This window comes from Oncorhynchus gorbuscha, linkage group LG02, assembly GCF_021184085.1.
Source record: "Oncorhynchus gorbuscha isolate QuinsamMale2020 ecotype Even-year linkage group LG02, OgorEven_v1.0, whole genome shotgun sequence".
Lineage (NCBI taxonomy): Eukaryota > Metazoa > Chordata > Actinopteri > Salmoniformes > Salmonidae > Oncorhynchus > Oncorhynchus gorbuscha.
Genome location: NC_060174.1, coordinates 12,505,256 through 12,566,748, shown reverse-complemented (window position 1 = coordinate 12,566,748; position 61,493 = coordinate 12,505,256). Strand labels below are relative to the sequence as shown.

The 61,493-nt window shown below is 42.8% G+C and overlaps 3 protein-coding genes across 3 annotated transcripts; all 3 read left to right on the top strand.

Moving 5' to 3' along the window:
- Positions 1-8,355: 8,355 nt before the first annotated feature.
- Positions 8,356-10,353, top strand: uts2d (urotensin 2 domain containing). The gene is made up of 5 exons (XM_046292491.1): positions 8,356-8,535; positions 9,075-9,179; positions 9,320-9,357; positions 9,631-9,718; positions 9,879-10,353. Exons 1-5 carry the CDS (start codon positions 8,436-8,438, stop codon positions 9,902-9,904), a joined length of 357 nt encoding a protein of 118 aa, XP_046148447.1. The 5' UTR covers positions 8,356-8,435; the 3' UTR covers positions 9,905-10,353.
- Positions 10,354-25,360: 15,007 nt separating this feature from the next.
- LOC123991174 (leucine-rich repeat-containing protein 15-like) lies at positions 25,361-33,471 on the top strand. Its single transcript, XM_046292476.1, has 2 exons — positions 25,361-25,614; positions 31,110-33,471. The coding sequence occupies exon 2, from the start codon at positions 31,118-31,120 to the stop codon at positions 32,831-32,833; it is 1,716 nt and encodes a 571-aa protein (XP_046148432.1). The 5' UTR covers positions 25,361-25,614; positions 31,110-31,117; the 3' UTR covers positions 32,834-33,471.
- A 6,506-nt stretch (positions 33,472-39,977) lies between these two features.
- Positions 39,978-42,895, top strand: LOC123995636 (carboxypeptidase N subunit 2). Its single transcript, XM_046299285.1, has 3 exons — positions 39,978-40,066; positions 40,278-41,986; positions 42,671-42,895. Exons 2-3 carry the CDS (start codon positions 40,283-40,285, stop codon positions 42,893-42,895), a joined length of 1,929 nt encoding a protein of 642 aa, XP_046155241.1. The 5' UTR covers positions 39,978-40,066; positions 40,278-40,282.
- Positions 42,896-61,493: the final 18,598 nt, after the last annotated feature.

Below are 61,493 nucleotides of genomic sequence, written 5' to 3'. Positions count from 1 at the left end.
CAATTCAATTTCAATTCAATTCAATTCAAGGGCTTTATTGGCATGGGAAACATGTGTTAACATTGCCAAAGCAAGTGAGGTAGACAACATACAAAGTGAATATATAAAGTGAAAAACAACAAAAATTAACAGTAAACATTACACATACAGAAGTTTAAAAACAGTAAAGACATTACAAATGTCATATTATATATATATATACAATGTACAAATAGTTAAATGACACAAGATAAAATGAATAAGCATAAATATGGGTTGTATTTACAATGGTGTTTGTTCTTCACTGGTTGCCCTTTTCTCGTGGCAACAGGTCACAAATCTTGCTGCTGTGATGGCACACTGTGCAATTTCACCCAAAAGATATGGGAGTTTTTCAAAATTGGATTTGTTTTCGAATTCTTTGTGGATCTGTGTAATCTGGGGGAAATATGTCTCTCTAATATGGTCATACATTGGGCAGGAGGTTAGGAAGTGCAGCTCAGTTTCCACCTCATTTTGTGGGCAGTGAGCACATAGCCTGTCTTCTCTTGAGAGCCATGTCTGCCTACGGCGGCCTTTCTCAATAGCAAGGCTATGCTCACTGAGTCTGTACATAGTCAAATGCTTCTCTAACCCTGAACTTGGCAAAGTGCGAGTTTGGGAAGGCTACTTTTATCTATCTCGGTAAAGAGGTGGGCCATGGACAGGTGCGCCCTGTTGATGCCAAGGTCTTGGCTATAACTACACTCCCCGCACCTACCACCAGACGAGAGCTACGCCGCTTTTAAGGGATGGTTGGCTACTTTCTGTAAGAACTTCTCTGTGGTAGTTGCTCCATTGACGATTTGCTCAGTCCGGCTTTCCGGATAGTGCCAGAGGTGCTGGTGCTGTTCTACTGCAGCAGGACAAGAGTGGAGTGGATCATCCTGTTTGTTATTTTTCTCGTAAATTCAACCAATGTCAGACAAATTATGCAACTATTGGACAAGAAGCTCTTGCTTTGTTGTTATCTCTGCAACACTTTGAAGTATATATTGGTTCCAGTGCCCTACCAGTAATCATATATACTGACCATAACCCCATATAAGACGCTTCTAGCCCCTTCTTATTAACGGTATCTGTTGCTTTTATACATGTCTTTCTACTCGAAAGTCATCTTAATTTTCGCTCAAAAAACTCCTGTGGCTTATTTTTCAAATTGGCATTTTTTTGTTTCTACGTGTCTGCGCAAGAGTGAAGGTTTCATCGAGTTGTGAGATAGTACTTTTGCACATATAATCCACTGTGGCTGAGGAAAGGCATTACTCCCAATATATGTGAACCCCAAATCAATGTAGTTCACATCATCTTTGCGCCTCTTTGATGGTCCAACGTCCCTGCCTGTTGTTCGGTGCTTTCCTGGTTAAGGGGTCAGTAGCTCTTCGACTGCTTCAGATTCACAACTGTCAGCTAGCTGGGCTAACAACAAATGTAGAATTACTGATGCTAGCATTGGATGTGCTCGTGGAAGCAGAACAAGTTGTGTCTTCGACAGGTGCAGGTGTAGTACTGCTGGTAGTAGCAGGTATGTGTATCTATGGACGCAGGCCTTACTCTTTTTAACAATTTATAAATTTTCGAGCAAACGGAATGAGCAGCACCCACTGTACGTTTGGCTACATACGGACGGTTAGTGGAATTCCCGCGAGAGAGTAACGGTTAATGTGATTGGATGTTAATTATTTGATGAGGCTACCTGTACTTGACATTGTGTTGTTATTTCGCTGAACACTAGATGGTTTAATTTGATTTATGGCAGTGAAACGAGGCTACTCAGAAGAGAAAAAAACCTCTCCCAAATGTATAGCCCCGTTGGAAAGTAAAAATGGACTGTTTGAAAATGTGAAGAATTTATATTTATTTTTTAAATGTGAATCCAATTTTTGTTTGGCGTACCTCTGACTGCATTGCACCAAATCATCAAATTTCAGAGTTTGAGAGTTTGCGCAAGGCTTTCTAAACAATAACACCACAATGCATCAATCTATGAGACTTTCAAGAGGGTCAGCCTGCTTTCTGATACAGAATGTAGTGAAGTGCATTGAACCTGTCGCCCGTAATAAAGCATAAAGCATGATAAACTTAATACATCCTCCTGCACACTCACAGCCATCTTAGATTGATACATCCTACTGCACACACACAGCCAGTTTAGATAAAGCATGTTACTGCTCCTCCTGCACACTCACAGCCATTTTAGATTAATACATCCTACTGCACACTCACAGCCATCTTAGATTAATACATCCTACTGCACACTCACAGCCATCTTAGATTAATACATCCTCCTGCACACTCACAGCCATCTTAGATTAATACATCCTACTGCACACTCACAGCCATTTTAGATTAATACATCCTACTGCACACTCACATCCACCTTAGATTAATCATGTTATTGATCCTGCTGCACACTCACAGCCATCTTAGATTAATACATCCTCCTGCACACTCACAGCCATTTTAGATTAATACATCCTACTGCACACTCACAGCCATCTTAGATGAATCATGTTACTGATCCTGCTGCACATTCACAGCCACCTTAGATTAATCATGTTACTGATCCTGCTGCACACTCACAGCCACCTTAGATTAATCATGTTACTGATCCTGCTGCACACTCACAGCCACCTTAGATTAATCATGTTATTGATCCTGCTGCACACTCACAGCCACCTTAGATTAATCATGTTACTGATCCTGCTGCACACTCACAGCCACCTTAGATTAATCATGTTACTGATCCTGCTGCACACTCACAGCCACCTTAGATTAATCATGTTACTGATCCTGCTGCACACTCACAGCCACCTTAGATTAATCATGTTACTGATCCTGCTGCACACTCACAGCCACCTTAGATTAATCATGTTACTGATCCTGCTGCACACTCACAGACACCTTAGATTAATCATGTTATTGATCCTGCTGCACACTCACAGCCACTTTAGATTAATCATGTTACTGATCCTGCTGCACACTCACAGCCACCTTAGATTAATCATGTTACTGATCCTGCTGCACACTCACAGCCACCTTAGATTAATCATGTTACTGATCCTGCTGCACACTCACAGCCACCTTAGATTAATACATCCTCCTGCACACTCACAGCCACCTTAGATGAATCATGTTACTGATCCTGCTGCACATTCACAGCCACCTTAGATTAATCATGTTACTGATCCTGCTGCACAGTCACAGCCACCTTAGACTAATCATGTTACTGATCCTGCTGCACACTCACAGCCATCTTAGATTAATACATCCTCCTGCACACTCACAGCCATCTTAGATCAATACATCCTCCTGCACACTCACAGCCACCTTAGATGAATCATGTTACTGATCCTGCTGCACACTCACAGCCACCTTAGATTAATCATGTTATTGATCCTGCTGCACACTCACAGCCACCTTAGATTAATCATGTTACTGATCCTGCTGCACACTCACAGCCACCTTAGATTAATCATGTTACTGATCCTGCTGCACACTCACAGCCACCTTAGATTAATCATGTTACTGATCCTGCTGCACACTCACAGCCACCTTAGATTAATCATGTTACTGATCCTGCTGCACACTCACAGCCACCTTAGATTAATCATGTTATTGATCCTGCTGCACACTCACAGCCACCTTAGATTAATCATGTTACTGATCCTGCTGCACACTCACAGCCACCTTAGATTAATCATGTTACTGATCCTGCTGCACACTCACAGCCACCTTAGATTAATCATGTTACTGATCCTGCTGCACACTCACAGCCACCTTAGATTAATCATGTTACTGATCCTGCTGCACACTCACAGCCACCTTAGATTAATCATGTTACTGATCCTGCTGCACACTCACAGCCACCTTAGATTAATCATGTTACTGATCCTGCTGCACACTCACAGCCACCTTAGATTAGTCATGTTACTGATCCTGCTGCACACTCACAGACACCTTAGATTAATCATGTTATTGATCCTGCTGCACACTCACAGCCACTTTAGATTAATCATGTTACTGATCCTGCTGCACACTCACAGCCACCTTAGATTAATCATGTTACTGATCCTGCTGCACACTCACAGCCACCTTAGATTAATCATGTTACTGATCCTGCTGCACACTCACAGCCACCTTAGATTAATACATCCTCCTGCACACTCACAGCCACCTTAGATGAATCATGTTACTGATCCTGCTGCACATTCACAGCCACCTTAGATTAATCATGTTACTGATCCTGCTGCACAGTCACAGCCACCTTAGACTAATCATGTTACTGATCCTGCTGCACACTCACAGCCATCTTAGATTAATACATCCTCCTGCACACTCACAGCCATCTTAGATCAATACATCCTCCTGCACACTCACAGCCACCTTAGATTAATCATGTTACTGATCCTCCTGCACACTCACAGCCATCTTAGATTAATACATCCTCCTGCACACTCACAGCCATCTTAGATTAATACATCCTCCTGCACACTCACAGCCATCTTAGATCAATACATCCTCCTGCACACTCACAGCCACCTTACAAATCAATACACGGAGATGCAGAGCTACTGGAGTTCATGTTATGAACCAGACTGACAGATTGGAAACACTGCTTGGTAGTCTTGAACTCTCTGTTCTCTTAAGACAGTGATGAAATGGCATTTTCAAATGATTTATCATCCAAATAAAAGGAAAAGATAAGCCATGTAATTCTAAATAGACACCGACTGGAATATGTGTTTTACCAATCAGCATCCAGGAATAGACCCACCCATTGTATACATCTAAATAGACGTTCACAATAGAGATAACACTCCAAGTACGTGTATTTGACTCTCAGAACATAAGATTTGACTCTCAGAACATAAGATTTGACTCTCAGAACATAAGATTTGACTCTCAGAACATAAGATTTGACTCTCAGAACATAAGAACAATCTGTCAGGCCAGAAATATCTGCTTTGACACCATTATAGAACGTAATCTGTTGATTGTTTCAAGCAGACCAACATAGTCCCTGTGCCCAAGAACACCAAAGTGACCTGCCTAAATGACTACTGACCCATAGCACTCACATCTGAAGCCATGAAGTGCTTTGAAAGGCTGGTCATGGTTCACATCAACACCATCATCCCAGAAACCCTAGACTTACTCCAATTCGCATACTGCCCCAAAAGATCCACAGAAGACGCAATCTCTATTGCACTGCAGACAACCCTTTCCCATCTGGATAAAAGGAACACCTACGTGAGAAGGCTGTTAATTGACTATAGCTCAGCATTCAACACCATAGTACCCTCAAAGCTCATCACTAAGCTAAGAACCCTGGCACTAAAAACCTCCATCTGCAATTGGATCCTGGGCTTCTTCACGGGACGCCCCCAGATGGTAAGGGTGGGCAACAACACATCTGCCATGCTGCTCCTCAACACGGGAACCCCTCAGGGGTGCGTGCTTAGTCCCCTCCTGTACTCCCTGTTCACCCACTATTCCGTGGTGAAGCACGACTTCAACACCATCATTAAGTTTGCCGACAACACAACTGTGGTAGGCCTGATCACCGACAACAATGAGACAGCTTATAGGGAAGAGGTCAGACACCTGGCAGTGTGGTGCCATGACAACTATCTCTCCCTCAACGTGATCAGGACAAAGGAGATGATCATGGACTACAGAAAAAGGAGGGTTGATCTCGCCCCCATTCTCATCGACGGGGCTGCAGTGGAGCTGGTTGAGATCGTCATGTTTTTTGGTGTCCACATCACCAACAAACTATCATGTTCCAAACACACCGAGACAGTTAGGCCTGATCACCGACAGCTCAGTTGGTAGAGCATGGCGCTTGTAACGCCAGGGTAGTGGGTTCGATCCCCGGGACCACCCATACGTAGAATGTATGCACACATGACTGTAAGTCGCTTTGGATAAAAGTGTCTGCTAAATTGCATATATTATATTAAATTATTATTATACAGTTGTGAAGAGGGCACGACAAAACCCATTCCCCCTCAGGAGACTGAAAAGATACTTGTCATGGGTCCTCAGGTCTTCAAAAAGTTCTACAGCTGCACTATCGAGAGCATCCTGACTGGTTGCATCGCCACCTGATATGGCAACTGCTCAGCATCCGACCACAAGGCACGACAGAGGGTAGTCCGAACGGCCCTGTACATCACTGGGGCCAAGCTTCCTACCATCCAGGACCTTTATACCAGGTAGTGTCAGAGGAAGGCCCTAAAAATGACAAAGACTTCAGCCACCCTCGTCATAGACTGTTCTCTGTGCTACTGCACTGAAAGCGGAGCGCCAAGTCTAGGTCCATGAGGCTTCTAAACAGCTTCTACTCCCAAGCCATAAGACTCCTGAACAGCTAATCAAATGGCTACCCAGACTGTTTGCATTGACCAAAATCTTTTATTTATTTATTATGCGGCTGTTTATTATCTATGCATAGTTGCTTTACCCCTACCTACATGTACCTATTAACTCAATTACCCTGACTAACCGATACCCCCACACGTTGACTCTATACCGGTACCCCCTGTATACAGAGCTTTGTTATTGTTATTTTATTGTGTTGTTTAGTTTTTTACTTTAGTTTATTTAGTAAATATAAAATAACTCTTATTTTTCTTAAAACTGTATTGTTGGTTAAGGGCTTGTAAGTAAGCATTTCATGGTATTGTTGTATTCGGCGCATTTGACAAATACAATTTGATTTGATTTCAATGATTCCAGAAGAACATCGTACAGAGGAACACACAGTGTCTAGGAATGTTATCCTCTGCAATGTGAGTCATGCTTGGAGATCCATCAAGAAATTGATTACATTTTCAATAAAAATTACTGAACTACTTCACAAGATGCAATATCTCCTTGATGTAACAAGGTTCATTCACTGTGACTCACTCAATCATGTTCTCTAAGTCCTCAAGTTCCCAAAATCCGTAGCATAAGTAGATGGATATGTGATGGGTTTCTGGATGAGAGACATGACTAGCCATCAATAACCTCCTCAGCGGAAGACACAAGGCGTCAATGAAATAGCAGCCAGGGAGCTTTATGAGGCAAACAAGCCAGACACTTAATTTAACTAAAACTACCGTACATAAATACAGCCGCCATTTCACTGACGCAGGCGTTGAGTCATGATTTCCGGATGCAACAGACAGGCCAGAGTCACGTGGTTTGACCTCGGTGATGGATGTTCAATCAGCTCCACATTGTTGCCGATGCTCAGACCTGGAGCCAAGACTGAAGAGCTCATCTCCGGGCATGGTGCACTTTATAGGGACAGAATCAATTCACTTCTCAGACTCTTACCCCTGTCCAAAATTCTCCCTCTACATTCTTAAGGAACTCATTCATATAAAAGTTAAGGACTGAAAGTGCCAAGAACATCTGACTGTCCTCTCCCGTAAATAATAGGTGATTGACAACTTCCTCACTCTGCTGGCTTTGTATCTGTCACGTTGATGAAGGGCCTCTGGCCCCAGATCTGTCAGCCCAAACTGGTCTCATAGTATTTCGTATTATTCTGTATGTACAGAAGAGACGCTCCATTTATTATGATATGTTAGGTTTCTTATGGTATGTATTAATTTGTGGATGTCCATCACCCATTTCGTATGATATGTTACAAATGACAATTCTGATTATAGGTTACGAATTAGCAAAACGTTTAATATAATATGAATTTGCGAAACATACACTATGTTACAAATTTCCAAAATGTACACTATGTTACAAATTTGCTAAACATATAATATGTTATGAATTCTATCTAGGTGGCTAGGTGGCTAATGTTAGTTAGCTGACTAATGGTAGCTAGGCTAGGGGTTAAGGTAGGGGTAGGGTTAGCTAAAAGGGTTAAGGTTAGCTAAAAGGGTTAGGGTTAGGGGAAGGGTTAGCTAATATGCTAAGTAGTTAAAAAGTAGCAAAAAAGTAGTAAGTAGTTGAAAAGTTGCTAAAATGCTGAAGTTGTCCGTGATGAGATTTGAACAACCTTTGGGTTGATAGACAGCCACGTTATACACCTACCCATCCACCCCGACCAACCATCATACTTAATTTTTTTGCCTTAAGTAACCATCTGTCTTATGTAACCATACCAAACATAACATATATTAATTTGAGTGTCCCTGATTTACATTTACTATCTTACGTCTAGTCTATGAGACCAGGCTGGTCAGCCACTACAACATCCCTCTTGCAAAGGACAGTGGTCTATTGACGAAATCGAAGGTGGCTACCTATTGATTGAGAGCACCGGGGGCTGAGCCCCCGTCTCCTCCTTCCATGTCAGACAGGATAAAAGTATGGTTGGGATGGACCAAAGGCAGTAGATCCTTTGGGCAAGTTGAGAACCAGCTGATACTTGAACACTTCTTTGGGACAGTTGCTTCATTGTCATGGACAAGACTGTCTCTGTGAAGTACTGGCTGGGACTGGTAGCCTTCCTGCTTCTACAAGGGGTAGTCAGTGTGGAGGGCAGAAGCATCTTCAACCCTGGTGAGTCTGCTGGCTTGGTGAATGTTCTAGCTTGTTGCACGTACTAGCTGGCGTATTTGAGGCATTGACTACCTGATGATGTTGGAGGATGCAACCATGGGTTCCTTTCCATCACTGGCTTGCATGCACTGTTAGTTCTTTATACTTTTTGTCAAAATGTAGCCATGAGAAAGATCTCCGAGTGAATAATTAGGGCAAATTGCACAGAAGATGTGCAACAGGTAGTTTCAATAGTTCTTACATTTGACAAGCCATTCATCATGCATATATGAATCATTTTATTATTGACGAGCTCAGAAAAGACATTGTCATGCAGAACATTATTCAATAGTCCCGAATTATATGCAAAGTGGATGAATATGTTACTGGTATTATGCGGCAAGCAAATTACATTCTTTTGCTTGCCATTTCAATTGTTCTTCTAACAATACTCTGAATACTACATTTGTGGAGTTTTAAGTGAATATTGTGTAATTCTAGATTCATTTTCAAGTTCTTTGTAGTAATCACAGATGTATTGTCATTTCCCACATATTCAGGAAACCATGTTTATCAGCCAAGGGAAGGCACAGATGGCCAGAACAAGATTCTATCATTTCTACTACATAAAAGCTTAGAACCTGTTGAAAGAAATGAAGCTTTAGGTAAGGCATTTACTGTATAGCAGCACACAAATACCACTAACAGTCTCAATGTTGATGATGTATAATACTACACATGGATTGACCAAGTGTTTCTTGGGTTTGCCTTCTGTCATGATGTAATCCGATTTTCTTCTTTGCAGGTTTACATTTGGACAACAAACTAGCAGAATTGGAGGAGGTAAGTCATTAATGCGTTTTTTTTACGTACAGTAAAATATTAGATGTGCAGTCATACCAGTATTTATTTTCCTTAGCAGATCAAATACTTTTTAGGCAGGGTTTATGAGATGAATAGATGAACATAGTTATCTTTGACTGAGGTACTTTGTACATTCTCTGGAGAATTATCTCTGGATGTCATCTTTGTAGGATTCATCAGCAAAAGGCACTTTCCATAGAAACAAACACAGTGTTCCTTTGACCGCCTGTAACCAGTGTTCTCTACTTACAGCTAGAGGCTTTGAAGGAGGGCTTGGAGCTGGAGAGGGAGCTCTCATCCAATGTATTTGCAGAGGACAAGTCCATACCGAGGAAAAGGGGTGAGTGCACTTTTCTTATTGATGATTGTTGGTGATAGCTATCATTTTCAAGTCACAACATATTTTATTTACTGGAGTGGACTTAGTTTTAAAACAAAATGATATTACTCCATCTAATAGTGCAAGAGAGACTGAACAGTGTTTTTCTCTGTGTCCACAGATTGTTTCTGGAAGTACTGTGTATGACAGTCTAAGGGAGAGAACTCTACTGAGTCCTGCTGCATCGCCCTAACCCTCCAAAGCCTTAAGACTCAATATGCTCACAGACATAAACACACCTCCCCATTACCATCACCAACTGTTGAAATGTTGTAACATAACTAATGCACTCATTGCATATTGTACTGCTGAAGTCGTCATGACTCGGGCATACTAGCATGACTAGGGCGTACTAGCATTTCTCTAAAACGGAGAGTGTTGTTGTCTTAACCAACGATCTGCTGGCAAAGGCCTTGGTCCATAAAGTTTCCACACCCAGAGGAACCACCCTCTTCTCAAAATGTTGACTTTGTCTTCCCCTAGTGGTAAATGGGGGCAGTGGTGCAATTCATTTTATTTTCCATAGTCAAATATTATAAAGTATTGCTTTTTGAATGTGTTACTGTTTCCTACATTGAATAAATAATATATTATCATGCTAACCTTTGTCTTGGATACGTGAGTAATTGGTATTTCAGGAAGAGAGACTGATGGGAGATGAGTCAAAGGTCAGCTACACTGTCAGAAAATAACAATGGATTATCAGAGAGAAACTGGTGACTTGTGGCCTTGAAGCAACACTGACTCAAAAAAAGAGCTGACAACAGGTGGGCTGAACTATTCATCACTGATGGCCTAGTCAAAACAAAAACAAAAAAACGGCTAAGCTTGCAGCCTCACACAAATGCACGCAAGCAGACCCAAAATAAGAAAGGGGGGTTTCAGTGGAAAAAAAGAGAAAACCCAATACAATGGGGGAATTAGACTAGTCTTCTGAAATTGTGAATGGATACAATTAAAGAGAAAGTTCAGTATTAAAAGTAGTCTATTGGCCAGGAGAAACAAATCAATTGTTTGGTTTTCTTTAAACAGCCAAATTTCAGCTAACTTAAATCACCGGTAGCTAACACTCAGGGATGTGATCGGTGCAATCGAATGATCCCTTCCACGTGGCTACGCAGCTAATTCCGTCATGCTGTTCTTCAAAGTCAACCTCCCTCCCCGGGTGTTCAACACCCTGGTCAGCCTGGAGCAGCTCCATCTGGACGCCAACAGTCTGGAGTCCTTTGACCCGTACTGCTTGAGGTTTGGCAGAGCCTGACCGAGCTGGAGGTCAGCAACAAGGCCATTGCTCACCTAGCTTCCGACGTCTTCCTCAACCTGGGGAGGAACTGTCTGCAGCAACTGCAGAAATGGGCTTGAAAGCAGTATCCACATCCATCGGATGTAGTGATCACAATACAGTAGCCATATCTAGGAAAACCAAAGATCCAAAGGCTGGGCCTAATATAGTGTATAAGAGGTCATACAATACGTTTTGTAATGATTCCTATGTTGTTGATGCAAATATTTGTTGGTCCATGGTGTGTACTGAGGAGCAAACAGACATTGTACTTGACACATTTAAGAAATTGCTTATCCCAGTTACTAATAAGCACGCACCTATTAAGAAAATGACTGTAAAAGAGAGGGATGAGGCAAAAGAAATGACAATACGTCTGACTGCACAACTGATTGGCAAACATACTGCAAATTGAGAGATCATGTGACTAAACTGAATACAAATAAGACGTAACTACACTATGAAATAAGGATAGTAAAAAGCTTTGGAGTACCTTCAATGAAATTAAAAAAGCCTCCATCATTCATTGAATCAGATGGTTCATTCACTACAAAACAGACTGATATTGCCAACTACTTTTACAGATTTTTTAGGCATGACATAATAGCAACAAACGCTGATACAACACATCCAAGTATATCTGACCAAATTATGAAAGACAAGAATTGTCATTTTGAATTCGGTAAAGTGAGTGTGGAAGAGGTACATTTTTTGTTGTTGTCTATCAACAATGACAATGCACCAGGGTCTGACAAATTGAATGTAAAATTACTGAGGATAATAGCAGATGATATCTTCATATCTTCAATTTAAGCCTTCTAGAAAGTGTGCGCCTTCAGACCTGGAGGGAAGCTAAAGTCCTTGCGCTACCTAAGAATAGTAAAGCCTCCTTTATGGGCTCAAATAGCCGATCAATCAGCCTGTTACCAACCCTTAGTAAAGTGTAGGAAAAAAATGTGTTTGAGCAGATAGAATGCTATTTTACAGGAAACAAATTGACAACAGTCTTTCAGCATGCTTATAGGGAAGGACATTCATCAAGCTGTCACGACTTCCGCAGAGGTTGGCTCTCCTGCCCGTTCGGGCGGTGCTCGGTGGTTGTCATCACTGTCCTACTAGCCACTACCGATCCCTTTTCGTGTATCTGTTGGTTTTGTCTGATTGTTTTCACCTGTGTGTTGTTTAGTTAATTAGTGTCTGTATATAATGTAGGTTGTCCCGCCCTTGTTTTGTGCGGGATTGTTTATTTTGTCATTCATTTCGTCTGTCCGTGTTATTGTGTTTCTTATTCTCCGGTTAGTCTGTTATCCTGTGTTGGATAATTTCACCCTGTGTGTATTTGGGTTGTCCGTGTTTATTTTGTTCACCGGAGAATAAACTTTATTATCGCTATCTGCTCTCTGCGCCTGATTCCACCCACCTTGATTAGACGTGACAGAATCCCGCACCATAATGGAATCAGCAGGAGCAGCAGCGTCTCCTCTCCCATCGATGGAAGAGAGGGTCCTCCATCATACCAGCGTGATTCACCGGATTGGTTCTGCTATGGACCAAATGATGGAGAGAATGGATCGATGGGAGAGGAGTGGCCTCCCCACCTCATCTCTAGCAACCCCTTCTCCAGCACCTCCTGTTTCTGCGACCACATCTGGCTCTGGGGCTCTTCGGCTGACACTCCCACGGGAGTTTGACGGATCGGCGGCTGGGTGCCAGGGTCTCCTCCTGCTGAGTGTGTGCTCAGAGCAAGGCTCCTCGGCACCTACCTAGAGGGAAATTACAACCCCTCCCCGTTCCACAACGGCCGTGGACACATTTATCGGTGGATTTTCTTACCGAACTTCCCCCGTCCCAGGGAAGTACTACGATCCTGGTCATTGTGGATCGGTTTTCTAAGTCCTGTTGTCTTATTCCGTTGCCCGGTCTTCCTACGGCCCTGCAGACTGCTGAGGCTTTGTTTACCCATGTCTTCCGGCACTATGGTGTGCCTGAGGACATCGTCTCTGATCGGGGTCCCCAATTCACGTCCAGAGTGTGGAGGGCATTTATGGAGAGACTGGGGGTCTCGGTTAGCTTAACCTCAGGTTTTCACCCCGAGAGTAATGGGCAGGTGGAGCGCGTTAACCAGGATGTGGGCAGGTTTCTGCGGTCCTATTGTCGGGACCGGCCTGGTGAGTGGGCAAGGTATGTTCCATGGGCCGAACTAGCCCAGAACTCCTTACGCCACTCCTCTACTAACTTGTCTCCTTTTGTGTGTGTGTTAGGTTACCAGCCGGTCCTGGCTCCATGGCATCAGAGTCAGACCGAGGCTCCTGCGGTGGAGGAATGGGTACAGCGCTCCAAGGACACCTGAAAAGCCGTTCAGGACTCATTCCGGTTAGCGGGAGAACGGCAGAAGAGGAGCGTTGACCAGCACCGCAGTGAGACCCCCGTGTTTGCACCGGGGGACAGGGTCTGGCTCTCGACCCAAAACCTGTCCCTCCGCCTGCCCTGTCGGAAGCTGGGGCCGCAGTGTGTGGGGCCGTTCAAAGTCCTGAGGAGAATAAACGAGGTGTGTTATAGGTTACAACTTCCTAGGTATTACCGTATTAACCCCTCGTTTCATGTGTCTCTCCTCAGGCCGGTGGTGGCTGGTCCCCTGCAAGAAGGTGAGGTGTCTGAGGTCCCTCCGCCCCCTCTGGACATCAATGGGCCCCCGGCGTATACAGTTCGAGGCATTCTGGATTCTAGACGCCGGGTGGGGGGCCTACAGTACCTCGTGTACTGGGAGGGGTACGGCCCGGAGGAGAGATGCTGGGTTCCGGTGAGAGACATTTTGGACCCTTCTCACCTGATAGAATACCACCGCCTCCACCCGGATCGCCCAGCACCACGTCCTCCGGGTCGTGGCGGGAGCCGCGCGTCAGGGGGGGGATACTGTCACGACTTCCGCCGAGGTTGGCTCTCCTGCCCGTTCGGGCGGTGCTCGGCGGTCGTCGTCACCGTCCTACTAGCCACTACCGATCCCTTTTCGTGTATCTGTTGGTTTTGTCTGATTGTTTTCTCCTGTGTGTTGTTTAGTTAATTAGTGTCTGCATATAATGTAGGTTGTCCCGCTGTCACGCCCTGGTCATTATATTTTGTGTTTTTGGTATATGTTTGGGTAAGCCAGGGTGTGACATGGGTTTATATGTTGTGTTTTCGTATTGGGATTTGTAGTAATTGGGATTGTGTATGATTAGGGGTGTGTCTAGTTAGGCTTGGCTGCCTGAGGCGATTCTCAATTGGAGTCAGCTGCTTATCGTTGTCTCTGATTTGGGAACCGTATTTAGGCAGCCTGAGTTCGCGTTGTATTTTGTGGGTGTTTGTTCCTGTCTTAGTGTTGTAGTCACCAGATAGGCTGTAATAGGTCTCACGTTCAGTTTGTTTTGTTTTTTTGTATTTTTCAGTTATTTCATGTACCGCAATATTCCTTCATTAAAGTCATGAATAACCTACACGCTGCATTTCGGTCTGACTCTCTTCATTCAACAGACGAACGACGTTACAGAAACACCCACCACTCACAGACCGAGCAGCGTGTGAACTGGCAGGATCTGAAGGAGGACTTTTTGGACAGCAGAAGCATGGATTATACGACGTGGGAAGAAGAAATCGACAGGTGGGCGGCCGACCCAGAGCGAGTGCAGGAGCCCGCCTGGGATTCGCTTCAGCAGTTGCAGTGGGAGAGACTGCACCATTTGGAGATTTGGACATGGGAGGAGGAATTAGACGGAAAAGGACCCTGGGCGCAGCCGGGAGAATATCGCCGTCCCAAGGAGGAAATAGAAGCAGCTAAAGCGGAGAGGCGCAGGTATGAGGAGGCAGCACGGCGACGCGGTTGGAAACCGGAAAGTCACTCAAAAAAATGTATTGGGGGGGGGCTAGAGGGGAGAATAGTTATGCCAGGTAGGAGACCTGCGCATACTCCCTGTGCTCACCGTTGGGCTAGAGAGACCGGGCAGGCACCATGTTATGCTATGGAGCGCACGGTGTTTCCAGTGCGGGTGCAGAGCCAGCTGCGACACATACCAGCCCTTCCTATTGGCCGGGCTAGAGTGGGCATCAAGCCAGGTAAGCTTGGGCAGGCTCGGTGCTCAAGAGCTCCAGTGCGCCTGCACGGTCCGGTCTATCCAGAGCCACCTCTACACACCAGTCCTCCGGTAGCAGCTCCCCGCACCAGGCTTCCTGTGCGTGTCCTAGATCCAGTACCACCAGTTCCCGCACCTTAGGGGGGGGGGGTTCTGTCACGCCCTGGTCATTATATTTTGTGTTTTTGGTATATGTTTGGGTAAGCCAGGGTGTGACATGGGTTTATATGTTGTGTTTTCGTATTGGGGTTTGTAGTAATTGGGATTGTGTATGATTAGGGGTGTGTCTAGTTAGGCTTGGCTGCCTGAGGCGATTCTCAATTGGAGTCAGCTGCTTATCGTTGTCTCTAATTGGGAACCGTATTTAGGCAGCCTGAGTTCGCGTTGTATTTTGTGGGTGTTTGTTCCTGTCTTAGTGTTGTAGTCACCAGATAGGCTGTAATAGGTCTCACGTTCAGTTTGTTTTGTTTTTTTGTATTTTTCAGTTATTTCATGTACCGCAATATTCCTTCATTAAAGTCATGAATAACCTACACGCTGCATTTCGGTCTGACTCTCTTCATTCAACAGACGAACGACGTTACAGAAACACCCACCACTCACAGACCGAGCAGCGTGTGAACTGGCAGGATCTGAAGGAGGACTTTTGGACAGCAGAAGCATGGATTATACGACGTGGGAAGAAGAAATCGACAGGTGGGCGGCCGACCCAGAGCGAGTGCAGGAGCCCGCCTGGGATTCGCTTCAGCAGTTGCAGTGGGAGAGACTGCACCATTTGGAGATTTGGACATGGGAGGAGGAATTAGACGGAAAAGGACCCTGGGCGCAGCCGGGAGAATATCGCCGTCCCAAGGAGGAAATAGAAGCAGCTAAAGCGGAGAGGCGCAGGTATGAGGAGGCAGCACGGCGACGCGGTTGGAAACCGGAAAGTCACTCAAAAAATGTATTGGGGGGCTAGAGGGGAGAATAGTTATGCCAGGTAGGAGACCTGCGCATACTCCCTGTGCTCACCGTTGGGCTAGAGAGACCGGGCAGGCACCATGTTATGCTATGGAGCGCACGGTGTTTCCAGTGCGGGTGCAGAGCCAGCTGCGACACATACCAGCCCTTCCTATTGGCCGGGCTAGAGTGGGCATCAAGCCAGGTAAGCTTGGGCAGGCTCGGTGCTCAAGAGCTCCAGTGCGCCTGCACGGTCCGGTCTATCCAGAGCCACCTCTACACACCAGTCCTCCGGTAGCAGCTCCCCGCACCAGGCTTCCTGTGCGTGTCCTAGATCCAGTACCACCAGTTCCCGCACCTTAGGGGGGGGGGGTTCTGTCACGCCCTGGTCATTATATTTTGTGTTTTTGGTATATGTTTGGGTAAGCCAGGGTGTGACATGGGTTTATATGTTGTGTTTTCGTATTGGGGTTTGTAGTAATTGGGATTGTGTATGATTAGGGGTGTGTCTAGTTAGGCTTGGCTGCCTGAGGCGATTCTCAATTGGAGTCAGCTGCTTATCGTTGTCTCTAATTGGGAACCGTATTTAGGCAGCCTGAGTTCGCGTTGTATTTTGTGGGTGTTTGTTCCTGTCTTAGTGTTGTAGTCACCAGATAGGCTGTAATAGGTCTCACGTTCAGTTTGTTTTGTTTTTTTGTATTTTTCAGTTATTTCATGTACCGCAATATTCCTTCATTAAAGTCATGAATAACCTACACGCTGCATTTCGGTCTGACTCTCTTCATTCAACAGACGAACGACGTTACACCCGCCCTTGTTTTGTGCGGGATTGTTTATTTTGTCATTAATTTTGTCTGTCGGTGTTATTGTGTTTCTTATTCTCCGGTTAGCCTGTTATCCTGTGTTGGATAATTTCACCCTGTGTGTATTTGGGTTGTCCGTGTTTATTTTGTTCACCGGAGAATAAACTTTATTATCGCTATCTGCTCTCTGCGCCTGATTCCACCCACCTTGATTAGACGTGACACAAGCACTTCTGCAAGTGACTGATGATTGGCTAAGAGAAATTGATGACAAGAAGATTGTTTTGTTAGACTTCAGTGCATCTTTTTACATTATCGATTATAGTCTGCTGCTGGAAAAACATATGTGTTATGGCTTTACACTGCCTACTATATTGTGGATAACGAGTTACCTGTCTAACAGAACACAGAGGGTGTTCTTTAATGGAAGCCCTCCATCATAATAGAATCAAGAATTCCCCAGGGCAGCTGTCTAGGCCCCTTACTCTTTTCAATATTTACTAATGACATGGCACTGGCTTTGAGTAGAGCCTATGTATGCGGACGACTCAACACTATACACGTCAGCTACTACATCAAATGAAATGACTGCAACGCTTAAAAAAAGAGCTGCAGTTAGTTTCAGAATGGGTGGCAAGGAATAAGTTAGTCCTATATATTTTGAAAACTAAAAGCATTGTATTTGGGACAAATCATTCACTAAACCCTAAACCTCAACTAAATCTTGTAATAAATCATTTGGAAATTGAGCAAGTTGATGTGACTAAACTGCTTGGAGTAACCCTGGATTGTAAACTGTCATGGTCAAAACAGTCTGTCCATAATAAAGCATTACTCTAGCTTCTTAACAGCACTTTCCACCAGGGCAGGTCATACAGGCCCTAGTTCTGTCACACATGGACTACGGTTCAGTTATGTGATCAGGTGCCACAAAGAGACACTTCAGGAAATTGCAATTGGCTCAGAACAGGGAAGTATGGTTGGCCCTTGTAAACAGAGAACAAACACTAATAATATGCATGTCAATCTCTCCTGGCTCAAATTAGAGGAGAGATTGACTTCATCACTACTTGTATTTGTGAGAGGTGGTGACATATTGAAAGCACCGAGCCGTCTGTTTAAACTACTATCACTCAGCTCAGACACCCATGCATACCCCACAAGACATGCCACCAGAGGTCTCTTCACAGTCCCCAAGTTCAGAACAGTACTACATAGAGCCTTGACTACATGGAACTATATTCCACATCAGGTAACTGATGCAAGCAGTAAAATCCAATAAAAAAAACTGAGAAAAATACACCTTCTGGAACAGCGTCTGTGAAGCAACACAAACATAGGCACTGTCACATGCAAACACACATGATAACATACGCATTATACACACACGTACATATGGATTTTGCGCTGTAGATATGTGGTAGTGGAGTATGGGCCTCAGGGCACACACTTAGTGTTTTGTTAATTCTGTAATGAATGTATGGTAATGTTTTAAAAATGGTATAACTGCCTTAATTTGGCCTTGGTAGCAGCGAATGGGGATCCGTAATAAATACAAATATTCACAAACACGAAACGCTCCATAATATCATAGAAAAAGCAAAAACACCACAATAAACTGTAGCCTCTTCCTTAGCAAAGGAGTATATTATATGTCGCTTGTTTTCATACTGCGTTTTCACTTGAATCATTAAAAGCAGAATATTGTGGTGAAATGGTTCAGACAAGATCTCAGCTTCTGCCAGTGGTATGACCTTTGAACTACAGACACAAATAATGTTTATCTTGAGGGTCCCAGAGCTTTACAGATTAAGACTAACTCTTTTTTTTATTATTGTGAAAGTAACTGATGTCAGCAGTATTGATGACTACACAGACTTAGCTAAATACAGTGCCTTGCGAAAGTACTTGAATACTTTCGCAAGGCACTGTATGTCTCACTTATGTTGAGTGGACCATGTTTCCCCCAAGTATTTGGAAAAATTGCCTGCTACAGTATAAGCTAAGCAACCTTGTATTAATCCTAGCCATTTGCAATTCTTTATCACAGGATAAAGTCAAAACAAATACTTAAAATCATGGCCATATAGGGAAACTTAGTCAGCTGTACAACTGAATGCTTTCAACTCTGTTTCCCACATTTATCCCAACCGCTCTGAATCATAGAGGTGCCGCGGGTCTCCCTTAACTGACATCCACGTCTTCAGCACCCGGGGAACAGTGAATTAACTGCCTTGCTCAGGGGCAACGACAGATTTTTACCTTGTCAGCTCGGGGATTCGATGCAGCATACCTTTCGGTTACTGGCCCAAAGCTAACCATTAGGCTATGGTGACCATATGCATGCTTAGGCTACGTCTAAACAGTGGGGAAGAAAGTGATCATGGCTTATTAGGTAGACAGAAATGTTCCAGTTGATAGAGGTCATGCTGTTTTATTGTCATAAGACAATCGTATTCCTGCCTCTCCCACTGCTGGCCTTCTAGGCAGAGTTCCTCTGTCCATTGTCTGTGTTCTTTTTCCCATCTTAATCTTTTTGTTTTTTGGCCAGTCTGAGATGTGGCTTTTTCTTTGGAACTCTGCCTAGAAGGTCAGCATCCCTGAGTCACCTCTTCACTGTTGATGTTGACTGGTGTTTTGTAGGTACTTTTTAATGAAGGTGCCAGTTGAGGACTTGTGAGGCGTCTGCATCTCAATCGAGACACTCTAATGTACATGTCCTCTTGCTCAGGTGTGCACCAGGGCCTCCCACTCCTCTTTCTATTCTGTTTAGGGACAGTTTGTGCAGTTCTGTGTAGGGAGTAGTACACAGTGTTGTATGAGATCTTCAGTTTCTTGGCAATTTCTCGCATGGAATAGCCTTCATTTCTCAGAACAAGAATAGACTGACGAGTTTCAGAAGAAAGGTCTTTGTTTCTGGCCATTTTGAGCCTGTAATTGAACCCCCAAATGCTGATGCTCAACTAGTCTAAAGGCCTGTTTTATTGCTTCTTTAATCAGAACAACCGTTTCAGCTGTGCTAACATAATTGCAAAAGGGTTTTGTAATGATCAATTATTCTTTTAAAATGATAAACTTGGATTAGCTAACACAACGTGCCATTGGAACACAGGAGTGATGGTTGCTGATAATGGGTCTCTGTAAGCCTATTTAGATATTCCATAGAAAATCTGCCGTTTCCAGCTACAATAGTAATTTACAACATTAATAATGTCTACTCAATTTCATTCATATTGTAGTAACAAATTATCATTTGGAAATGTTCCTTCCAATGTTCCTTCCAAAAATAGAGCCAGTAATTTAAGAAACCACCATAACAAACAAAACCACAATGACGGGGACATAGTTAGCATTCCCTATGAGTGGTTTGAGGTGTTGGTCTAACTGAAATGGACAGAACGTTATACTGATGGTATATTATTCTTCACTTATAAAAACAGCATCAATATGAAACATTGCATAAGGGATTCATTTATCACTATGTACAAAATAGCATATTCTTCAATACAATTGCTTTATACCATTACAATTGTGTTTGCAGATTTAAGAACTATAAGTACTTTGAACAGAAGTTCATAGTACTATGATTTAAGTCCCTGGAAGGGTTATCAAATCTGAAAGGGCACAAATTTGAAATACTTTGTATTTAATTGCATAAATTCCTTGCCTGACAACTCAAACTCAATTCTTCCATTGCTCTATCATTTGTTACATACTTCAGTCTGAGACTGCCCTGATTGAAGTTGTTTGTGCTGACTTCAAAATGAGGGGTGTTGTACAAAATAAAGTCCTCAGCTATTGAATCATCTCTAACTAATCAGAGTATCAAAGCCAAACTGCCACTTTACCCAAGTGTGTTCTGGCTCTAGTCCAACCCATCGGTTTCTGGGACCAATCAGAATGGCTAGAATGTTTTTCCTTTCTAGAAATCGTTGGTTAGGTACTCAGATCCAGACTCATTGCGGAGCAGACACGATCGTCCGTGGGCATGGCATAGAGTTTGGCCGGAGCAAGGAGTTTGGGAAGCCAGGCAAATACATTCCCTGACAAAATAAAACAAACAGAGAACAAAAGAGAATGAATTGCTGAAAAGCACCAAGTTCATCACTATGGCGACTGGTGATTAAGCGTTTCCAGTACGTTTAGCTCACATAATAGTGGGCAGAGATCACACTATTCACATCACTGACGCACACTCAAATAGCTCACACCAATCACGGGATCTGATTGAAACAGAGTTAGAGTATGTACAGGAAATAGCAACACTATTTTTACCCATAACCGTAAGTCATGAGAGCTATGCTATAAAAACAGTCGTTATAGGGTTAGAGTTTGAATCGTCAGAATATTTTCATTAAATAGGAAGTCATTGTAAACTGGATAATCCAAAGTTTCAATTCACGGGAGAGAATTCCAAAGAAATCAACTGAGCACACTGTTAAAAGGAAGTGCTTTGTAACACTTCAAAACTAATGGCAACTGAGCTGCCATCACCTTAAAGGAGACCAAACATGAACTTTTGAAACATTGAAACACATGGTTGAACTATTGAAACACATGGTTGAGGGTATAGGGACAGTTGTAATGTGTCCTGAAACATTCATCCTGAGGTGTTCTGAAACACGACATGGAGTGTTGTAACACCACATAATCAAGAGTTGTGCAACACTTTGCCAGAGATTGGGAGCACTAACCCGGAAAAGGTTGAAAAACGCTGTTATGGTGAATCGAGTCCTGTGTAGTGCAGAATTGGATCCCTTCTCTTTTGATGCTGTTTCCTCGCACTAAAGCTCCTAAATACCATGAAGATGTTTTGAATCTTATCTACTGCAGAAATAGCTCCTGTAATTGGAAGTCCCTGCTCTTACTGTATATTCCTTGTTCTAAATGGTGTGTTTACGTACTCCTAATCGGTCATTCCAAAAGGTCAAATGTACAGTATTATGCTCAAACAAAGGACATGAGAAAAGATAAGTTAGTCTGAAACATTTTACTGTAAGTGTCCTTTCCATTATAACAGCTATGCTGATTGGCTGAAAGCCATGGTATATCAGACCCTAAACCACGGGTATGACAACATTGATTTTTACTGCTCTAATTACATTGGTAACCAGTTTATAATAGCAATAAAGCACCTCAGGCGTTTGTGGAATATTGCCAATATACCACAGCTAAGGGCTGTTCTTGGGCACGACGCAACGCCATATACCACACCTAATCAGGCCTTATTGCTTAGTTATAACATGTTTCATAAGCCATCATAGTGTGAAATAGTAACGCATAAGATGTTATAACACTAGTTATAATGGGTGTTATAGATGACTATTCATCCTCTTGTCATATGTTCTAATGTCAACTGCTAATAACAGCTGTTATTACACAGTCTGCATGACAACTTATGCCAAATGTTATTACATGCTGCATACTGTAAATGTCTACCGACCAGGTGTTATAACAGGGCGTTATATCATTTACCAAACTCTGTGCCGCATTATTACATTCAAGGGAATGATGGGCATCATAACCACGTCATATGTCATTCTAGAGTGTACATAGGCATCTTAAGAAAAGTTACATTAATTTGTCATAAAATAGTTATGTGCTTAATACCACAGAGTTGACAGTATCACAAAACCATTCAGGATCTTCAAGAATCATAGGCAAATGACAACGAGACAATCTGCTCTGGGGCAAAACAGGATTTGTGACAGTGGTAAATGAAGATGTGCAGGCTACATTAACAATGACAGCTGTATTATACAACATGAAGATGTGCAGGCTACATTAACAATGACAGCTGTATTATACAACATGAAGATGTGCAGGCTACAGTAACAATGACAGCTGTATTATTTAAAAAATGAATAGTTAGTCAGGTAGCGAATTCACTAAGTCATTTCAACGTGTAGCACTCCGGAAACAGGGTTGGAGAGCCTTGCTCTACACAGTCCAAACAAAGTGATTTGTTTGACAGTAATTTGACAGTATTACCATTAGCTAGCTAGAACCATTCATTCACCCGTAGGGCCAAGACATGAGGCACCAGCAGCCCAACTGTGCCCCCTCTGAAGCATAGCTAGCTAACTAGGTAGAGCAAGTGCTAGCCGTTAGCTAGCTAGCTTGCTAGCTACAGGAGGACTTCTGAATTATAAAGCTGACTTTGTAGCACATCACACAATACATTCTCTTTCACATACACTTTAAATGCAATTGCATTTTAAAAAATCTTAATACACGTTGATTCATTCAATCTAACTAATATTATGTTATCCATTTTGTTTGCTGTGGTTTGCCATGGGCCTTGGTGAGAGGCAGAGAGAGCTAGCTGGGGCTTAGTTGCAGTATTTGTTAGTGAGACTAGATTTGCAGTGCATGATACTGTCATCGTAAGGGGCTGTATCCCTGTGAGAAGTGGTCGGTCGGTTACACCAATATCATGCTAGGAGGGGGGAAAGATGGGAAGAGAGATGGATGGCAGGTAGCTAATCGAAAGAGTTTACTAAAGCAGAAAGAGAGATGGTTGGCAGGTAGCTAATCGAAAGAGTTTACTAAAGCAGAAAGAGAGGGAGAAGGAGAGTGGCAGTAACAGTGACCCAGGTGGCTTGAGTGGAAAGGTTATGAAGATTGAACAAAGTGGGGGGGAGTTGAAGGTTATTGTGAAGTTTACGGAGAGAGATAGCATTAACCCACAAAGTATCAGATGCCTTGCACTAGGAGGTTGGAGACATCCTCCATGCGAAAGTCCTGTTCATCTTTTGCAAATCTGTGGTCCAATAGACCAAAGCCTCTAAACTGAAAACACTGTGGGAAAAGGCAGTGGAGTGCTATGTCCCAGGACAGAACCAAAGAACCAAGGGAGTCATTAATGGGGTATCGCTGGATATAACGGAGGATGAGTTGAGGAACATTCTGGAAGGGGCTCGAATCATAGACACATTCCGGTTCAAGGGGACTCAAAATGGAAAGAGAAGCGAGAGCAGGGCTGTGTTAGTTACAGTCGGTGAGGAAACCTTGCCACAGAGAGCGAACCTGGGACTCCTGAACTTCGCGGTCAAGTCACATGTGTGGCCTCCACTGCGGTACTATAAGTGCCAAAGGCATGGGCATGTGGCGGCGGTGTGCTGGCAGATAAGAAGATCTGGGGAATGTGGAAGTGATCTTGAGTACTCAGAGAGTACTCCCATTGGTAAAAAAAGACAATAGTGGTAAGAGTTGCAGAGTTCATTGAAAATAATGCCATTGTTGATGAGGTGCTGTTTTTCTTTTCACTAGAAACTTATGGACCATATGGACACAGACGTAAGACATATATTCTATAGTTTATATGATAAGTTATTGAAGAATACATCACCAAAATTACCACAGATTGCCATAGATTAGCTGTTAATTACCTAAATTACTTAAGATGCAACCCTAAACTGCACCGGAAAAACACCCAAAGCATTTGCAAAGGGTTAGTTAAGTGTTCCTTAGTGGTAATCATTTACATCTGCATTTTGACAATGCTGGTCTCGTAAAGTAGGCTAAATGTCTTGGGTGCTGCTGGGACCCTCTGAGATATATGCTAACTCCACCCTTGCTATCTTGTTTCAGGGGGAAGTGGGGGTATCTGTGCCCTTGCTCTGTGTCTGTGTCGTAAAACAAATGGATTTCCCTTTTACAGCAACAGTCAGCGGAATGTTAACGAGAATAATATGTGAATATAAACCCTCCTTTCTCTACAGTGCCTTCAGAATGTTTTTTTTACCATCTACAGTACACACAAAAAGTGAAAACATGTTTTTAGACATTTTTGCAAATTTATGGAGAATGAAATACTGAAACATCTCATTTACATAAGTAAAAAGTAAACCCCTGAGTCAATACTTTGTAGAAACACCTTTGGCGGCGAGTAAAGCTTTGCTTTGTCTTGGGTATGTCTGTATCAGCGTGCACATGTGGATTCTTATCCCACTCTTCCTTACAGATTTCCTCAAGCTCTGTTAGGTTAGATGGGGGGCGTTGGTGAACAGCAATCTTCAAGTCTTTCCACAGATTTTCAATGGGATTCAAGTCTGGGCTTTGGCTGGGCCACTCAAGGACTATAACATTTTTGTTCTGAAGTCATTCCAGTTACAGTGGTTATCTGTTTGGATTGATCTCTAGGCTAGTGTTTCTGTACGCCTCTGAGCTATGCATGAGAAGAATCCCTGGGCCGACCCCTCTTATGTGGAACATGATCAGGCTTTTGGTCATTGGTAAATTGGGCAGCCCCTCTAACCCATATCGAAAGCTCAATGTCAGTGTCTAACACACATGCATATACATTCATATCGCATGTAACAATTCCACACTTGTAGACACACAAACACGCTCCAAGGAACACACATTCATGCAAATAATCCCAAACACACACTCACACAAATACAAACCCAGCCCATTTACAGAAAGGGTGGGGCTTTCCCCTCCACCACACTTCCCAAAAATGTGTGAGAGAGGGTATGACAGAGAGAGAAAGAGCACAGGGCGTTGCAAGCAAGGGAGGAAATATTGATGAGAATGATGGACCTGATGACGAAGAGTAGAACAATGTGATGATGTGTGATTCTGGACGAGACTGGAATCTCTATTTAAATCATATCAGACAGTCTGACGAGAAGAGGCATAGTGACGAGAGAGGATAAAAGATAACAGACGGCCCCCACCAACTAATTTCCCAGTTCAATCCTCTGCCAAGTACTGTACAAGGTAAGCTCTTCTTTATCACGTAGACTACAGCATCTTGTTTTACAATAGTTAGCAGGACACCACGTAATACTCATCAAGTGTTTTCTAAACTTTATTGTGAATTTTTAATTGTCCAAGCAAAACCAAAGCTATCATTGTGATTATAAAGCAGACGACTGTTAAGTGTGGTTTTCTGTAACCATCAATAAATCATTGGGCTGTGACCCAACTTGAATAACTTAAAAATGAACTCCCGAGTGGCGCAGCGGTCTAAGGCACTGCATCGCAGAGCAAGAGGCGTCACTACAGTCCCAGTTTCGTATCCAGGCTTTATCACATCCGGCCGTGATTGGGAGTCTCATAGTGTGGCGCACAATTGGCCCAGCGCTGTCCGGGGTAGGCCGTCATTGTAAATAACAAACTTGCCTAGTTGAATTTAAAAACGGTACTATTTTGGGGTCTTACTATTTGCAAATGATGTGGGAATCTTGTTTTTGAAGAGAACTGAAACTCCACTTTCAGCCCATAAGAGATTTTGTTCAGGAACTTCCATTTAAAAAATCATTCATGTCACTTTCTATTACCTCTGTGATATTGTTAGTCTGTGTAACTTTCCACACATACCCTCCTTTTTTGCTGGACGGATCTTTTGTGACAGGCAAATTGCTGATAATTCAGTCCCGGAAATCGGGGGAAAAAAGATCTCAGCAATTAATGGTGAACTGGAAATATTTTAGCCATTATACTATAGAAAGTTCCAGCCCACTCCAGACTGTGGTTTGGTGAAACTGGGACAGATTATATCAGAGAGGAGTCGTGGTTTTAAATGTCAGCGCTCTTTCAAATAGGGAACTTAAGAATTGAATATAGCTGAGGAGTCAGAAGAGGCATATAAAATAGACACCATTTTCAGATTATTCTGTGTGTTACTGCAATACGGCAGTGATTCTACCTTATTTATGGCATACTATCGAATGGCAAAATAGTGCTTGTTTTGCGATTCATAACCTCAGAATGACGTCTGCTGGCCAATGGTGCTGTTAAATCATGTCTGTCATGTCTTTCCTCCCAACACTTAAAGGGGAACTGCGATAGGATAATGTTCAACTACAGTTTCTTCAGATGAAACATCTGCCTAAGCGTCAGAGATAAAGTCAGGGAACGATTCTGTCATTATACCGCTGCTATAGTCAATACGGACCAAGTTCCAGTGGTTGTCATTATGTCCCATGGGGAGCAGCATGTTACATACACACCCACACAGGTTGCTATGTTTTTGATGAGGACAAAAGTTATCCAAATCTAGTCCCAGTCATATGATATGACACCGATATTTTGATAATAAACTATAACTATGTTATTATAATTCTAAGCAAATAGGCTACATACTAACTGAACTGAAAATGTATTGAAATGGGTAACATCTGGGGAAACACCAGGAATGATTTTATATTCTTTATTTAAAAATAATAATACATGGCCTGAATAAAAACAATTCCTCTGTGGCTGTGTTGAGTTGGCTGCTGCCAACACACTGTCATTGACACTGACCCAACTCCAGCCATTTTAATAATGGGAATTGATGGGAAATGATGTAAATATATCACTAGCCACTTTAAACAATGCTACCTTATATAATGTTACTTACCCTACATTATTCATCTCATATGCATATGTATATACTGTACTCTACAACATCGACTGCATCCTTATGTAACACATGTATCACTAGCCACTTTAACTATGCCACTTTGTTTACTTTGTCTACACACTCATCTCATATGTATATACTGTACTCGATACCATCTACTGTATGCTGCTCTGTACCATCACTCATTCATATATCCTTATGTACATGTTCCTTATCCCCTTACACTGTGTATAAGACAGTAGTTTTGGAATTGTTAGTTAGATTACTTGTTGGTTATCACTGCATTGTCGGAACTAGAAGCACAAGCATTTCGCTACACTCGCATTAACATCTGCTAACCATGTGTATGTGACAAATAAAATTTGATTTGATTTGATTTGATTCAATGGAAGGACAAACACGCTGCCTTGGAAATACATCTTAATAAGGATCCGCCCCTGTTTTTCCATTTTCAACGTTGTTTCAATGTAATTGCAAAGAAATGACGTTGAATCAACGTGGAATAGACGTTGAATTGACGTCTGTGCCCAGTGGCTGGTAAAAGCTGCCTCCTCTGTCATTATAAACAATTGAAACAGTCCACAGCCCCAGACAGCTGCAGTCAACCAGTCTGCTATGGCTTTGGCGTGGCCATCCTCCAACTACAGCACTTGGTGGTGAACTAAGCCACACTTAAATGTTTTATATTTTATGTTGAATTTTGCACTTCTTTTACTGGTACTTTGCAACTTTTTTTCATTCAATTAATAACATGTTAGTAGTGCACTTATTTTTGACGTTTTTCCTAACGATATTTGAGGTGGTTACATTTTCCTTATTTGAAGCACCTACTCGAGTGGCTCTACATATGAGTGTCTGCTAACTAGGGTTGCAAAGCTACCGGTGATTTATCAAAGTTACCGGAATCTTCTGTAATTTTGGTAATTAACAGGTAATTTATGGTAATTTAGCTCATTTATACTTTAATAACTTTTTAAAAACGTATTCATACATAGTATTAATTTTCTTTTATATCTGTGTCCATATTATCCATGATTTTCTAGTGGATAGACCATATGGTTTAGAGACAACAGCCTGAAAAGTGAACATATAATCAACAGTGGCATTATTTTCAATGAACTCTTCCAACTATTGTCTTTTTTCACAACTGCCACCAGTTTGGCCACAAAACATTTACAACAAAGACATAGAACCACACATTTTCCCTGACAACCCAAAGTTCTCGTTCCATTTTGAATGCTTAGCAGAACAGGAACATTTAGAAATTTACGCACTTATAAAGAGAATACACGGTCATCTCTACTGCCTATGGTCTGGCGGACTCATTAAACACAAATGCATCTTTTGAAAATAATATCTGAGTGTTGGAGTGTGCCCCTGGCTATCCGTACATTTTTAAAACAAGAAAATTATGCTGTTTGCTTTGCTTAATATAAGGAATTTGAAGTGATTTATACTTTTACTTTTGATACTTAAGTATATTTTAGCAATTACATTTACCCTTCATACTTAAGTATATTTAAAACCAAATCAAATACTTTTAGAATTTTACTCAAGTAGTATTTTACAGGGTGACTCTCACTTTTACTTGAGTAACTTTCTATTACGGTATCTATACTTCTACTCAAGTATGACAATTGGGTACTTTGTCCACCACTGGATACACCGAATGTATTTCAAATATAATTAAAGTACTCTGAAACATCCAAAGAGTGTTGTGAAAACACTTGGCGTTTCAGACCATGTAAAAGACAGCATCACAACACCAAAATAATGTTCTGCCAGACTGTGACATGGTAAAACATGTAAAAAATAAAATAAAATAAAAAATAAAAATATGCTGAAAACTTCATATTAAATACCAACCACATAGAACAACACTACATATTCTCTTTTTTCAGATAGAGAAACATGAAAACCAAAACATCCCATTCTTATGTAGCCTATCACACACAGTTTCTTGTAAACTATGAATGTATGGTCGTACTTTTGGTTTACCCTCGTTTGAATAGAAAGGTGTGATACTCATATTAGGTTAACCGTCCCATTCCGTCCAACGATGAAGTACTATTAAATGGGGACTAAGCAGTTGAAACAATAACAAAGTGGATCCCCTCCCCTGTTTCGATAAAAAGCTGAGGAGTGGGGCTGGAGATGTAACCACTCTCAAATTCATGGGCAGATGCAAGGATTGACCATCTATGATATCAACATTATAGTTTTATTCATTTTTTGAGGCTATTACTTGTTTACATTTAATTTGTTTACAAACATTGGAGTAAAACAAGCTTATATTTTGTGACAGAGTTCATGAGGCATTTATAAGTTATATTCTTCAAGAATCAATGGTTACATACAATACATATACAAAAGTATGTGGACACCCCATCACATCAGTGGTTTTGGCTATTTTAGACGCACCCTTTGCTTGTAGGTGTATAAAATCGAGCACACAGCCATGTAATCTTGATAGACAGACATTGGCAGTAGAATGGCCTTACTGATGAGCTCAATGACTTTCAATGTGGCACCGCCATAGGATGTCACCTTTTCAACAAGTTAATTAGTCAAATTTCTGCCCTTCTGGAGCTTCCCTGGTCAACAGTAAGTGCTGTAATTGTGAAGTGGAAATGACTAGGAGCAACAACAGCTCAGCCGGGAAGTGATATGCCTCACAAGCTCACAGAACGGGACCACCGAGTGCTGAAGCGCGTAATAATTGCCTGTCCTCGGTTGCAAAACTCACCGAGTTCCAAACTGCCTCTGTAAGCAATGTCAGCACAATAACTGTTCTTCAGGAGTTTCATGAAATGGGTTTCGATGGCCGAGCAGCAGCACACAAGCCTACGATCACAATGTGCAATGCAAACCGTTGGTTGGAGTGGTGTAAAGCTCGCCGCCATTGGACTGTGGAAGAGGTGGAACCGCGTTCTCTGGAGTGATGAATCATGCTTCACTTTCTGCTAGTCCGATGGACGAATCTGGGTGTGGATGCCAGGAGAACGCAGCCTACCCCAATGCATTGTGCCAACTGTAAAGTTTGGTGGAGGAGGAATAATGGTCTGGGGCTGTTTGTCATGGAATGGGCTAGGCCCCTTAGTTCCAGTGAGGTAAAGTCTTAACACTCCAGTAAAGAAGACCCTTTCTTGTTTCAGCAGGACAATTCCCCCGTGCACAAAGTGAGGTCCATACAGAAATGGTCTGTCGAGATTGGTGTGGAAGAACTTGAATGGCCTGTACAGAGCCCTGCCCTCAACCCCATCGAACGCCTTTTGGGTGAATTGGAACGCTGACTGCGAGCCAGGCCCAATCGCCCAACATCAGTGCCTGATCTCACTAATGGTCTTGTGGCTGAATGGAAGCAAGTCCCTGCAGCAATGCTCCAACATCTAGTGGAAAGTCTTTCCAGAACAGTGGAGGCTGTTATAGCAGCAATGGGGGGACCAACCCCATATTAACGCCTATCATTTTAGAATGAAATGTTTGATGAGCGGCTGTCCACATACTTTTGGTTATGTATTGTATCATTAATAAATAAGTACAAAAAATGGAGATAGCAACTGCCGATTGCCCCTAAGTCAACAGATATTTAAGATTCCAGTACTAGACGATAGGCTAGTCTCTTTGGCCTGCACCCTCCCATGGTCTTATATCCACATAAAACCAATTTTACAAAACACAATTTCAAGAAATGCAGCTTTATTTGTTTGAAGAATTTTTCACCTCACTCATTTTATTTATTACATCTTATTTTACTTTGTGGATTTTTTCTTTAGTGTCACGTGCAAACACATACTGCTTTATAAACTTGACATTTTGTTTGTGTGTGCATCAAAAAAAGCTAACCCCTCTTCCTCTTTTCTAGGAGCATCAATGGACCTGTCAATCAACCTCTACCCCTTTCTCCTCATCTTTTCCATCAGTGGAGTTCTTGGAGTGTGCCCAAATGGATGCCAGTGCAGAGACAGAAAAATCCTGTGCCAAGGCAGGTCAATCACAGAGTTCCCGTCCTCAGTGCCTGACTCCACCACCACCTTCTACATCTCCAACACCAACATTACCGCTCTCAAACCCCATGACTTGGCTACTTTTGCTGAGGCCCTTGGCATCTTTGTGGTCAAAGACACTGGGATCAGAGAGGTGTTCCCTGGCACCTTTGACCTCAGTCATAACCTGGGTGCCCTGGGCTTCACCGGCACTGAGCTGAATGACCTGCCTGAGGCCCTGTTTCTAAATCTGGTGAAGCTGGAATCTCTGACTCTGAGCGGCAACAAGCTCCTGGTGCTCCGCCCTGCCTGGCTCAACTCCCTCACTGCTCTTAGGACCATGGACATTAGCAAGAACCTCATCACGTCTGTACCTGAGGAGGCCTTTTGCTCTGTCACTGAGCTGCAGCATCTCTCCCTAGCCAGGAATAACATCAGTCAGCTTTCAAGGGACACCTTCAGGGGCCTGAGAAATCTCAAATCCCTGCGTCTGAACCGGAACGCTCTCAGGGAGATCCCTGCCGGAGCGTTGGATGACCTGGTGAGCCTGGAGGAGATTTCTCTGCAGGATAACGACATCACTCATCTCTCCGCTAACTTGTTCTCCCAGCTGCAGAGCCTGCAGAAGCTTTATCTCTCCAGCAACCGGCTGACTTCCCTCCCACAGGGTATTTTCCTCAACCTCCCAAACTTGGCCCAGATCTCCCTGTATGAGAATGAGCTCCAGAGTCTGTCCCCAGGGGTTTTTGGGTCCATGGCTCTGAAGGAGCTATGGCTGTATGACAACCGGCTGACACGCCTGGAGGGCAAAACCTTCAGCAACCTGACCCAGCTACGTCTGCTGGTGCTGAGCCGAAACCAGATCAGCTCTGTGTCCCCCAGGGCCTTCAGTGGACTGGCCGAGCTGGGGGAAGTGTCCCTACACACCAACCTCCTCACCAGCCTGCGGGAAGGGACCTTCCAGGGTCTGCCCAAGCTGGTCAACATCTCCCTCAAGCACAACTACATCAGCTCCCTCCCCGCAGGGCTTCTCCAGGGTCAGACCCAACTTGGCCAGCTGGCCCTCCACAACAACTCCCTACCCAATCTGCCCTCAGAGTTCCTCAGCACCCTAACAGTGGCCAAGGAGGTGTTGCTGGCTGACAACCCCTGGAGGTGCGACCAGGATATTGTGCCATTGCGCGACTGGCTTACACGGCACCCCACCAAGACCAACCTCAGTGCTGTGGTGTGCCTCACGCCCTCTGCCCTGAGAGGTTACAGCATAGCCAACCTGACCAACGACGAGCTGATGCAGGATACTACGACAGCCGTCCCTGATATCGCCCCCACAGAGAAGAGGAGGAAACCCCACACCCCCCCTCCCAAGACAAGCACCCCCTCTCCTGCTGCAGAGGCCACACCCACCCAGGAGCAGGGGGAGGACACCGGTAGTGGGCGGGGGAACGGAGAGGGCGTGTCCAGGAACACGCAGATCCTTATCACCGCGGTAGTCTGCACCGCTGTCATCACCAGTCTCATCGTCTGCTGCGTCTGTTGGAGGAGGAACAAGAGAGGCAGCCGCAATCTTGGCCGCAGGAACAAAAACAACTCAGTCATCTAGACTGGCCCAGAGACCTGAGCACCACATAGGAGGTGTAGTGTACAATAATGCTGAACATGCCAGAGCAAATAACATTCTGATGTGTTTTTTCCCAAACATGTTAGCACAGGAACCCATCATGTCTCTATTAAGAACCCATGACCAAGGACAGACGAGCTTGGCCCTGACTTTTGGGAAAGTCCACTCTGATGGAATAAGTGGCTCTGATTGGGATTCCATAATATGATTACTAAGTCCCTCTTGAAGCTCTTTAGCAAGCTTACAGTGGTCTGATGTTTTGCGCAAAAAAAAAGATATAAACTGTAACAATAATCACATGAAAATGGCATGGATGGTATGCACAAAATGCCATACATGTTTTTCTTTCCAATACTGGACAAATACTTCATACTGAACAAATCTAATGTTCAAAATATATCTAATCACATACCTGTTGATTTTCAAGTAAAGCATTCTTTCTATGATTTACTAACTGAAATTAGGCTTGTTATTGTGTAATTTGTATATCAATACTTATTGCACTAATTAATAGATATACAGTGTATTCAGAAAGTATTCAGACCCCTTCCACTTTTTCAACATTTTGTTACGTTACAGCCTTATTCTAAAATGGATTAAATTGTTTTTTCTCTCTCTCATCAATCTACACACAATACCCTAGAATGACAAAGCAAAAACAGGTTTTTAGAAAAAGTAGCTCTCCGAATGCACTGTAGGCTGGTTTCATCTCATTGCAAATGGTTATGCTTCACACACACAAATCAAGTAAAATGACTGACTGTTATATTTAATAAATATGCTACATATTAGTGATATTCTGAAATGCTTAAGAGACAAGGGTTCATTGTGTGGCACAGTGTGTTAAAAATGACATTTTAACAACAGCAATGTGTTCAATTGATGTGAGGGCATTCAACTTCTCTTCTTCAATATTTAATCAAGTTGCACATCACACACACTTGTTCTTCAAGAAAACTGAGTCCTGGCTATTGGAGTGAGAAGTCAACACACAAATCAAATTTGGATTGCATTCTGAGTAGGCTACAACAGAGATTCATGATCAGATGGGTTTATGCCAAGTTTTCATGATGAGGTTGGCTTGGGTTCACAATAAGAGCTCTGCAATTACCTTGGCACCCACTGGTTGTGTGTGGGCGAGATTCTGACTTTAACCTTGTACATTCCATGTGTCTAATGCTCGCTGATGGTATTTAGCGGCGGAATGTAAACCTTATCTCAACTGTATACTGCAGTGGGTCACAAATCAACCAATGTTTTTTACACTTCATTAGAGTAGACTATAAAACACTCCCATCTAGTAGACACATAATAAGTTATATTTGATCTGTCATGCTCAACAAAATTTCACAAACCATAAAATCCAGAGGCTAAAGCAAGGTTAGTTGACTAGCTAACTAGGCTAAAATAGTAGGACTAAATAGCATTAGGCTAGTTATTTGTCACACAGCTACTATACCTAGAAAACAAACACATTACGATTAGAAAACACATATTAACCTAGACATTAGCTACATTTATCAGGAAAAACTGAGTATTGGCTGAATAGCTAGTCAGACTGACCAAATGTAGCTAGCTAGCTAGGTAGTTGAACAGAAAAAAAGTTAACTTAAACTCTCTAAGTTGTTATTTGTGTGTATTTAGGAGTAAAACTAATAATGTGCTTTCAAGCAAATAAAAATACTTATCCACAAATAGCTATTAGCTAAGTTAAAACTGACAACTTGAAACAGAAGAAGATCTCCTACTTTGTCGACTTCACACTTCAAAGCTGTTATCCATGAAACTTGAGCATGTTGGGAGCTGGGTGAACTTCAATTTGGCTCCCAAATCAAATTCCTTTGGCGCACAAGAGCAGGGATCTGTATAGATCTGGTATACATTTGTCTTTGTGTGTATCAACAGATACAAATACGTTTTTGGTATCTCCCGCTGGCAGTGAACGAATGAGAGTTTATTAATGCTTAATTATAGTAATAATTATACCGGTATACCAGTAATATATATATATATATATTTTTTTTTTTTCACCTTTAAGTAACCAGGTAGGCTAGTTGAGAACAAGTTCTCATTTGCAACTGCCACCTGGCCAAGATAAAGCAAAGCAGTGTGACACAGACAACAACACAGAGTTACACATGGAGTAAACAATAAACAAGCCAATAACACAATAAACAAGTCAATGACACAGTAGAAAAATAAATACAGTGTGAGCACTATATACAGTGTGAGCAAAAGGCATAAGGAGGTAGGCAATAAATAGGCCATAGGAGAGAATATTTATAATTTAGCAGATTAACACTGGAGTCATAAATGAGCAGATGATGATGTGCAAGTAGAGATACTGGTGTGCAAAAGAGCAGAAAAGTAAATAAAATAAAAACAGTATGGGAATGAGGTAGGTAGATTGGGTGGGCTATTTACAGATGGACTATGTACAGCTGCAGCGATCGCTTAGCTGCTCAGATAGTTGATGTTTAAAGTTGGTGAGGGAAATAAAAGTCTCCAATTTCAGCGATTTTTGCAATTCGTTCCAGTCACTGGCAGCAGAGAACTGGAAGGAAAGGGGGCCAAATGAGGTGTTGGCTTTGGGGATGATCAGTGAGATATACCTGATGGAATGTGTGCTACGGGTGGGTGTTGTTATCGTGACCAGTGAACTGAGAAGGCGGAGATTTACCTAGCATAGACTTATAGATGACCTGGAGCCAGTGGATCTAGCGACGAATATGTAGCGAGGGCCAGCCGACTAGAGCATACAGGTCGCAGTGGTGGGTGGTATAAGGTGATTTGGTAACAAAAGGGATGGCACTGTGATAGATTGCATCCAGTTTGCTGAGTAGAGTATTGGAAGCTATTTTGTAGATGACATCGCAGAAGTCGAGGATCGGTAGGATAGTAAGTTTTACTAGGGTATGTTTGGCGGCGGGAGTGAAGGAGGCTTTGTTGCGAAATAGAAAGCCGATTCTAGATTAGATTTTTGATTGGAGATGTTTAATATGAGTCTGGAAGGAGAGTTGACAGTCTAGCCAGACATCTAGGTATTTATAGTTGTCCACATATTCTAGGTCAGAACCGTCCAGGGTGGTGATGCTAGTCGGGAGGGCGTGTACAGTCAGCGAACGGTTGAAAAGCATGCATTTGGTTTTACTGGTGTTTAAGAGCAGTTGGAGGCCACGGAAGGAGTGTTGTATGGCATTGAAGCTCGTTTGGAGGATAGTTAGCACAGTGTCCAAGGAAGGGCCAGAAGTATACAGAATAGTGTCGTCTGCATAGAGGTGGATCAGGGAATTGCCCGCAGCAAGAGTGACATCATTGATATATACAGAGAAAAGAGTCAGCCCGAGAATTGAACCCTGTGGTACCCCCATAGAGACTGCCAGAGGTCCGGACAACATGACACACTGAAATCTGTCTGCAAAGTAGTTGGTGAACCAGGCGAGGCAGTCATTAGAAAAACCAAGGCTTTTGAGTCTGCCGATAAGAATACGGTGATTGACAGAGTCTAAAGCGTTGGCCAGGTCGATGAAGACAGCTGCACAGTACTGTCTTTTATCGATGGCGGTTATGATATCGTTTAGTACCTTGAGTGTGGCTGAGGTGCACCCGTGACCGGCTCGGAAGCCAGATTGTACAGCGGAGAAGTTACAGTGGGATTCGAAATGGTCAGTGATCTGTTTATTAACTTGGCTTTCGAAGACTTTAGAGAGGCAGAGCAGGATGGATATAGGTTTGTAACAATTTGGGTCTAGGGTGTCACCCCCTTTGAAGAGGGGGATGAGCATGGCAGCTTTCCAATCTTTAGGGATCTCGGACGATACGAAAGAGAGGTTGAACAGGCTGGTAATATGGGTTGCAACCAATGGTGGCGGATAGTTTTAGAAAGAGAAGGTCCAGATTGTCAAGCCCAGCTGATTTGTACGGGTCCAGGTTTTGCAGCTCTTTCAGATCATCTGCTGTCTGGATATAGGGAAGGAGAAGGAGAAGCTGGGGAGGCTTCGGTGAATAGCTGCGGGGGAGGTGGAGCTGTTGGCCGAGGTTGGAGTAGCCAGGAGGAAGGCATGGCCGGCCAGTGAGAAATGCTTATTGACATTATCGATTATCATGGATTTATCAGTGGTGACCGTGTTACCTAGCCTCAGTGCAGTGGGCAGCTGGGACGAGGTGCTCTTGTTCTCCATGGACTTTACAGTGTCCCAAATCATTTTGGAGTAAGAGCTACAGGATGTGAATTTCTGCAAACCTTCCTGGTAAAATAAGGGCAAAATAAAATAAAAATCAGTAATATACAAACTTATCTGGTAAAATAAGGCTTAAATCAAATAAAAAACAGTAATACAGTATACCTACCTAGGCTACATGAAATTGCTCATAAAGAATAGGCCTTAATCACTTGTGTTCATTATGGAAAAAGATGTTAGGCCTTGTCCCGGGCCTTTCATTTCTGACAGCATTGGCCTCTTGAAGACAATTTCTCTTCAAAATAACTGATGAATTGAACAATAATGTTGTACATTAGTCACAATACATTTGAATATTGAATATAGTGATTCACATTGTATTAGCAGTATTATATATTACAATATACAGTATTTCCGTTGCATAAGCATCAATCCCTCTCCTCTGGGGAAAACTGTGAAACTGCCTGTTTGACACAAGGCCAGCGTTATGGGCGGGCCAGGCCCCTCTAAGGCCCTCCCGTCATGCCGGTCCTGTGTCAAACATGCAGTGTCACAGTGTCTACCATACCTCCTTGCCCAGCAAAATAAAATATTGGGATGGGCAAAATCTGACCGGGACTTGCACCGACACAAAGTTGCATCAATTTCAGATAAAGCATCCAAGTGAGCGAAACAGCACCCCTCTGTCTCCGTATGCGTAGCCCATGTATCTGATTCTGTCTGGACAGAAATATTATGGCATGTCATACTCTTTTTGGCCAGACAGCATCGGATACATGGGCAACATGTAGTAAGACAGAGGGGAGCTGTTTTGCTCGCTCAGACTCTTTCTCCGGTGAGATAGTTTTAGCCACTTTCGAATTGGCAGTTGCACAATGCACTGTTCAGATGCTGGAATTATTTTGGATGAATGTGAGAAGGTAACTGTGATTGTCAAACCAATCAGATGAAAACATAATGACTGGTTGTGTTCATGCCACATTAACCCATAACAGTCTAAGGGGGAGAGGGGGTGAATTGTCAAAAAAATATACTGTACCAGTCAAAGGCTTGGAAACACCTACTCATCCAATGTTTATTTTGATTTTTTACTATTTTCTACATTGTAGAATAATAGTGAAGACATCAACACTATGAAATAAAAAATATGGAATCATGTAGTAACCAAAAAAGTGATACAAATCAAAATCTATTTTAGATTTTAGATTCTTCAAAGTAGCCACCTTTACCTTGATGACTTCTTTGCACACTCTTGGCATTCTCTCAACCAGCTTAATGAGTAATACTTTTCCAACAGTCTTGAAGGAGTTCCCACATATGCTGAGCACTTGTTGGCTGCTTTTCCTTCACTCTGCAGTCCAACTCATCACAAACCATCTCAAATGGGTTGAGGTCGAGTGATTGTGGAGGCCAGGTCATCAGATGCTACACTCAATCACTCTCCTTGGTCAATTAGGCCTTACACAGCCTGGAGGTGTGTTTTGGGTCATTGTCCTGTTGAAAAATAAATGATAGTCGCACTAAGTGCTGTGATGTCTTCAATATTATTCTACAATATAGAAAATAATAAAAATAAAGAAAAAACATTGGATGAGTAGGTGTGTCCAATCTTTTGACTGGCACTGTATATAAAAAATGATTTGATGAAAAATAAGTTTTGAACTTATTGCTATTAGCCCATACAAACACATTGAATAACAGATTCACTACATGGATCAACAGATTGTCCCCCAAAAATATCAAAAGGAAGTTTGTTCTGAAGTGTCTGTCCTATATCTGAGAGATATAAGAAATATCAGGAAACATTTGTTATTTTTACTGTATTTAACCCCTTATTTCTTTCAACTGAACAGTCTCCATATATACTGTACTTCCATTCATTCTTTCAAGATTGTTTTCTGAGGCCTGTGGGAGTCCTAGATCAAAACAACCCACATATACGTGTCTGTGAGAGTCTCACCATATTAGTGTGTAGCCCAAACTGTTGGGAAACTACAGACAGAAGTTGGCAGATCGGCTGTACTGACTTCAGAAGAATCCCAAGACGCTTGCGAGGGTCGCTGAGCAAAATGGAGTACACCATCGTGGTTGGGAGAGTCTTATCTTTCCACAGAGGGTTTCACTACAGACGGTTTCACTACAGACGATTTGTGGGATGTCTCATTGTCTGACAAACACCGCTCTAGCTCTGTCACCTTTCACCGCATATGCGGAAGTCCAACATCGGCTGATGCGATGGGTTGAGACGCATCCAACAGATATCTCTAGCTTAAACTGACAGCTTTTTTATGGGGATATTTTTATTATTATGCTAATGAGATTTGTGGGGGAGCAGACATCGACTCTAGGAAGGTAATGCATTTTTATAGATAAATTACGTCTTTACTATAAAACCAATTAAAATAGTTTGTGAGCGCAAGGAGGTCTCATAAAATCAAATGCCCGTCCAACTGATTCGTTCTAGCCAGGCCCTGGTTTGACAAAGGAACATTTGATTGTACCTGTAGTATTTTGGTAAGAAAGCTGCCAATGCAGAATGGTGCTACTGAGTGGTGGTGGAGGACACGAGGCTAAATTCAAACAGACAGGAAACGGGAAGTAAACAACTAAACACGCAATTATACACAACTGCAAGAGAGTTGGTTTAGGGCTTCATAGGCTATCTTGAATAATGCAGCATGTAAGCTTTCCGGCAACTTTCGGCAGGTAAATGAAGACATTGCCACCTAAACTTTCCTAAATGAATGATAGAAACTCTTCTACCTATTACTTTATGAACCTGCTAGTTTATGAATATGTACATTCACCTCCCCAATGTGTGTTCTATGGGCTTAGGCCTCTGTTCCTTCTTATCTCTGAAAGCAGAGGGTTCCCTATTCACGCCCCACGATATCACACTAGAAGCTTGCTGTGGGACTTAGATAAGCTGATTAACAGGAGCAAACTATATAACGGTGTGTTTGCCTGACTCTCGCTATAACTGTCTTACTCGCCTCTGTCGATTATAAGCCTCAAGACGAGAGGAAATCATCAGGTATGGCTGTTTCCTTTCGTGTCAGACGTCACTTACATGAAAAAGTTGACTCGCCTGTACAGTACACCGTCATTGCTCTGCTTAGCATTTTTAGTTTTCTGCAGGTATCAGATGTTTTTCTCTGTGAATCAGTAATATGAAGGTGAATATATCAAGTTATTTGCAATATCAAAAACAAAATCTTACCATGAAATGTTTTATATATTTTCAGGAAAAATGACTGGAGGACACACCTTCATCTGTCTTCTACCTTTACTGATTGGGTATTCATCTCAGTCCTGTCAGAAGGACTGTTCCAAAGAAAACCAGGATGTTTATGGCATGGACGTGACACAGATCCCAGTAAGTCTGAAAGCAGGTGTCACAGAGGTCTTCTTTGTGGACAGTAACATCACTGTCATCCCAAAGGGGGCCTTCGCCACTAACCCGAAGCTGGAAAAGGTAGCATTCATCAACACCCCCACTGTGTCCGTAGAGAACGGTGCTTTCGAGGGATTGGTCAACCTCAAGCATATTGAGATCTCCAATACCCCACTAACATCCTTGTCTGTAGATGTCTTCCAAGACCTGCACAACCTGGAAGAACTTCTGCTGAAACACAACAATATCCGTAGTCTGGAGAAAGGATTGTTTGATGGCCTTAAGAAACTGAGAGAACTCCAATTGCACATCAACAAGATTGACACCATTGAGGAGGGGACATTTGATGACCTAGAAAACCTTCGGGCCCTCCATCTGGCCAAAAACGACCTCAGTTCTGTGTCCTCTGCCCTGTTCTCGAAGCTGCACAAACTGGAGGTACTGAGGCTCTATGAGAACCAACTTACCGCCATTCCTGATGATATATTAGAAAATCTATCCAATTTAAAGGAGATCGCTCTACAGAGTAACAATATCACTTCAATATCAGCCAATTTTTTCCCACATAAAGACAAATTAAACAAGATACTTTTGGACAATAACATGTTGACTGAATTGCCTCCAGAAATATTTGTGGGCTTTCCTCTGCTTAAAGCATTGACACTAAATGGAAATAAACTTGCAAGTCTACCTCCTGTCCTCTTTGGAGCGATGCCCAAGCTGACTGATTTGAGTCTCAGTCGAAACAGTCTTACCAGCCTTCCTCAGGGAGTATTTAGTCCTCTTAAGAAACTCAAGAAGTTGGATCTGTCTAACAACCAATTGTTAACCGTGTCTGAAGAGTCTTTTGAGGGCCTTGAGAAGCTAACAGAACTCAATCTTCAATACAACCACATCAAATCATTGAAAGCAAACACCTTTGAAAAGCTGACATCACTAACCACCCTTAGACTGGCTCATAATATCCTGGGGACACTTCCAGAGGATGTATTTGACCCCTTACCAAAACTCAGCAAAGTCTATTTAAACAACAACACTTGGCATTGTGACTGCAGGATGGTCCCCCTCTTCAATTGGATGAAGGCAAACCCTGGCAAGATCAAGTCTATGACTCCTGAGATCTGTAACCAGCCAGTGGATTTAAAGGGACAAGAAATCATGTCTCTCAAAGAGGACCAGCTCATATGTCCTGTATCTCCTCTGACCACCATCCCTTCACTCACCACAACCACCACCTTAGCCCCTACCACAACCACCACCTTAGCCCCTACCACAACCACCACTTTAGCCCCTACCACAACCACCACCTTAGCCCCTACCACAACCACCACCTTAGCCCCTACTACAACCACCACCATAGCCCCTACCACAACCACAACCTTAGTCCCTACCACAACCACCGCCATAGCCCATACCACAACCACAACCTTAGCCCCTACCACAACCACCACCTTAGCCCCTACCACAACCACCACCTTAGCCCCTACCACAACCACCACCTTAGCCCCTACCACAACCACCACCTTAGCCCCTACCACAACCACCACCTTAGCCCCTACCACAACCACCACCTTAGCCCCTACCACAACCACAACCACCACCTTAGCCCCTACCACAACCACCACCTTAGCCCCTACCACAACCACCACCTTAGCCCCTACCACAACCACCACTTTAGCCCCTACCACAACCACCACCTTAGCCCCTACCACAACCACCACCGTAGCCCCTACCACAACCACCACCGTAGCCCCTACCACAACCACCACCTTAGCCCCTACCACAACCACCACCTTAGCCACCACCTTAGCCCATACCACAACCACCACCTTAGCCCCTACCACAACCACCACCTTAGCCCCTACCACAACCACCACCTTAGCCCCTACCACAACCACCACCTTAGCCCCTACCACAACCACCACTTTAGCCCCTACCACAACCACCACCTTAGCCCCTACCATAACCACCACCTTAGCCCCTACCACAACCACCACTTTAGCCCCTACCACAACCACCACTTTAGCCCCTACCACAACCACAACCACAACCACCGTAGCCACAACCACAACCACTGTCTCAACCCCAATACCCACCACCACACTTTTTACCACTATCCCAACATCCACCATCACAAGAACCACCCTGAGAGATTCAAAAGATCCACTGACCACGCCAAGGATCTTCAGCTGTCCCAACATAGCACCTTCTCGTCGCCCGTCCCCCTCCTACTACACCCGCCAGGCCTGGAGCAAGACCTCGCATTGCAGGGCCCAGATGATATCCTACACAGCCATGCTGGTGGTGGAGATAGGCTGCACCCTGGTGCTGGCTAAGTTCACCCTGTCTCTGTACAGCTTGCTCCAGCGCAGGGAGAGGCTGTACACACGGGTCAACCTGACTCACTTTTCCTACAGGAAGGAGATCACGCTGAGGCCAGTCAAGGTGACAGAGACTGTGGGTCTGTGATTAGCGGGGTGGGTTCACATGATTGCGCAAATCACAAAGCCCTAGTGATGGGGTAAGGCGGAAGAAAATAGGGAATGTTACTTATCTTTTCTGAAAATTAAATAAACACAAACATATTAATCAATCAAATGTATTTATGAAGCCGTTTTTACATCAGCCGATGTCTTTGGAGTGCAACAGCCTAGGAGTAGTCCAATACAGTAACACAGTAACACAATACAGTAACACGTTACAGTACAGTAACACAGTAGTCCAATACAGTAAAACGTTACAGTACAGTAACACAGTAACACAATACAGTAACACATTACAGTACAGTAACACAGTAGTCCAATACAGTAACACAGTAGTCCAATACAGTAACACAGTAGTCCAATACAGTAACACGTTACAGTACAGTAACACAGTAACACAATACAGTAACACATTACAGTACAGTAACACAGTAGTCCAATACAGTAACACGTTACAGTACAGTAACACAGTAGTCCAATACAGTAACACAGTAGTCCAATACAGTAACACAGTAGTCCAATACAGTAACACGTTACAGTACAGTAACACAGTAGTCCAATACAGTAACACAGTAGTCCAATACAGTAACACGTTACAGTACAGTAACACAGTAGTCCAATACAGTAACACGTTACAGTACAGTAACACAGTAGTCCAATACAGTAACACGTTACAGTACAGTAACACATTAGTCCAATACAGTAACCCGTTACAGTACAGTAAGACAGTAGTCCAATACAGTAACACGTTACAGTACAGTAACACAGTAGTCCAATACAGTAACACGTTACAGTACAGTAACACAGTAGTCCAATACAGTAACACGTTACAGTACAGTAACACAGTAACACAGTAGTCCAATACAGTAACACGTTACAGTACAGTAACACAGTAACACAGTAGTCCAATACAGTAACACGTTACAGTACAGTAACACAGTAGTCCAATACAGTAACACAGTAACACAATACAGTAACACATTACAGTACAGTAACACAGTAACACAATACAGTAACACAGTAGTCCAATACAGTAACACGTTACAGTACAGTAACACAGTAACACAATACAGTAACACAGTAGTCCAATACAGTAACACAGCAACACAGTACAGTAACACAGTAACACAGTACAGTAACACAGTAGTCCAATAAAGTAACACGTTACAGTACAGTAACACAGTAGTCCAATACAGTAACACGTTACAGTACAGTAACACAGTAACACAATACAGTAACACAGTAGTCCAATACAGTAACACGTTACAGTACAGTAACACAGTAACACAATACAGTAACACATTACAGTACAGTAACACAGTAACACAATACAGTAAGACAGTAGTCCAATACAGTAACACGTTACAGTACAGTAACACAGTAACACAATACAGTAACACAGTAGTCCAATACAGTAACACAGTAGTCCAATACAGTAACACAGTAGCACAATACAGTAACACAGTAGTCCAATACAGTAACACAGTAGTCCAATACAGTAACACAGTAGCACAATACAGTAACACGTTACAGTACAGTAACACAGTAACACAATACAGTAACACAGTAACACAATACAGTAACACAGTAGTCCAATACAGTAACACAGTAGTCCAATACAGTAACACAGTAGCACAATACAGTAACACAGTAACACAATACAGTAACACAGTAGTCCAATACAGTAACACATTACAGTACAGTAACACAGTAACACAGTACAGTAACACAGTAACACAGTACAGTAACACAGTACAGTAACACAATACAGTAACACAGTAGTCCAATACAGTAACACGTTACAGTACAGTAACACAGTAACACAATACAGTAACACAGTAGTCCAATACAGTAACAAATTACAGTACAGTAACACAGTAACACAATACAGTAACACGTTACAGTACAGTAACACAGTAATACAATACAGTAACACGTTACAGTACAGTAACACAGTAACACAATACAGTAACATGTTACAGTACAGTAACACAGTAACACAATACAGTAACACATTACAGTACAGTAACACAGTAACACAATACAGTAACACAGTAGTCCAATACAGTAACACGTTACAGTACAGTAACACAGTAACACAATACAGTAACACAGTAGTCCAATACAGTAACACAGCAACACAGTACAGTAACACAGTAACACAGTACAGTAACACAGTAGTCCAATAAAGTAACACGTTACAGTACAGTAACACAGTAGTCCAATACAGTAACACGTTACAGTACAGTAACACAGTAACACAATACAGTAACACAGTAGTCCAATACAGTAACACGTTACAGTACAGTAACACAGTAACACAATACAGTAACACATTACAGTACAGTAACACAGTAACACAATACAGTAAGACAGTAGTCCAATACAGTAACACGTTACAGTACAGTAACACAGTAACACAATACAGTAACACAGTAGTCCAATACAGTAACACAGTAGTCCAATACAGTAACACAGTAGCACAATACAGTAACACAGTAGTCCAATACAGTAACACAGTAGTCCAATACAGTAACACAGTAGCACAATACAGTAACACGTTACAGTACAGTAACACAGTAACACGATACAGTAACACAGTAACACAATACAGTAACACAGTAGTCCAATACAGTAACACAGTAGTCCAATACAGTAACACAGTAGCACAATACAGTAACACAGTAACACAATGCAGTAACACAGTAGTCCAATACAGTAACACATTACAGTACAGTAACACAGTAACACAGTACAGTAACACAGTAACACAGTACAGTAACACAGTACAGTAACACAATACAGTAACACAGTAGTCCAATACAGTAACACGTTACAGTACAGTAACACAGTAACACAATACAGTAACACAGTAGTCCAATACAGTAACAAATTACAGTACAGTAACACAGTAACACAATACAGTAACACGTTACAGTACAGTAACACAGTAATACAATACAGTAACACGTTACAGTACAGTAACACAGTAACACAATACAGTAACATGTTACAGTACAGTAACACAGTAACACAATACAGTAACACATTACAGTACAGTAACACAGTAACACAATACAGTAACACATTACAGTACAGTAACACAGTAACACAATACAGTAACACATTACAGTACAGTAACACAGTAACACAATACAGTAACACAGTAGTCCAATACAGTAACACATTACAGTACAGTAACACAGTAACACAGTACAGTAACACAGTAACACAATACAGTAACACAGTAGTCCAATACAGTAACACATTACAGTACAGTAACACAGTAGTCCAACACAGCAACACAGTACAGTACAGTAACACAGTAGTTCAATACAGTAACACGTTACAGTACAGTAACACAGTAGTCCAACACAGCAACACAGTACAGTAACACATTACAGTACAGTAACATAGTAGTAACACAGTATCACAATAACACAGTAGCACAATACAGTAACACAGTAACACAATACAGTAACACAGTAGCACAATACAGTAACACGTTACAGTCCAGTAACACAGTAACACAATACAGTAACACAGCAACACAATACAGTAACACGTTACAGTACAGTAACACAGTAGTCCAATACAGTAACACGTTACAGTACAGTAACACAGTAGTCCAACACAGCAACACAGTACAGTAACACATTACAGTACAGTAACATAGTAGTAACACAGTAGCACAATAACACAGTAGCACAATACAGTAACACAGTAACACAATACAGTAACACAGTAGCACAATACAGTAACACGTTACAGTACAGTAACACAGTAACACAATACAGTAACACAGCAACACAATACAGTAACACGTTACAGTACAGTAACACAGTAACACAATACAGTAAAACGTTACAGTACAGTAATACAGTAGTCCAACACAGTAACACAGTAACACGTTACAGTACAGTAACACAGTAGTCCAGTAGTCAATACAGTAACACACAGTACAGTAACACAGTACAGTAAGTAACACGTTACAGTACAGTAACACAGTAGTCAACAGTAACACGTTACAGTACAGTAACACAGTAGTCCAATACAGTAACACGTTACAGTACAGTAACACAGTAACACAATACAGTAACACGTTACAGTACAGTAACACAGTAGTCCAATACAGTAACACGTTACAGTAAGTAACACAGTAGTCCAATACAGTAACACGTTACAGTACAGTACAGTAACACAATACAGTAACACAATACAGTAACACAGTAGTCCAATACAGTAACACGTTACAGTAACACAGTAAATACAGTAACACGTTACAGTACAGTAACACAGTAACAGTAACACAGTAACAGTAACACAGTAGTCCAATACAGTAACACGTTACAGTACAGTAACACAGTAACACAATACAGTAACCCGTTACAGTACAGTAACACAGTAGTCCAATACAGTAACACGTTACAGTACAGTAAGACAGTAGTCCAATACAGTAACACGTTACAGTACAGTAACACAGTAACACAATACAGTAACACAGTAGTCCAATACAGTAACATGTTACAGTACAGTAACACAGTAACACAATACAGTAACCCGTTACAGTACAGTAACACAGTAGTCCAATACAGTAACACATTACAGTACAGTAACACAGCAACACAGTACAGTAACACAGTAGTCCAATACAGTAACACGTTACAGTACAGTAACACAGCAACACAATACAGTAACACGTTACAGTACAGTAACACAGTAGTCCAATACAGTAACACATTACAGTACAGTAACACAGCAACACAGTACAGTAACACAGTACAGTAACACGTTACAGTACAGTAACACAGCAACACAATACAGTAACACGTTACAGTACAGTAACACAGTAACACAATACAGTAAAACGTTACAGTTACAGTCAGTAACACAGTAATACAGTAGTCCAACACAGTACAGTAACACGTTACAGTACAGTAACACAGCAACACAGTACAGTAACACAGTAGTCCAATACAGTAACACGTTACAGTACAGTAACACAGTAACACAATACAGTAACACGTTACAGTACAGTAACACAGTAGTCCAATACAGTAACACGTTACAGTACAGTAACACAGTAGTCCAATACAGTAACACGTTACAGTACAGTAACACAGTAACACAATACAGTAACACGTTACAGTACAGTAACACAGTAGTCCAATACAGTAACACGTTACAGTACAGTAACACAGTAGTCCAATACAGTAACACGTTACAGTACAGTAAGACAGTAGTCCAATACAGTAACACGTTACAGTACAGTAACACAGTAACACAATACAGTAACACAGTAGTCCAATACAGTAACACGTTACAGTACAGTAACACAGTAACACAATACAGTAACCCGTTACAGTACAGTAACACAGTAGTCCAATACAGTAACACGTTACAGTACAGTAAGACAGTAGTCCAATACAGTAACACGTTACAGTACAGTAACACAGTAACACAATACAGTAACACAGTAGTCCAATACAGTAACATGTTACAGTACAGTAACACAGTAACACAATACAGTCACAGTAGTCCGTTACAGTACAGTAACACAGTAGTCCAATACAGTAAACACAGTTAATACAGTAACAGTAACAGTAACACAGCAACACAGTACAGTAACACAGTAGTCCAATACAGTAACACGTTACAGTACAGTAACACAGCAACACAATACAGTAACACGTTACAGTACAGTAACACAGTAGTCCAATACAGTAACACATTACAGTACAGTAACACAGCAACACAGTACAGTAACACAGTAGTCCAATACAGTAACACGTTACAGTACAGTAACACAGCAACACAATACAGTAACACGTTACAGTACAGTAACACAGTAACACAATACAGTAAAACGTTACAGTACAGTAATACAGTAGTCCAACACAGTAACACAGCAACACAGTACAGTAACACGTTACAGTACAGTAACACAGCAACACAGTACAGTAACACAGTAGTCCAATACAGTAACACGTTACAGTACAGTAACACAGTAACACAATACAGTAACACGTTACAGTACAGTAACACAGTAGTCCAATACAGTAACACGTTACAGTACAGTAACACAGTAGTCCAATACAGTAACACATTACAGTACAGTAACACAGCAACACAGTACAGTAACACAGTAGTCCAATACAGTAACACATTTCAGTACAGTAACACAGCAACACAGTACAGTAACACAGTAGTCCAATACAGTAACACGTTACAGTACAGTAACACAGCAACACAATACAGTAACACGTTACAGTACAGTAACACAGTAGTCCAATACAGTAACACGTTACAGTACAGTAACACAGTAGTCCAATACAGTAACACGTTACAGTACAGTAACACAGTAGTCCAATACAGTAACACGTTACAGTACAGTAACACAGTAACACAATACAGTAACACAGCAACACAATACAGTAACACGTTACAGTACAGTAACACAGTAGTCCAATACAGTAACACATTACAGTACAGTAAGACAGTAGTCCAATACAGTAACACGTTACAGTACAGTAACACAGTAACACAATACAGTAACACAGTAGTCCAACACAGTAACAAAATATAGTCTTGCCCATTCACCCTCTGAATGACATACATACACAATCCACGTCTCAATTGTCTCAAGTCTTAAAACTCCTTCTTTAACCTGTCTCAAATCAAATCAAATCAAATTTTATTTGTCACATACACATGGTTAGCAGATGTTAAATGCGAGTGTAGCGAAATGCTTGTGCTTCTAGTTCCGACAATGCAGTGATAACCAACAAGTAATCTAACTAACAATTCCAAAACTACTGTCTTATACACAGTGTAAGGGGATAAGGAACATGTACATAAGGATATATGAATGAGTGATGGTACAGAGCAGCATACAGTAGATGGTATCGAGTACAGTATATACATATGAGATGAGTGTGTAGACAAAGTAAACAAAGTGGCATAGTTAAAGTGGCTAGTGATACATGTGTTACATAAGGATGCAGTCGATGATGTAGAGTACAGTATATACATATGCATATGAGATGAATAATGTAGGGTAAGTAACATTATATAAGGTAGCATTGTTTAAAGTGGCTAGTGATATATTTACATCATTTCCCATCAATTCCCATTATTAAAATGGCTGGAGTTGGGTCAGTGTCAATGACAGTGTGTTGGCAGCAGCCACTCAATGTTAGTGGTGGCTGTTTAACAGTCTGATGGCCTTGAGATAGAAGCTGTTTTTCAGTCTCTCGGTCCCAGCTTTGATGCACCTGTACTGACCTCGCCTTCTGGATGATAGCGGGGTGAACAGGCAGTGGTTCGGGTGGTTGATGTCCTTGATGATCTTTATGGCCTTCCTGTAACAACGGGTGGTGTAGGTGTCCTGGAGGGCAGGTAGTTTGCCCCCGGTGATGCGTTGTGCAGTCCTCACTACCCTCTGGAGAGCCTTACGGTTGAGGGCGGAGCAGATGCCGTACCAGGTGGTGATACAGCCCGCCAGGATGCTCTCGATTGTGCATCTGTAGAAGTTTGTGAGTGCTTTTGGTGACAAGCCGAATTTCTTCAGCCTCCTGAGGTTGAATAGGCGCTGCTGCGCCTTCTTCACGACGCTGTCAGTGTGAGTGGACCAATTCAGTTTGTCTGTGATGTGTATGCCGAGGAACTTAAAACTAGCTACCCTCTCCACTACTGTTCCATCGATGTGGATAGGGGGGTATTCCCTCTGCTGTTTCCTGAAGTCCACAATCATCTCCTTAGTTTTGTTGACGTTGAGTATGAGGTTATTTTCCTGACACCACACTCCGAGGGCCCTCACCTCCTCCCTGTAGGCCGTCTCGTCGTTGTTGGTAATCAAGCCTACCACTGTTGTGTCGTCCGCAAACTTGATGATTGAGTTGGAGGCGTGCGTGGCCACGCAGTCGTGGGTGAACAGGGAGTACAGGAGAGGGCTCAGAACGCACCCTTGTGGGGCCCCCGTGTTGAGGATCAGCGGGGAGGAGATGTTGTTGCCTACCCTCACCACCTGGGGGCGGCCCGTCAGGAAGTCCAGTACCCAGTTGCACAGGGCGGGGTCGAGACCCAGGGTCTCGAGCTTGATGACGAGCTTGGAGGGTACTATGGTGTTGAATGCCGAGCTGTAGTCGATGAACAGCATTCTCACATAGGTATTCCTCTTGTCCAGGTGGGTTAGGGCAGTGTGCAGTGTGGTTGAGATTGCATCGTCTGTGGACCTATTTGGGCGGTAAGCAAATTGGAGTGGGTCTAGGGTGTCAGGTAGGGTGGAGGTGATATGGTCCTTGACTAGTCTCTCAAAGCACTTCATGATGACGGAAGTGAGTGCTACGGGGCGGTAGTCGTTTAGCTCAGTTACCTTAGCTTTCTTGGGAACAGGAACAATGGTGGCCCTCTTGAAGCATGTGGGAACAGCAGACTGGTATAGGGATTGATTGAATATGTCCGTAAACACACCAGCCAGCTGGTCTGCGCATGCTCTGAGGGCGCGGCTGGGGATGCCGTCTGGGCCTGCAGCCTTGCGAGGGTTAACACGTTTAAATGTCTTACTCACCTCGGCTGCAGTGAAGGAGAGACCGCATGTTTCCGATGCAGGCCGTGTCAGTGGCACTGTATTGTCCTCAAAGCGGGCAAAAAAGTTATTTAGTCTGCCTGGGAGCAAGACATCCTGGTCCGTGACTGGGCTGGATTTCATCTTGTAGTCCGTGATTGACTGTAGACCCTGCCACATGCCTCTTGTGTCTGAGCCATTGAATTGAGATTCCACTTTGTCTCTCTCTTTGTCTCTCTCCTCCCTTTCATCATGTTGTGTATTGTATACTCAGTGTATATCACTCTTTACATCGTATGCTTATAACATGATAATAATAGTTTAATTTGTACATAGTTGAAGATACTATTCTTTATTTTCAAAACTAAATAAATGTTGTTCCTGTAAGCACCCGTCATGATAGAAAGCTCTCTCTGCATTGTCTACTGATGATAAAATATATATATTTAAAAAATGTACTCCTAAAGAAAGAGACCTGCCTCTGGCTTGAAACAAAGGCTGTGTGTCCGTGTATGCCGATGATTCAACCACATGCTCATCAGCAGCCACAGCTAATGAAGTCACTGAAACCCTTAATGAACAGTTGCAGTCTGTCATGGAATGGGTAGCCAGTAATAAACTGTTCCTGAACATCTCTAAAACTAAGAGCGTTGTATTTGTTACAAATCATTCCCTAAGTTCTAGACCTCAGCTGAATCTGGTAATGAATGTTGTGGCTGTTGAACAAGTTGAGGAGACTACATTTCTTGGTGTTACCTGAGATTGTAAACTGTCAAAACATATATATTCAATGGCTGTAAAGATGGGGAGAGGTCTGTCCGTAATAAAAATAAAAGCGCCGTTTTTTTACACAGTCCACAAAGCAAGTACTTTAGGCTCTAGTCTTATCTTATCTTGATTTTTGTTCAGTCACATGGTCAAGTGCTGCCAAGAAAGACCTAGTTAAGCTGCAGCTGGCCCAGAACAGAGCGGCACGTCTGGCTCTTCATTGTAATCATAGGGCTAATATTAATACAAATATGAATATTAATACTATGAATAATAATATTAATACAGTCTCTCCTGGCTAAGAGTTGAGGAGACTGACTGCATCACTTCTTGCTTTTACAAGAAACATTAATGTGTTAGAAATTCCAAATTGTTTGCACACAACACTGACACACACACTTACCCCACCAGACATGCCACCAGGGGTCTTTTCACAGTCCCCAGGTCCAGAACACACTTACCCCACCAGACATGCCACCAGGGGTCTTTTCACAGTCCCCAGGTCCAGAACACACTTACCCCACCAGACATGCCACCAGGGTCTTTTCACAGTCCCCAGGTCCAGAACAAACTTACCCCACCAGACATGCCACCAGGGGTCTTTTCCCCAGGTCCAGAACACACTTAGACATGCCACCAGGGGTCTCCAGAACACACTTACCCCACCAGACATTCTTTTCACAGTCCCCAGGTCCAGAACACACTTACCCCACCAGACATGCCACCAGGGGTCTTTTCACAGTCCCCAGGTCCAGAACACACTTACCCCACCAGACATGCCACCAGGGGTCTTTTCACAGTCCCCAGGTCCAGAACACACTTACCCCACCAGACATGCCACCAGGGGTCTTTTCACAGTCCCCAGGTCCAGAACACACTTACCCCACCAGACATGCCACCAGGGGTCTTTTCACAGTCTCCAGGTCCAGAACACACTTACCCGACCAGACATGCCACCAGGGGTCTTTTCACAGTCCCCAGGTCCAGAACAAATTCAAGGAAAAGTACAGTATTATTATTATTATTATTATTGCATGGACCTCCTTTCCATCTCATATAGAACAAGTGAACAGCAAACCAGCACAACGCCTCTCCCCCATGTGATCTACTTGTTGTGTGTATGTACTGACATGTGATCTACTTGTTGTGTGTATGTACTGACATGTGACGTACTTGTTGTGTGTATGTACTGACATGTGATCTACTTGTTGTGTGTATGTACTGACATGTGATCTACTTGTTGTGTGTATGTACTGACATGTGACGTACTTGTTGTGTGTATGTACTGACATGTGATCTACTTGTTGTGTGTATGTACTGACATGTGACGTACTTGTTGTGTGTATGTACTGACATGTGATCTACTTGTTGTGTGTATGTACTGACATGTGACGTACTTGTTGTGTGTATGTACTGACATGTGACGTACTTGTTGTGTGTATGTACTGACATGTGACGTACTTGTTGTGTGTATGTACTGACATGTATGTGTAACTGATAGATGCACACACACACACACACACTTCATGTCAATGTTTTTAAATGTATGTAAATTGTAAAGTAATTCTTCTGTAATGTCCTTTTCGTTATGTGTCAGACCCCAGTAAGCCTAGCTTTTGCCATTGGCGTCGGCTAATGGGGATCCTAATCAAATCAAATCAAATCAAAATTTATTTATATAGCCCTTCGTACATCAGCTGATATCTCAAAGTGCTGTACAGAAACCCAGCCTAAAGCCCCAAACAGCAAACAATGCTGATGAATGTAATCAAATCAAAAGGAACTTTAGGGGGTCCATTCAATCACATTGGATGCAGTCTTTCACAGTGATAGACTTGATTTTGGTTTTGTCACCAAAGCCCCATTTCCTACCCACCACTGCGACCTGTACGCTCCCATTGGCTGGCCCGCGCTTCATACTCATCGCCAAACCCACTGGCTCCAGGTCATCTACAAGACCCTGTTAGGTAAAGTTCCCCCTTATCTCACCTCGCTGGTCACCATAGCAGCACCCACCTGTGGCACGCGCTCCAGCAGGTATATCTCTCTGGTCACCCCCAAAACCAATTCTTACTTTGGCCGCCTCTCCTTCCAGTTCTCTGCTGACTGGAACGAACTGCAAAAATCTCTGAAACTGGAAACACTTATCCCCCTCACTAGCTTTAAGCACCAGCTGTCAGAGCAACTCACAGATTACTGCACCTGTACATAGCCCATCTATAATTTAGCCCAAACAACTACCTCTCCCCCTACTGTATTTATTTATTTATTTTGCTCCTTTGAACCCCCATCATTTATATCTCTACTTTGCACATCCTTCCACTGCAAATCTACCATTCTAGTGTTTTTTAATTTTTTTATTTAATAAAAAAAAAAACTTGCAAAAAAATACAGGGAACACTTAAACAACACAATGTTACTCCAAGTCAATCACACTGTCCACTCAGGAAGCAAAACTGATTGACAATAAATCACACTGTCCACTTAGGAAGCAACACTGATTGACAATAAATTTCACATGCTGTTGTGCAAATGGAATAGACAACAGGTGGAAATTATAGGCAATTAGCAAGACACCCCCAATAAAGGAGTGGTTCTGCAGGTGGTGACCACAGACCACTTCTCAGTTCCTATGCTTCCTGGCTGATGTTTTGGTCACTTTTGAATGCTGGCGGTGCTTTCACTCTAGTGGTAGCATAAGACGGAGTCTACAACCCACACAAGTGGCTCAGGTAGTGCAGCACATCCAGGATGGCACATCAATGCGAGCTGTAGCAAGAAGTGCTCGCCAGAGGTAGCCTGACTGCCATTAGGTACCGAGATGAGATCCTCAGACCCCTTGTGAGACCATATGCTGGTGCGGTTGGCCCTGGGTTCCTCCTAATGCAAGACAATGCTAGACCTCATGTGGCTGGAGTGTGTCAGCAGTTCCTGCAAGAGGAAGGCATTGATGCTATGGACTGGCCCACCCGTTCCCCAGACCTGAATCCAATTGAGCACATCTGGGACATCATGTCTCGCTCCATCCACCAATGCCACGTTGCACCACAGACAGTCTAGGAGTTGGCGGATGCTTTAGTCCAGGTCTGGGAGGAGATCCCTCAGGAGACCATCCGTCACCTCACCAGGAGCATGCCCAGGCATTGTAGGGAGGTCATACAGGCACGTGGAGGCCACACACACTACTGAGCCTAATTTAGACTTGTTTTAAGGACATTACATCAAAGTTGGATCAGCCTGTAGTGTGGTTTTCCACTTTAATTTTGAGTGTGACTCCAAATCCAGACCTCCATGGGTTGATAAATTTGATTTCCATTGATCATTTTTGAGTGATTTACATTCAACTATGTAAAGAAAAAAGTATTTAGGATGTGTTATTTTAGTGTTCCCTTTATTTTTTTGAGCAGTGTATTTACTTCGCCACCATGGCCTTTTTTGTCTTTACCTCCCTTATCTCACCTCATTTGCTCACATTGTATATAGACTTGTTTATACTGTATTATTGACTGTATGTTTGTTTTACTCCATGTGTAACTCTGTGTCGTTGTATGTGTCAAACTGCTTTGCTTTATCTTGGCCAGGTCGCAATTGTAAATGAGAACTTGTTCTCAACTTGCCTACCTGGTTAAATAAAGGTGAAATAAATAAATAAACATCCGCTTTAGCCGATATCCGCATAGCTCCACTTTCTCATTCTGAACTTGAGTGAGTGGGTGGGACAGTTGTGGCTTCGTGATCAATAGCTCCAGTAGCACCTCCGACAAAAATCATCAGCTACGCTGGTGTTGGCTGTCGCCGATTAGCTCTGGATCTGATTGAGTCGAGGCCACGATGGAGTACTTGGACTCTTGCTTTATACTGCATTTCCAAACTAACAAGCCTTTTACATAACAAATGAATCTGTATGGGCTTCCTGCTGATTCTAGAACTGGTCACAGGGGCACAGCTGCCATCCACATGACACATCTGTGGCGTGTTACTCACTACCTTCATCCTCTAGCTCAGCGTTTCCCAAACTCAGTCATGTGGGACCCCATGGGGTGCACGATTTTGTATTTTGCCCCTAGCACTACACAGCTGATTCAAATAATTAACCAATCTTCAAACTTTGATTATTTGAATCAGGTGTGTAGTGCTAGGGATAAAACTAAAACGTGCCCCCCTTACGGCCCCCAGGACTGAGTTTGGGAAACGCTGCTTTAGCTATAACCCTTCCCTAGGTAACACTGCATAGAGCAGCTTTTCCCAACCTTCTCCTGTGGGTCCCCCACAGACATTTCACATGTTTGTATTAACCCTAAACTGGCACACCTGATTCAATTAGTCAATGGCTTGATGATTAGTTGACTAATTAAATCAGGTGTGCCAGTTTAGGGACAAAACTTGAGGGAGGCTTGAGGAGAGGGGTTTTGTATATCTGTAACACATCTTCAGATAAATACATACTAGTAGTATCAATACAAAGGCTGTCCTAATATGGACACAGTACATCAGTATGTTAAGTGCACTGACATTCCACACCAGCAGGTGGTGCTAGAGTTGAATGAAAGGTGGTTCATAATGAGACGATGAGTGTGTAAACACAGCATACTGTTACCACAGTACACTGGTACTTAATCTGAAATAGACAAATAATTATTCTACTCATTACAATAATGTGTATGGGGATGACTCAGAGAGGAATTCCTTCAAAGCACAGATGTTGTATGAAAAGACTGACTCTTATAGTACCCAAGAAATGAGTATGGTTGTCTGGACTGACTGCGGCAAAAATAATGTTAGTGACAAAATGGAAGACTCCACATAAACTCAGCATAACTCAATGGCAACAAAACTTACTTGACATTCTTTCACTAGAGTTCTACATAGCTCGTGTGAACAGCGCCAAGGAAACAACATTAGATACATTCAATAGAGCAGTCGAAAAGGTCAAAAGCGAGTTAATGTAATGTAATCATCTTTGAATTTATCAATTGCTTTAATTATTTTGAATATCTGTGTCGAATACTGATATATGCAGGGTGATTCTATTCACGCGTTCCTTGGTCACACAAACACTTTTACAATCATGAGTTACCCATGATGTTTGTTTTATGCATAGATGTGTTCACAACATTCATTTTCTACTCTTTTTTAGGCCAGTTGAGAACAAGTTGTCATTTACAACTGCGATATATACTATTGTTATATACTATTGTTATATACTATTGTTATAATATTGCCTGTCTGTGATCTGAAACTCTCACAAAAAAAGTGGTCAAAAATAAATAATAAAAAGTTTGTAACAAAAAAAGGAATAAACTGGTTAAGTTATCGGAGCACATTTAACAATATGGACAAAGTGGTGAAAAGCAATAACACATGACAATGTATGGAACCGCTCTATCTCACAGGCTGGGGATCAGTCAACACAAAGGTAGTGGAGTGGAGCCCCTGAGAAGAGCTGTGTGTTTGGGGTGACCCAGGTCAGTGCCCGGGCATGGCCCTGGAGGGAAAACGCCTCAATTAAGCCCTTTATGAGGAGCTCAGCTAGCAGCTAGCACAGGTGCAGGGCAGGAAGCCAGCCTCATTACCAAGGAAGAAGAAGAGGAGGAGGGCATGGGCCAACGGTGAACCCACTGTCATCACATGTTATTGGAGGGCTGAATGACGCCATTGTCGTTGCTCATAGAGAGGGAGAGAGCGAAAGAAGGGGGATGGGGGGGGCGGGGGGGAATTGGAGGGGATGGAGAGTTGACCAGTTCTGACCTACTGCGTAGTAGAGCTGTGGCTCTCTCTCAGACTCTTCAAAGCTCTTCAAAGTGCCCAGGGTCATCAGCTGTGTGGCTGTGACAGGGCCCAGGTCACATGTCACTGGAGGCATGGTCTGCATCCCAAATGGCACCCTATTCCCTATTTAGTGCACTACTTTTGGCCAGGGCTTTGGTCAAAAGTAGTGCACTATATAGGAAATACGGTGCCATTTGAGGCATGGCCAGGGAGATTGAATTGGAGGCAGCCTGTCCAATGCTCATTAGAGGCTGCATCCTGACTTCAAATGTAAAAAATACATCTCACAATACATTCATTATTTAAACCCAGATTTACACGAATATAGATCCAGCTTCAGTCCAAGCACTGTGGTGTATGGAGAACTACTTTCAGTACTGTATTAAATACCATTGACCAGGTCAAAGATTACTAGCAAAAGCATAAAATTAGTATGGAATATCTCTTCCTTCTCTTGATGGGATGGAATGGCTTTCTGACATTATAGAATAGAATAGCCATTAGATGGCAGGATTGTATCATATTGGCAGAATCAATACTAATGGTTTTGTACAACATGTATAAGTGATATCTCTTAGGCCCTCTGAAAAACATTGTGTAATATTTCATATAAAGCATAATCATTATTGACACTGTATGTGTTGAGTTTAAGCTAAGTTTAGGAAAATATACACCTAAATAGTTATGTGTCCCTATTCCAATTCTTTCCACTAGGTGGTGCTGTCCTCTGGTGAGAATCAACAGATTTAAAGTTTCCCGTCAGTTTTTTAGTTACCACTGCTATGTCAAAGGTGCACTCCGCTCAGTCAGAGGAACAACTATTACCAATAGACAGAACAACGATGACTCAGCTGTAGGAATCATCTGAGAGCATCAATCTACCAGCAAACCATCAGTAGAGAGAGGCTGGGTGTAAATAGAGAATTAAGTTTGTTTATAAAGCCACTTACTTTTCAAGAAACATAATTTCCATTCCAATCACAGAGCATTTCTGTACACTTTAATGTTCTTTGCAGCAAAACGACACGTATGGCGGAATGACGTGTGCTGATTCTGTATGGAAATGATTTCCAATGATTTCCAATGTTTCCTAATGGGGACTGAGTGTTCGTTCCTCAATAAGATGAGTAAGGTGAGATATCACAGATTGAAAATGTAACGGGGTGTGTGTCTTAAATTGTATCCTATTCACTATAAAGTGCACAACTTTTTACCAGGGCCTATAGGAAATAGGGTGCCACTTCGGGTGCAGCATGGCTGTGAGTCACTGCTATGTTCTCCATCTGTAAGGGTTTAAAACGAGGGGACTGTTCCCGTTGTTGATTCGTGCTACGATCTTACCAAATGAGGCCAACCACACAGACGTCAGAAGTATTCCCAAAGAGGACGCATCCCAGTTTCACAGTCAATGAGAGCCTCCTTCTCACGTCAACAGTCAAAACCAGCACATGCCAGGGATTGTTGGGTAACTCGACGCAGATTAGAGAGATGCACCGTCTCAAACACACTTGCCCGGATCAATTACACATTGACAACTGCATATTAACCACATCCACACACTTGGATGTGTGCAAGCAATCGCACATGCACGTGCACAAACATGCATGCACAGCCTACACTCACACACAATGTATCTGCCATTAAAGAGCTCCAAATAGTGGTCATGGTATTCTTGCTGCTCTTTTTTCTGATTAAAAGTGACTAGGGGAGCTGAAACTGTGTGCCTACAAGTTAAACACTAAACAAGTATGTGTCCTCAAAGAAGACAGATTTATTTTCCCCCTCCCTCTCTTTAGGGTTGAGGAGTTGATGAAGGCAAAAAAAACAGCCCACAGTAAGCAGCTTCTCCACCGCAGTGACACTGGACACAGCAGGTATCCTGGAGAAAGGGAGTGGAGGGGGGAAAGAGCCCACAGTAAGCAGCTTCTCCACCGCAGTGACACTGGACACAGCAGGTATCCTGGAGAAAGGGAGTTGAGGGGGGAAAGAGCCCACAGTAAGCAGCTTCTCCACCGCAGTGACACTGGACACAGCAGGTATCCTGGAGAAAGGGAGTGGGGAAAGAGCCCACAGTAAGCAGCTTCTCCACCGCAGTGACACTGGACACAGCAGGTATCCTGGAGAAAGGGAGTGGGGAAAGAGCCCACAGTAAGCAGCTTCTCCACCGCAGTGACACTGGACACAGCAGGTATCCTGGAGAAAGGGAGTGGGGAAAGAGCCCACAGTAAGCAGCTTCTCCACCGCAGTGACACTGGACACAGCAGGTATCCTGGAGAAAGGGAGTGGGGAAAGAGCCCACAGTAAGCAGCTTCTCCACCGCAGTGACACTGGACACAGCAGGTATCCTGGAGAAAGGGAGTGGGGAAAGAGCCCACAGTAAGCAGCTTCTCCACCGCAGTGACACTGGACACAGCAGGTATCCTGGAGTAAGTCGCTCTGGATAAGAGCGTCTGCTAAATGACTTAAATGTAATGTAAATGAGAAAGGGAGTGGAAGGGGGAAAGAGTCCATCATGGAAGAGGAGACGGACAGAGATGGTAACACCTTGAATACATCAGAAAAACCCCCACAGTGTGGCTCGGGTCAGAGGTCACCATCATGGAAGAGGAGACGGACAGAGATGGAAACACCTTGAATACATCGGAAAAACCCCCACAGTGTGGCTCGGGTCAGAGGTCACCATCATGGAAGAGGAGACGGACAGAGATGGTAACACCTTGAATACATCGGAAAAACCCCCACAGTGTGGCTCGGGTCAGAGGTCACCATCATGGAAGAGGAGACGGACAGAGATGGAAACACCTTGAATACGTCGGAAAAACCCCCACAGTGTGGCTCGGGCCAGAGGTCACCAATGTTGACAAGCTCCACAAACCCTGAAGCCCATTGGAATTCCTGATTAAAACAAGTGAGGTAACCAGGTTGGTGATTGGTCCTGGTCAAAATTGATATGCAAATCCCGCACAGTGGAAACAATTGCAACTTTGGTGGAAGTTTTACGAGTTAATTTTAATAAGAAATTGGCGGAATTGGTTTAAAGTTGAACTGGTTTACATGTGCTTCTTTAACCTTTCTCCTCCCCTTCATCTACTCTGATTGAAGTGGACTTGACAAGTGACATCAATAAGGGATCATATCTTTCATCTGGATTCACCTGGTCAGTCTATGTCATGGAAAGAGCAGGTGTTCATCATGTTTTGTAAACTCAGTGTATATTTATATTTATGTATGTCTTTTTTATTGGAACATACAGCTCCATTTCATTGAAACTCCTGCCTCTGAAATGTCTGTCTCAGTCAAATAAAACCATATAGATGTTATTGTATGATACTGTAGATGATATTATGCTGGGGTAGAGTTGTAGCCAGAGCCATCTAAATATATGCCTCTGGTTGTAACCATGGAGACATCCTTGCTTAGCAGTATACAGTCGGCGCATGTATTTCCCCATTCCCAACATGAAATGGATCAAACGTTATAA

Bases quoted from the DNA above. Each gene is read 5' to 3' on its own strand.
- uts2d (XM_046292491.1), top strand. From the start codon at position 8,436: ATGGACAAGACTGTCTCTGTGAAGTACTGGCTGGGACTGGTAGCCTTC. The intron at 9,180-9,319 runs GTAAGGCATTTA...TCTTCTTTGCAG, and splicing joins TGAAAGAAATGAAGCTTTAG to GTTTACATTTGGACAACAAA. The intron at 9,719-9,878 runs GTGAGTGCACTT...CTGTGTCCACAG, and splicing joins GTCCATACCGAGGAAAAGGG to ATTGTTTCTGGAAGTACTGT.
- LOC123991174 (XM_046292476.1), top strand. From the start codon at position 31,118: ATGGACCTGTCAATCAACCTCTACCCCTTTCTCCTCATCTTTTCCATC.
- LOC123995636 (XM_046299285.1), top strand. From the start codon at position 40,283: ATGACTGGAGGACACACCTTCATCTGTCTTCTACCTTTACTGATTGGG. The intron at 41,987-42,670 runs ACAACCACCACC...TACACCCGCCAG, and splicing joins CCACCACCTTAGCCCCTACC to GCCTGGAGCAAGACCTCGCA.